Source organism: Lactuca virosa, chromosome 7 (assembly GCF_052849685.1).
Source record: "Lactuca virosa cultivar CGN04683 chromosome 7, Lactuca_virosa_CGN04683_v6, whole genome shotgun sequence".
NCBI lineage: Eukaryota > Viridiplantae > Streptophyta > Magnoliopsida > Asterales > Asteraceae > Lactuca > Lactuca virosa.
In genome coordinates, this window is record NC_136432.1 from 113,627,648 (window position 1) to 113,699,736 (window position 72,089).

Here is a 72,089-nt window from a genome sequence, read left to right on the forward strand (position 1 = left end):
ACACATACACATGAAATGTATATCCAAGAACATATGTATATGTATATGTATATGTATATGCATATGTATCTTAAGATGCATACACATATGCACATCCGTGTGCACTTATGTATGTCAATATGCATATGCATATGCATGAACATATGCATCTACATATAAAATGTATATGCATACACATATGCATCTGCTTATGACATTTGAATGCATATTCATATAAAATATATATGTATGTACATATACATATGCATCTATATACGCATATGCATCTGCATATGCACATGTATGTGTATATACATATACATATTCATTGACATATGTATATGTATATGCATCTTAAAATGCATATGCATATGCACATCCATGTGCACTTATGCATGTTCATATGTATATGCATGAACATATACATCTGCATTTACATTTTATATGCATATGCACATACCTATGAAATGTATACACATGAACATGGGAGATACTTTTAAGCAGGACGTGAATAGAAGGAATAAGTAAAGTGGGTTCAACTTTAAACAGGGGCAATCGAATTCTACTCAGTTCAAATCGAAAAACAAAAATGGAGGGAAGAAACAAGAGGCTACTAAATTCAGTTTTGGAGGCAAAGATACATGGGTAGTTTTGTAAAAAGGTAGAGAATAATGGAAATTCTAAGTGTATGGTTGTTTATTCCAATGGAAGATAAGGTTAAGAACATTCAAGTAAGCAAACCTCATCAGTTTTGCTTCCTTAAAAACACTCAAGGACTTGTGTGTTCAACTAGACAATAGATCTTTATAAAAAAAGTCAAAGAATATAATAATAATAATAAATAAATACTTAAAAAATAGAAAAAAACATAAGTTTGTAATCACCAGTAGAATGATATAATAGAATGTCACCACCAAAGAATGAAATCTAAACATAGCTTAAGAGGAACATAAAACTTGAGAATCAATTCTCTTGATTATGGAAGAATTAAACAAAACTTAATTGTGTAGGAAAAGAAATAGATGAACAGGACATAAACAGAATAGGGAAGAAAAAACTTTTCTGGGAAATTACTTGGCCTCCAAGTATCTTATTCAAACCAAGGCTTAAAAGTTACAAAACATGACTAGAAAACATCATACATAATCACCATATTTATACTAAAGTAGTTGGAATCCTAAACTAACTCAAAAACTTAAAATTGAAATGTTTTTCCCAAAATACCCCTAGGTCTATATTGTCCCAGAATTTGAATTACTTCAACATCTATAGAGGCATCTAAAGCAAAAGGGGAAAAAAGATAGAATTCTCTCCAATGCAAGAAGACAACGCAAATTCACCAAAAAGGGTGTTTGTTTGTTTTTTTTTTAGTTTTTTACACTTAATATATATTTTTTCTTTCTTTTGGGTCAATGATAATTAATACCTTAAAAAACAACTCAAAATCTACAAAAGAAGATTACATAAAAGATGCAACAAACAGTTCGACCAATGAAGTTGTTAAGATAAATCATGCTTCTTTTAGACTAAAACTTACTGAAAAGATGGAGCCAATTCCGACCATAGAAGTTGAAAAAGAAAACAAAATAAAGACAGAATGTAACACCCCGGTTTTCATGCATTTTCAAATCCATCCCTTGGGTTTTAAGTATGTCACTTTTGGTCCTTGGAATGGAATGAAGTGACCATGGGAAGCCCTAGTGGTAGAATGGTAATTATGGAAGCTTGAGTAGTATGTTGGGCGTACATGTGAGTACTCTAAGCGTATTGAGGGCATACCCTAGTACGCTGGGCGTACACATATTTACGCTGGGCGCACTAATGTTCGGGAAAAACCCTAAATTTTAGGGTTTGGAGGGTATTTAAGCACCATTATGGATCTTTTTGCTTCACTCTTTCAGCCTCCAAGTCTTTGAACCATTCTTAGCAAACCCTAGTCCATAAGAGAGAGTTTTGGAGCCTAAAGTGTGTTGTTGGTGTGGTTGAATGAGAAGAAAGAGCATCAAAGGAGTCAAGGAAGGAATCAATCTTGTAGATCTAGGGTTTTCATCTTCTAGGGAAGCTTCAAAATGTATAAAGCTTCTACCTTTATGCTTAGATGGTTTAGATCTTATTTGGGTTGCTTTTTAGTATCTTTCTTGTCCCAAGAATGTCATTTGGTGCATGCCTTGTTTTGGTCGAGTTGGGTTGTCCTTTCAAACCCTAGGATGGGTCCTAAGGCATAAAAATGAGGTCCCTTGAGCTAGTTTGGTCCCTTGTTCCTTGTAGGAGGTCTTAATGGATTAAGACCATGCATTAAGCCCTTTTTGGTCGACCAAAGTCTTAAAGTTTGAGACTTTATGGTTCTAGAGCACATTTGAGTAGTGGATCTGAAGTTTGAGCGTAGATGCTTGATCCATTAAGCACTTATTGGAGTTTTAAGACCTGCGAGGGTACGCCCCACGTAAGGCTACGTACGCCCCGCGTTCGGAGTCAACCACCCCGTAATTGGTCAATGCGAGGTGAGGTACGCCCAGCGTACCGAAGGGGTACTCCCCGCATACGCCTTTTGTTAGGCTTCGGACTTTGGGCTTTGGGTATTGGGCCATCTGTTGGGCCTTGATACTTGGGCCCTAATGGCCTATCTCGATGGGTGTGTCTTGGGCTAATTAGAGGACCGGACCTTTGGATAAGGCCCAATAAGGAGTTGGGCCCAATTTGGAAAATTAGGCCAAGTTTGGACCTTGTAGTATTTTGAGCCTTTGGATCAAGATTTGGGTTGGTTTGCATTGGGCTTTGTTGGGTCGTCTGGGATTTTATGATTTGGGCTTTTGGCTTGATGGATCTTCTTGGGTGAAGGCCATGAAAGGAATTAGGCCCAATTTGGAAAATTGGGCCATAATCGGACTTAAGGAGTTTATTTTGATGTTGGGACTTTTGTCATCTAGTTTGGGCCTTGGCTTTGGGCCAAGCTTGAGGAAGGATAAAAAGGTCTTTTACCCTGAATTGGACTCATAGAATGGGTCAGTGGCTAGATGTTGATGGATTGTTATTTTGGAATTTGTTAGCGCGTGTGTGATAGCGGATCTGTAGTCAGAGATTATTCATGGGATCAGCTATTGATGGGGTGTTGTATTGATGTTGGTGGTTCGGGATCTGGTAGTCAGCAGTCAGGGATCATCTATGTGTTTCGGCAGCACGAGGTAAGTTTTCCTCACTGTACTAACAGGGTCGAAGGCACCAATGTCGGCCCTCTGGATTTGTTATCCTGGTTTATCTTATGATTGAGTATTGCAGTGATCTGTTAGATCGGTATCCTGGTAGATAGGATGTTGTTATGCTTAGTGATATGTTAGATCTGTTGGATAAGGTGTCTAAGTCCATAACTATTTCTGGTATGTACTTGACCCGACCCGGCATGGTCCATTTGGGTTGCATGGCACCATGCAATTGGATAAACTAAAATGAGAGAAATAACACTTATGGTTTATTAATATATTATAAGTTCTAATATATTAATAATATTATTTAATTAGTTTGATCAAGAATTAATTTAGAATTAATTAAGTGATCAAAAGATAACTAATTAAATATATGGGTAGATTATGTAAATCTTCCATATCTTATATAGTGGGCTAAGAGGCTCCATGGATTATCAAGTTGGGTTCCACCCATAGGATGCTCCATGGATGCTCCATGGGAGTTACAAACCCATGGGTCATGGAAATGAAGAGTCATGACACATTAGGGTTTACATGGTGTAACCCTAGATGTGTTAACACTATATAAGAAACTCATTCTCCACCAAAATAGGCTACACATAAGAAACAAGAGGGCTAGGCCGATTTTAGAAGTGTGTATTCTCTCTAAAGTCATTCCAAAAGCATTTGGTGTTGTGTGAAGCATTTGAGGCATCACACTTGGGGTGCTAGGCTCACAAGGTTTCAAGGATCATAAGCAACAACAAGGTAAGTTATTCTATCTTTCATGCAAGTTAAAATTTGTTCCCCATGTATGCTAGATAGGAATATAACCTTGGAATTCAACTTTCCATGATAATTAGACAAACATAGATCCAAGGTTATTAGGGTTGCATGTACACTTAGGAAGTGTTAGAATGCTCAAAACCCATCAGTGGTATCAGAGCCTAGGTTTGTTTGTTGTATTTTTTTTTTGTGCAAACTGCTTGAAAAAAATCGTTTTTCTGTTTTCTGCTCGTATGAAAGTTTGCACATTTGTTGCTGGAAATGGACTAGAAACATTACCCTAAACTGTTTTGATGTTTTAAAACTTGTTTTAGATGGTGTAATGTTTATGCTAATCCATTTACAATGGCAATTATCAAAATTAAAAGTTTTTTTTAAGTGTAATTTTTGATTCTTGAAAGTGTTCATATTCATGTTCTTGAACTTATGAAGATTAGATGATCATAGGAATTGTTTGTAACCTTCATGGTAGTTTAATTCATGATCATAATGTGTTTTAATGGAGTCCATAACTTGTTCTCAAGTTATGGAAAACCAAAAGTCTCACTTTTATTAAAGCCATTAAAAGAACACAAGAGTTATAAAAATGAAGAGTCTTCATTTTTATTACTCAATTAATTCATAAGTTATAAGAAATGAAAAGTTTTTGAAGTTTACAAAACTTGCCCTCAAGTTTTGGAACAAGTAAAGTCTTGATTAAAACTTTAGTTCCAACCCTTAGAATTTTAAAAGTTAAAATTCAACCCTTATACTTTATAATATTATAAGTTACTAATATATATATGTATAAGATCAAGTCGTCTTACCGCTAGTACGCCTCATTCACGAAGCCGGTCTATATGGGGGGTATAATGTTGTTGCCTATAAAATGGCAACTTAATGGGTGTCCACTCTCACCCACCGCTTCCTTGATCGGTGGAGGGTCGTTAGCCGAACGGGTAGGACAAGGACTTATAAATTCTCATTAAAAGTATGATGAATATTATAAAGTAACTAAATGCTTTTATTAAATTCCCAATTTTAGTTACTTTAGGAAAAATGTGAATAAGGTGCTAATCCATGAAATTACACTTTACACTTTGTTTAAGTCGTTGGTGGAGCGTGTGTGGTTAACCGGCACACTAACTTGGACTTAACAAGGTAGGTAAAGGGTGACTTAAGGTTTATCATAGTATCGGTGGAGCGTGTGTGGTTTACCGGCACATCGATTGAGTGATAAACTTTAAGGGTACCAAGTGATTTGCATGGTTACTTCACACCTCGTTTTGTGATCCTCGGTATCCCAGTCACAAAACTTGGAGGGCACACTCGAGATTGAAACATGCCTTTGAAAAAAAAAATCATTGAATCTCAAAAGAATCTAGGAATTTCTAAGAACCAATTAAAAACCTAATATCTATATTTCGTTTTTCATGGTGGAAATTGGTGAATCGTCATTCACCTACCTTTCAAATATGTTATAGCTTGGATTACGGCATACCTCTTCTAAGTTATAATATATTGTGATTGGATCCTAGCCTTAATATTACATTTGGGTGTTTTATTAAGGACTCTCTTAATATCTAAACTAATCGTGTTCTCTTCTTTCAGATGTCTTCAAACAATGCTGCTTCTGGCTCTAATCCTAATGGCTCCTTTACCCTTATGAACTTGTGTGGGAAAGTCACTTTTGATGGATCCAACTTCAATGAATGGATCAGAAACATCAGGATGATTACCCGCTACGAGGACAAAGAATATGTCATTGACAAGGAGCTTAAGGAGATTGATGAGACCACTGCAACTCCCCAGGAGATCGCTGACTTCCGGGCACATGAAAGGGATGCTACAAAAGTGGCATGCATCATGTTGGCCACCATGACAGCGGAACTCCAAAAGTCCTATGAGGACTTCTACCCTTTTGAAATGCACCAAGATCTGATGGAAAGATACCATCAAATTGCACGACAAGAGAGGTATGAAATCATATGCTCTATCATAACAACCATGATGAAGGACGGGGAATCCGTCACGAGCCACATGCAGAAAATGCAAAGGTATGTGGATCGGTTGCTGAAGCTTAATGTGAACTTCCCTGAGGAGCTTGCAATAGATATCATTTTGCACTCTTTACCATCGTGTTATGATCAATTCCGCATGACATATCACATGAATAAGGAAGAGGTCACACTCAGCAAACTTCAGGGACTCCTCAAGACCGCAGAAACAGGTCTTAAGGGTAAGTCGGTTGTTAACACTCCTACTCCAAACTCCGCCCCGGTTTTGGCAATCGGGAAAAGTCGAGGGAAGAAGAGGAAGGGCTCTTCGAAGGGTACCAAGGCTAGGACCCTTGATGGCTCTTCTTCAAGTGGAACCAAGAAAGGTTTCGTCACTCCTTCTTCTGACCCTAAAGAGGCTGAATGCTTCTATTGCCATGAAAAGTCACATTGGAAGCGGAACTGCCCAAAGTACCAGCAAGATGTGAAGGATGGGAAAGTTAAACCCAACCATGCAGGTATTTACACTATCTTATCTAATAACTCACCCCATTCTAACTCTTGGGTCCTTGATACCGGTTGTGGTATTCATATCTGTTTTGATTTGCAGGGACTAAGAAGAAGTGAGAATGTGGAGCATGGAAGAATAAACTTAATCATGGGGAATAGGAAAGCTTTACCTGTCACCAAGATTGGAGTTTATACTTTATCGCTAAGTAGTGGGTTTAGTTTAGATTTGAATAAATGTTGTTATTCGCCAGAAATGGCAAGAAATATTATTTCCTTTCATGCATTGTATAAACAAGGTTTCACCTTTTCATTTGATAATGAAGTTGGTTCGATTAATGCTTTCTTTAATAATGTTCTTTATTTTAAAGCATTACCTTGTGATGGTGTGTATGAAACTGTATCTGTGGTTGATAACTTAGGAAATAATGTATTGTGTATTGATTCTGTTAATGATAATAACTTGGATAAAGCATCATTATGGCATTGTCGTCTTGGACATATAAGCAAGAAACGCATAGGCCAACTCCAAAAGGATGGAGTATTGGAGTCATTTGACCTAAAGTCAGATGATAGTTGCGAATCATGCTTACTTGGAAAAATGACAAAGTCACCCTTCACAGGTTCTTGTGAGAGGGGTGAAGGTTTGTTGGATCTTATACACACGGATGTGTGTGGGCCCTTCAAACATGCCACAAGGGATGCTAATCGTTATTATTTGACTTTTACTGATGATTACAGTAGATATGGATATGTCTACTTAATCAAGCATAAGTCAGAGACTTTTGAGAGGTTTAAAGAGTTTAAACAGGAAGTCGAGAATCAATTGGGCAGGAACATTAAGATGCTTCGATCTGATCGAGGTGGTGAGTATCTTAGTTCAGAGTTCCTCGACTATCTTAGGGAATGTGGGATTGTCTCACAATTGACACCCCCAGGACACCGCAGTTGAATGGTGTAGCTGAGAGGCGTAATCGAACCTTGTTGGATATGGTTCGTTCCATGTTGAGTCGAGCTTCACTACGAATCTAATTTTGGGGGTATGCCGTAGAGACTGTCGCCCATATCCTTAATCTAGTTCCCACAAATAAAGTTGCCAAAACTCCTCATGAGATGTGGACTGGTAAAGTACCCAAACTAGAACACATTAAGATTTGGGGTTGCGAGGCTTTCATGAGACGCGAGACTCATGATAAGCTCGAACCTCGAAGTGAGAGGTGTATTTTCATCGGCTACCCACAGAAATCCTTTGGTTACCTCTTCTACAGACCTAGTGAGAATGTGGTCTTTGTAGCTAGGAGGGCTGTCTTTCGAGAGAGAGAGTTCATAAGCCAAGGAGACAGTGGGAGGCAAGTTGACCTTGAAGAAATTCAAGAGTCAAGTGGTGAAGGAACTTCAAACCCTAGCACTCAACTTGAGGAGGAAACTCCTGTTGAGCCAATTGACAAGTCTGTACCTCTGAGGCGTTCCACAAGGGTTAGGAATGCACCTGAGCATTACTATGGATTCCATATTACTGCGGAAGGTGATACACTTATCAGTGATGAGACACTGATAGGTCTGGATGAACCTAACAGTTACGCGGAAGCCATGGCAGGCCCTGAGTCAGCCAAGTGGAAAGAGGCAATGGACAGCGAGATACAGTCCGTGTATGACAATCAAGTTTGGAACTTGGTTGAGAATGTATCGGGTCGTAAGACTGTAGGGTGCAAATGGATCTTCAAGAAGAAGACCGACATGGATGGTAATGTACACACTTATAAGGCACGACTGGTTGCAAAGGGTTTCTCACAAACTCCGGGAGTTGATTATGATGAGACCTTTTCTCCAGTGGCCAAGATTAAGTCTATTAGGGTTCTGTTAGCCATAGCTGCATTTCATGACTATGAAATATGGCAAATGGATGTCAAAACCGCTTTCCTTAATGGAAAGTTGGCTGAGGATGTTTACATGAGTCAGCCAGAGGGTTTTGTCAATACAGAGTACCATAATAGAGTGTGTAAGCTTGAGAAATCCATTTATGGGTTAAAGCAAGCACCTCGCAGATGGAATCTTTGCTTTGATGAGAAAGTCAAAGAATTTGGCTTTTCTAGGAGTGAAGATGAATCTTGTGTATATGTCAAGGCTAGTGGGAGTATAGTTAGTTTTTTGGTATTGTATGTGGATGACATACTACTCATAGGAAATGACACCCCAACTCTGCAGGAAGTTAAGTCCTGGCTTGGGAAGTGTTTCTCTATGAAGGACCTAGGAGAAGCTGCCTATATTCTAGGGATAAGGATCTTGAGAGACCGGAGTAAAAGACTAATTGGACTTAGTCAGAGTACCTACTTGGATAAGGTGCTGAAGAGATTCGGCATGCAGGACTCCAAGAAAGGAGAGTTACCCATCCAGAGTAACGCCAGATTGAGTAAGACACAAAGCCCTAGTACTGAGGCTAAGATAGCAGAAATGAGTCGAATACCTTATGCTTCGGCTGTAGGATCGATCATGTATGCTATGACGTGTACTCGACCTGATGTTGCCTTTGCTTTGAGCATGGTTAGCAGGTATCAAGGGAACCCTGGCAAGGCACACTGGACTGCGGTAAAGAATATCCTCAAGTACCTACGGAGGACTAAGCACTGGGTCCTTACCCTTGGTGGGAGTGAAGACTTGAGAGTTGTAGGGTATAGTGATGCTAGCTTTCAGACTGATAGGGATAATTTCCGCTGTCAGTCAGGCTGGGTCTTTACCTTAAACGGAGGAGCAATTTCTTGGATGACTTCCAAGCAAGAGACAGTGGCTGATTCAACTTGCGAATCAGAGTATATAGCAGCTAGCGAGGCAGTAAAGGAGGCGATATGGCTGAAGAACTTCATTGGAGACCTTGGAATTGTACCAGCTATTAAAGAGCCAATGGAAATTTTCTGTGATAGTGAAAGTGCAGTTGCCTTAGCCAAGGAACCAAGGGATCACGGGAGATCCAGACACATCGACAGAAATTACCATTTCATCAGACATCGAATAGAAGAAGGACTCCTCGTGGCAAAGAGGGTATCATCGGATGAGAATCCAGCAGATCCCCTCACGAAGGGACTGACTCGGGTTAAGCATCTCCAGCATGCTCGGAGCATAGGGCTGAAGGATGATATTAGATTTAGTAGTTAGATAACCTTGAAATTTGTAAAGTGTAATTGACATTAGATGATGAATAAAAGGTGTTTTATTTATGAGTAAAGTGTTGCTATCTCTTGTCGATCGTTTACTATATTTCTTTTGCATGTTTTGACTTCCAGAATAATTATGTTTGGTATATCATATTATTCGAACCTCCACAGTCGGTCATATGTCGGAAGTAGGTATGAATCAAGACTGTCATGATTGGTTGTAGAGGTCTAAGTTGTTGGACATGGCTACAACACTCATGAGTGCTCATAAGTTCTGAGCATTGGACTCAACCCACGCTCACTGGAATCACTTCATGGAATTTATCTCGAGTGATCGTGAGACGGTAATATCATATAAGTCTTCAAACCTAGAGATATGATTTGTTACTTATGAGTTGGTTATGCATTGATTGTATGTTAACGCATTGGTAACTCGATGTTATAAAACGTGCTTTTATGTATAATTCAATGAGTGGTAGAACAAACATATTAGTCGAAGTTTATCTGTTCCTTCTTGGATTAGAAGCTGATATCTGGGCCCCTCGATGATTTTGTTTTGACCTATGTACCGGGCCCGGTCAGAACTAAGTTGATGTGTTCAATTAAGTTCTTTGTCAAACAAATCGGAAATCGGGAAACAAACTGTTGGACAATAAGTAAGACATTGTTCCATGTATTTGTCTGGTTGATATCTAGAACAGAGGATTATATGATCACTTATCTTAAATGGCGTATCATCATCTTCTCAGTTCCGAGAGACCTTGAAAGAGCTACGATTGCCGATTGGTTCCTGAAGTATTGCAGTTATAGTTATTAGACTTATCCAAGTGGGAGACTGTTGGATAAGGTGTCTAAGTCCATAACTATTTCTGGTATGTACTTGACCCAACCCGGCATGGTCCATTTGGGTTGCATGGCACCATGCAATTGGATAAACTAAAATGAGAGAAATAACACTTATGGTTTATTAATATATTATAAGTTCTAATATATTAATAATATTATTTAATTAGTTTGATCAAGAATTAATTTAGAATTAATTAAGTGATCAAAAGATAACTAATTAAATATATGGGTAGATTATGTAAATCTTCCATATCTTATATAGTGGGCTAAGAGGCTCCATGGATTATCAAGTTGGGTTCCACCCATAGGATGCTCCATGGATGTTACACCCATGGGTCATGGAAATGAAGAGTCATGACACATTAGGGTTTACATGGTGTAACCCTAGATGTGTCAACACTATATAAGAAACCTATTCTCCACCAAAATAGGCTACACATAAGAAACAAGAGGGCTAGGCCGATTTTAGAAGTGTGTATTCTCTCTAAAGTCATTCCAAAAGCATTTGGTGTTGTGTGAAGCATTTGAGGCATCACACTTGGGGTGCTAGGCTCACAAGGTTTCAAGGATCATAAGCAACAACAAGGTAAGTTATTCTATCTTTCATGCAAGTTAAAATTTGTTCCCCATGTATGCTAGATAGGAATATAACCTTGGAATTCAACTTTCCATGATAATTAGACAAACATAGATCCAAGGTTATTAGGGTTGCATGTACACTTAGGAAGTGTTAGAATGCTCAAAACCCATCAAGATCTGGCTGTTATAACATGTGTTTATGTAGTATGGTTGGGTTGAGACTGTACTGCTTTGTGTTTCCAGTCAACAAACCCGGTAATGTTTATACCGGTACATTATACGCATGCTTATCTGTTATGTATATGTCAACATGGCTTGTGTGTGTGGTTGGGTTGAGGCGGACCTGCTTTGTGCTGAAGGCCAACATATCCAAGGCGGCTCGGATTGACTGAAGGCCCATCGGGGGTACCAGACAGGCCGAAGGCCCGGAGAACGGTCCAGACAGGCTGAAGGCCCAGTGAGGCGGACCAGACATGTTGAAGGTTCTGAGAACGGTCCAGACAGGCTGAAGGCCCGGTGAGGCAGTCCAGACATGCTGAAGGTTCTGAGAACGGTCTAGACAGGCTGAAGGCCTGGTGAGGCGGTCCAGACATGTTGTTGGTTCTAAGAGTGGTCCAGATAGGCTGAAGGTCCGGTGAGGCGGTTCAGTCATGTGGAAGGCTCTATATGCATGCTGTTATTTGTATATGTGCTATTGTTTGTGTGTTGGTACTTTGGGGGAACTCACTAAGCCTCATGCTTACAGTTTGGTTTATGGTTTCAGGTACTTCAGTGGACCGTGGCAAGTGAAAGGCGTGAGCGTACACATCCTCGTGTTTTTTTGGAACTTATGGTTTCTGGGATACTCTGATGATGTCAACCTTTTGAAAACTATGTGTAAATGATCCCGGTTTTAATTAAATGTTTTGGAAACAATGATTTTTGTAAACACCTCTTTAATAAAGGGTCGTTTTGAAAAGATTAAATTTTACTGAAATTTCATGGATGTTACAAGTTGGTATCAGAGCCTTGTTTGTGTGAATTGGAGGAACACTCGTGTGAATCTAGTCTCAAACTAAGGAAAAAGGGTTTTCAAAACAAAATTTCAAATGCTTTTCAAAATAATCAAAGAGGATGTGATGTGTACGATCAGCCGGAGCCAGTAAGTAGACCCCAAATTACCACATAGTTATTTTAGCTTATGTTATGTTATGATATGTTAGAACAACATGCTAGTAATAGGCTAGGGATCTTCAGGAATTGCACGGTAGAATTACCTGATTATATGATGCCTTAGTTCCTATAGAGTTCTCTTGTTTGGATGATCTGTGACTCTTTCGCGTGTGAACTAGCTATTGAGCGGATACGCTAAGTCACATGCTGCTTGGTTTAAAGGATCTTAGGCTGAGAGGTTTGGTCCTGCTGCGCAGCTCTCGTCTGAGTCCAACCGCGGTGGAATTGAATCTTTTAATCTAAGATTGTTTAAACTGTGGGGTATGTGATTGTATTCATGTGATAGTCATCTGGCACCAATGGAGGGTCGTGTCGTAATTAGTGGTATGGTGACTCGCGTGGGGTCCGCCGATTAGTCGCGTTGTTGGATGATGGTTAGTAGCTTTCTCTGAGTGGGTGCAGTGTACACCGGGTCAGTACGAGGAATGATTAGCCACTCTTGGAAGAGTAAAAGCAGGACGGAGGTGCACCCGAGATATTGGGAGTTGGAGATCGGGAATTTCGCATGAGGATTTGTTTGATTTTATTGTGTTTTAGTGCCAGTCGGCTCCTCTGCACGAATGTTGCTTGCTTTGTGCTTTGTGGAACTCATGAGTGATGTGAGTTAGTTATTAAGTGAATATGTCAAGTCACATGTAAAAAGGGTTGGATAATCTCATAGTGGCGAATTTGACCCTGCTGCGCAGCTTTTGTCTGAGTCCAATCGTTGTAGAGATGAGTTTGTTACTCGAAGGATTATCTGAGCTTTGTTGCATGTGATTGTATTCATGAAATAGCTAACTGACGTTGTGAGGAGTTTTTCAGCAGCTAATGGCAGAGAAGTGTGGAATCCTAGGATGGCCTAGGGGGTATTTTAGTGTGGTGGTTCGCTGTTGGGCAGATTACAGGAGTATATTATGACTAGGTCTTAGAGGACCAGAAATGATTCTTGAGGAAAGTATGGATAAGTGTGTAAGGTAGTATTGGGCCCGTACTACTGAAAGCATAGGATCCGTACTCGAATCAAGGAATATCTCGGGGATTCTAAGGGTTGGTCGGGGAAGGTAGCATGGTTGGATACCATGATTCGCGGTAGTGGTTCTATTCCTGTCAATCTTTTGGTTATGGCTGCTCAGCCATGGGGATGGGCTTGGTATGTATTGTGAGCCCAATGGTGTTATGGATTCGAGTTGTTGGTGCATACCTAGTGAGTTTTAGTTTGAGGCTACGGGGGTTTTGCTCGAGGCTGGGAATGCGAGTCACAGGACTCGGGAAGGGAGCGATGATTATGATCGGTTGAGCTTTGCAGCTGGAAGTAGAATGGTTGATTGATGGCTTGGAATTTCATCATCTATGGCAAGGGTTATACCCTTTTAGTTTTCCGGGTTCGAAGGAGCGAGCAAGCTTGTGACCCCAGGGTCAGGTTGTATCTCCAGCTCGGGTTCATATGATCACAGTATTTGGCAGCAATAATTCAGCGCTAGTGAGCGCAGGTGGATTGATGTGGCATGAGTATATTGTGAGGAAAGTAAGAGCCCGCATTCTTGGGATAGGGGAAAGCCTGGTGTTGAACTATATTTGGATTTCAAGCAAGGAAGGTATGTTTGGATCGTAAATCAATAGTTGCTTATGCCTTGTAAGTGGTTATAATTAAGGAAATTCCAAGGTCTTCAGCTGGAATTCAGGTTTCTCTTGGGGTTCATTTTATCTGTATGGAGGATTATTCTGCGTACGTTATTCATTCCATGGTTAAGTATGGTGATACCTGGTTGTGTCAATTAAGTTATGTTCTGGTTTCACCACCGGTGGGTGGTGGTTAGTGTTCTAAGTGGGGTAGAATTGGGAATTCTCAGGTTGAGCGTCAGTCATTGAAGGTTTTGTTAGTTGCTGCTTGAATTGTTGCTTTCATATTTGTTAGGCAGATGTTGATCGGTGAACCTTTCCAGAAGCGGGTATGTTCAGCTCCAGGTGGGTTTGTGATTCTCTGGTTTAGGTGTCAGGGTGTCCTCGACCATTGGTTATTGAGTTCGTCTTTCAGCGGGAATTCTTTGAATGATTCAAGAGGCGGCAGTTAAGAGCAAGGAATGTGTCACCCACCCTCCAGTGCAGTGTGTTTATGTTTCCCTTGGTCCTTGGGTAAGTTCTCCCTCAGTGGTAGAGTGGAATTTCTTATTCATAGCAGACTCGGGTTTTGCAACCTTCGAGATCGCCTTGGAAGTCTTCTTGAGCTAGTTTCGTGTTGGTAGGATCCATGCAGTCTCAATCAAGCATGGGATCTTGTTTCGATCGGTGATGAGGATGTCTTCTGTTATTGGTGGAGGTGGTATGTTGCTTTACCTCGGGAAATCTTTCCTTTTGGAGGAGGTTTGGGTTTCTTAAGAATATGCATGGTTCTGAGGGGTTATAGCCTTCGAATTGGGTCAAGAGTTCGACCATCATCCTATCCTCGGGTTGTGTGTGACCATGGGTTCGTAAGGTTTTGATTGGGTAGCAGCTTGTTCTATAAGTGAATCGTACATGGTAGGGTTGCAGTATGGTGGTGCACGTTCAGTGTTGTGTGGGACGGTGATTAGGTTCCCTCAAGGCAGTGAAAGGAGGTGAGTATCTTTAGGCCCAAAATGTTGGGCAAGCAATGTAATACCGACAAGGTTGGTATGAGATCAGGAGCATTCAAGTCATGGGTTGTGGGCCTTATGGTCACGATTATTCATTTAATCTATTTGTGATACTCTCAGTATTGACGCATTGATGGGGATCGAAAGACCCATACATCAATTGGTTTGGATAGGGAGCGGTCAAGGGTTGTTGGGAGTATCAGTCAGGTATCAGAATGAATATGCGGAATGCTTGCTCCGTATGTCTGTTTGTTCGCAAGTTGTTGTTAGGGATTTGATGAAATGCGGAAATTCTTGGGTCTAATCATCTTAGGTCATCAGGGCAGTGGTTGGTAATGGTATGTCAAGGGTGGGTGTATTCGGGTTTGGTACGTCTTATGGTCTGGATTTCGGTAAAGATCGCGATCGGTATATTTTGAGGATCATTTCTGCATGCTTCTGGTAATGTCTCCAGTCAAGAATTGGGGGTGGTCGCTTGTAGGTCGGTATGCTATAAAAGTTAGTAGGCGACGTGGAGATGTATGGTTGTTGATTGTCTGTATTATGCGCCTACTTGATCACAATTGTCTATGGCGACATATTGTGTTTGGGTGGGTTGAGGCGGTCCTGCTCTGCGTAGTAGGACAAGATACCCGGTGCGGGCAGACTGTAAGTCGTAGGCACGGAGGCTCAGGAGGAGCAGTGGGGTTGAGGCGGTAGGCTAACAAACCATGGGAATTTCAACCCGATGGTTGATTGGATTCGATATGTTGGTATTCCAGTCCGAGGCTTATCGGGCCAGTCATGGGTGCTTGTGTTAATGAGCTAGCAGTGATGTGCATATTGGTTCGGGAGTTAAAGGAAGCATTGTCGGTCGGCACAAAAAGGTTCATCTCCCGGTTTGTCTCCTATTGTTCATCATATCCTCGAAAATTTTTCCATCAGAATTAGCTTTCTCTGGAAGGATTATCGAACCTCTTTTGTCTAGTAAAGAGTTGTCGACAGCAGCGCATGATCCGTGTTTCTATTCTCTGGTAGGAACCTCAGGTTCCCAGGGTTGAGTAGTCAGTTTAGGGAATAAAGGGAATGAAATTAGCGATGGTTAGTATGGACGGTCTGTCAGGGAGTCATATCAAATTCATGTTTCCAGATTGCAGATTTTCAGCTGAAGTAGGGTTGGATGCTGCGAGGAATTATGGGTTTATTATCTTCGGGGTGGAATTTTCTGTTGAGTTTGGTCTCCTTGGGAAGGTCATGTTTCGTTCAAGTGTAGGGAGGTGTTCCTCAGGATGTCGGGCATGCCAGGGATGGTAAACGATGATTTCTAGGACGAAATCGAATTTAAGTGGGGAGAGTTGTAACACTCCGGTTTTCATGCATTTTCAAATCCATCCCGTGGGTTTTGAAGTATGTCACTTTTGGTCCTTGGAATGGAATGAAGTGATCATGGGAAGCCCTAGTGGCAGAATGGTAACTATGGAAGTTTAAGAAGTATGTTGGGCATACATTTGAGTACGCTAAGCGTACACATATGTACGTTGGGCGTACTAATGTCCGGGAAAAACCCTAAATTTTAGGGTTTGGAGGGTATTTAAGCACCATTATGGATCTTTTTGCTTCACTCTTTCAGCCTCCAAGTCTTTGAACCGTTCTTAGCAAACCCTAGTCCATAAGAGAGAGTTTTGGAGCCTAAAGTGTGTTGTTGGTGTGGTTGAATGAGAAGAAAGAGCACCAAAGGAGTTAAGGAAGGAATCAAGCTTATAGATCTGGGGTTTTCATCTTCTAGGAAAGCTTCAAAATGTATAAAGCTTCTACCTTTATGCTTAGATGGTTTAGATCTTATTTGGGTTTCTTTTTGGTATCTTTCTTGTCCCAAGAATGTTATATGGTGCATGCCTTATTTTGGTCGAGTTGGGTTGTCCTTTCAGACCTAGGATGGGTCCTAAGGCATAAAAATGAGGTCCCTTGAGCTAGTTTGGTCCCTTGTTCCTTGTAGGAGGTCTTAATGGATTAAGACCATGCATTAATCCCTTTTTGGTCGACCAAAGTCTTAAATTTTGAGACTTTATGGTTCTAGAGCACATTTGAGTAGTGGATCTAAAGTTTGAGCTTAGGTGCTTGATCCATTAAGCACTTATTGGAGTTTTAAGACATGCGAGGGTACGCCCCGCGTAAGGCTGCGTATGCCCCACGTTTGGAGTCAACCACCCCGTAATCGGTCAATGCGAGGTGAGGTACGCCCAACGTACCGAAGGGGTACGCCCTGCGTACACCTTCTGTTGGGCTTCGGACTTTGGGCTTTGGGTATTGGGCCATCTGTTGGGCCTTGATACTTGGGTCCTAATGGCCTATCTGGATATTTTGATGTTGAGCACCATTATGGATCTTTTTGCTTCACTCTTTTAGCCTCCAAGTCTTTGAACCATTCTTAGCAAACCCTAGTCCATAAGAGAGAGTTTTGGAGCCTAGAGTGTGTTGTTGGTGTGGTTGAATGAGAAGAAAAAGCATCAAAGGAGTCAAGGAAGGAATCAATCTTGTAGATCTAGGGTTTTCTCTAGGGAAGATTCAAAAGGTATAAAACTTCTACCTTTATGCTTAGATGGTTTAGATCTTATTTGGGTTGTTTTTTAGTATCTTTCTTTTCCCAAGAATGTCATTTGGTGCATGCCTTGTTTTGGTCGAGTTGGGCTGTCCTTTCAGACCCTAGGATGGGTCCTAAGGCATAAAAAATGAGGTCCCTTGAGCTAGTTTGTTCCCTTGTTCCTTGTAGGAGGTCTTAATGGATTAAGACCATGCATTAAGCCCTTTTTGGTCGACCAAAGTCTTAAAGTTTGAGACTTTATGGTTCTAGAGCACATTTGAGTAGTGGATCTGAAGTTTGAGCTTAGAGTTTTAAGACCTGCGAGGGTACGACCCGCGTAAGGCTGCGCCCCGCGTTCGGAGTCAACCACCCCGTAATTGGTCAATGCGAGGCGAGGTACGCCCAACGTACCGAAGGGGTACGCCCCGCATACGCCTTCTGTTAGGCTTCAGACTTTGGGCTTTGGGTATTGGGCCATCTGTTGGGCCTTGATACTTGGGCCCTAATCGCCTATCTGGATATTTTGATGTTGAGCCTTTTGTCATCTAGTTTGGGCCTTGGCTTTGGGCCAAGCTTGAGGAAGGGTAAAAAGGTTTTTTACCCTGAATTAGACTCATAGTATGGGTCAGTGGCTAGATGTTGATGGATTGTCATTTTGGAATCTGTTAGCACATGTGTGATAACGGATCTGCAGTCAGAGATTATTCATGGAATCACCTATTGATGGGGTGTTGTATTGATGTTGGTGGTTCGGGATCTGGCAGTCAGCAGTCAACGATCGTTTGTGTGTTTTGGCAGCACGAGGTGAGTTTTCCTCACTGTACTAACAGAGTCGAAGGCACCAATGTCGGCCCTCTGGATGTTATATGCTCTGGGTATATGTTCTCCAGTAGCATGTGTTGATGTAGTATGGTTGGGTTGAGACTGAACTGCTTTGTGCTGTCAATCAACAAACCCGGTAATGTTTATGTCGGTACATTATATGTATGCTTATATGTTATGTATATGTCGACATGGCTTGTGTGTGTGGTTGGGTTGAGTCGGACCTACTTTGAGATGAAGGCCAACAGACCCAGGGCGGCTCGGATAGACTGAAGGCCCATCGGGGTGTACCAGTCATGCCGAAGGCCCGGAGAACGGTCCAGACAGGCTGAAGGCCCAGTGAGGCGGACCAGATATGCTGAAGGTTCTGAGAACGGTCCAGACATGCTGTAGGCCTGGTGAGGCGGTCCAGACATGCTAAAGGTTCTGAGAGTGGTCCAGATAGGCTGAAGGCCCAGTGAGGCGGTCCAGTCATGCTCAAGGCTCTATATGCATGTTGTTATTTGTATATGTGCTATTGTTTGTGTGTTGGTACTTTAGGGGAACCCAGTAAGCTTCGTGCCTACAGTTTGGTTTATGGTTTCAGGTACTTCAGTGGATCGTGACAAGTGGAAGGTGTGACCGTACATATCCTCGTGTTTTTTTTGGAACTTATAGTTTCTAGGATACTCTGATGATGTCAACCTTTTCAAAACTATGTGTAAATGACCCGGTTTTAATTAAATGTTTTGGAAACAACGGTTTTTGTAAACACCTCTTTAATAAAGGGTCGTTTTGAAAAGATTAAATTTTACTGAAATTTCATGGATGTTACACAGAAAAATTGGAGGAATTAGAAAACCACCAACAACAAATATAGATATAAAGAGTTTTGTTTAAATGTTTCTCAATTTTGATATGGGTGTTCTTGTAAATTAATGAAATGCATTAGATGTTTGTACTCCATGTAAATCCGTCTTCAAGTTCGTTCTTCACTTAAATATACGTTTGCAATCGCTCAAATAGCTATTAATAATGGAAACCACTCCACAGAATGTACATGAACATTAGACGCAATTACAATTACAGTCATCAAGAGGAAAATTCTACAATTTACATAAACCAAACAAAAATGAAGTTTTTAATAGGTTAGAAGAACATATTTGATTAATCGTGTAATGGACCTGATTTTGAAGGTTTCTCTGAAACAAATAGGGAAAAAAACAGCAATGCATCAATTAAATGCATAAGTTTTTTTTAAAAATTTTTTACTTCAAATCAATAAGTTTTCAATATTTATAATCAAACAATGATTTAGTAATTAATTTGTTGGTTCTTTCCTTTAATTGTGAGGAAAGAAAGAAATTCATCAAAAAATAATCCATTCTTGGTTCGTTGGTTCTCTCCTTAAAATTGAGTTTGCTGTTGAACTTCATTTTGTGTGTGTGTCTATATATATATATATATATATATATATATATATATATATATATATATATATATATATATATATATATATACTACTTTATAATACATAGATAATACATATTTTAAGACCAAAGTCTTAAAAACAAGGAGATGAATTTTTGGCCTTTGGATTTCATTTGAATGGTTAGGATAGTAATCCATGTCAATAGATTTAAACCAATCAAAATCAAGTATTTTATAAAATCTATACTATATTATAAAACATATATCTTTTAGTCTTATTTACAACTTATAAAGCATGGTATACAATTAAATACAACATGTTTGCCCTCTCCCGTCAATGACAGGTTGTACCTATCTTAATATCAATTTCAAACACGCTCTCTAATTGTCACACATAAACCCAATTTCAAAATTTGAATCTCTCCCCATTCTCAGACATAAACCCTCTCTCTGTAACCCACTCTCTAGCTCTTGAAAAACGCTTGAAATACCAAGATTGGCACAACCGCCAGTCACCAACGAACCACCGGACCACCATGGCTCTACAATCATACCACCACTTCACCACCAAAAACCCTATCCCTAGCCTCGCCTGGAAACCCTAAACGACAACCGCCACTGCCTCTCCTGCTCAATTTACCCATAGTCACCTGCCTCACATGTCTTCATCTAGCACACACACACACACACACACACACACACACACACTCTCTCTCTCTCTCTCTCTCTCTCTTGCAGAAACAAGAGCAAACACTACATATTTACAAGCATTTGTTAAATTTCAGGTTAATTTTAGTGATTTTTAATATTTTTTTGGTTTTATTGGTCGGTTTTAAAGTTTTTTTTTCTTCCTGATGGATTGCAGGTGGTTTCTACCAGCCGATGCCGCCTCTATCGTCACTCATCGACATCACAACCCACCTCTGTTGCTGCCACTAACCGATCCATCTAACCCTAAAGTGTCACTCTTAACAGCCACCATCTTTGAGGTCTGCCTCAATCCAAGGTTTGTATGTAATCAAGTATGCTTTTTCATTCAGACTTGCTTTTCAAACATACAAGTTCATATAAATGGCAGTTTTGGGTTAATTATTTCACATCTGACCATGGTTTCTCTTTGTCTCTCACATACACACTCTATGGATAGATATGGAACCGGATCTCCTCTCTCACTCTTTCTGTTGTAGAAACGAGAAGTAACCATTAAACATGTACTTTTTGTTTAATAATTTGTGTTTATTATGGTTCTTGATTTTGGTTTATTTTATGTCATCCAGGTTCAGACAATATTAACAACAACAACTCACAATAGGTATATTTCGAGTTATATATCTTTGTAATTATATTTTTTAAATAGAACAAATAGTAATATTATGTAGAAAGACAAGCATATGTTGTTGAAATGTATCTAAATAGGACAAAAAAGCTTGTGGATATTGAAATGTATTAAACTTTTTCTGTAATTTCATAAGATTCCATAATTTTTATATATTTATTTTTAACTTTCGATATCTGATATCTAAACAAAAACTCCAGATTTTATTGTCCTATGGCTTGATGATTTATTTCTATTTTGCAGGACCATAAATTGTTGTGAATAGTTATTGTGCCATGGTGATTTAACTCCCCTGTTGTTAATCTTCATGTAATGGAGACTTGGATCTAAATTCATTGGTTAAATGGCTGGAGAGTAGGTCTCCTTTGGTACTGTCGGTGATTCTTATAGTGGTTATTATCACTTTCGTTGCCCACCTCCTCTTTTGTTTCCTCTCGATTTCCACCTCCTTTTCTGTTTCCTCAGGGGATGTTGTGGTTAATTTTTCAGGTAGTTCATACCTTCCGATTTTATTTATTTTGTGTTTTCCATATTTTTGATTTTTGACTTACCCGTGGGTTTTTATTCGGTATGAAGGGTAGGATGCAATTCAGGAAGAAATGTGGGTTGGCTTTGTTCAAAAAACTGAGTTTGCCAAGTTGTGAATTTTTCCTTGCAAGTTATTCTATTTTTTTGTTACCATTGCTATTTATCGATCTCTCAGACGGTGAGGTATGGTAAATCTGGTAATGGTGGGTATTAGAGCATTGTTGCAGCCGAAACATAAATCATATTCATAGTGATGGATGAACTCTTGAATTCCATTAACATGTTGGTGCAAGGTCAATTATAATGACTTTTATATTGTGGAAAATCTACTATCACACCCCCAAACCAGAACGGCGGAAACGTCCGAGGGCGGATGACATCATGCTCAGTATCACAAAAAATGTAAAATAGTAAAACAAGCAACAACATCCATTGCATTAATAATATAGTTAATACATGTGTATTCATTGTATAGTTGTATGACACTAAACGTATAGCAAAATAAAAGACGAGTCTTGAACATGCTCCGTCTTCTCGAAACCTGTACTAGCATACCTGTCTACTGATTCCCTGAGAATACAAGTTATTTTGAAAGAGAGTATCAACATTTAAGTTGGTGAGTTCATAAGTATTTAGTATTTAATGTTTGTACTTGATCTATGAAAGTGTTAATTTATGTTCTCCAAAAAAATCCTATATTTTCTATAATAAATGAAAAGTAGTCTTCAACCCTAAGACCCAAATGTTTGTATGTTCTGTTCTCTGTAATAGTGTAAATGTATGTTTGTTCTCTGTAATTGTATAATGTATGTTTTCCATAAAAGTAAACTATCTTTACTAGAAAAATAGTATGTTTGTTCATGTATGAACCTTTCTATGTGCAGATAATGGAAAATAATAACTTGCAGTAGTATGGTTAAAATAACACCACTGAAGTAAGTTTGTTTTGTAAACTGACTGTAAGATTACTAATCAATTGAAGTTATATATATTACTCGTAAATAGGTCGGGATTTTCTCCCTGTGAGTTCTTATAACCATACTAACACTGTCTGCCTGATAACGACGTTTTTCAGGCGTCAAAACTGGTAACAACATTTGTCATCCTAGGTCTGCCGACCTGACTGTAGCTAACAGTCGGGATGTGGTATTGTCAGTCCCAATCATAGATCTATACACAATTGTCACCCCTCTCCCTACAAGAGACTCTGGTTATAAGCTCAGGACTTTTGACCATACTTAGATAAGTACACAAAAAGAATGACTCACAAATTGTTTCAACATATTACGAGTAATAACTAAGAATCCTTTTTGTTTATAACTTAACCTTGTGAAAATAGTTTCGTTTGTCCCTTAACTATATTCGTTATAAATTTTAAGTTTGTTTCTGTTTTGTTATGAAAACTGTTGTATCTTAACATGTTTGTAAATTGTTTCATGTAATGTTTCTCTGATCTAGAAAATAGTATGAACTGATTCCCTAAACTATACCTATTATAGTTTACTAGTAGGTTTGTCTGTATTGTAAATGATTTGAAGAAAATACTCATTTTCCCAACATATGCAATTGAGTTAAGTATGTACTTTGAAAATAGGGTTTAATATTCATGTATATATTTAGCAAGTATAACTATTATTTAGCCGACGGTCGGACTAGTGATCCTACCCTAAGCCCACAACCAAACAAGGAACAGGGGTCAAGGTATTTAGCAATAGTCCTAAGTCTGTTAAAGCATACTTATACATAAATATATAAATGAATACGATTTTGATAATAAACAGCAATCTAAAATAGTTTAAAAGAGTTTTTGAAATGATTTTAACAACTTATAAAAGCATAAGAAATCCTTTGTTTGTTTGTTTTCACATGTAAATGTTAACACAATATAAATTGTGTTCTACTTGTATTCCCCCTAAAAGAATTTAAAAAGGTAAATTATAGGGGTATGAACTCACCTTGTTTGAGTGATTCTTTTGAATGTTCGATATAGGATGATTGTTTCCACAAGTTAGATCCCGAGACAAAACAAGTCCTAAAATGCATTTCACGTAATATATGTATAAAATTAGTGAATAGAATCATAAGAATGATAAGGAATTGGAATAATTTGTAAGTTTAACTTACAAATAAGAGTGTTAGAAGCAAAATGGAAGGTTGCAAGGTGTTTACGGCCAGCCTGGGTGTTTACGGCCCAAGAAGATCTTGGTGCTCTTAAGTTTGCGGCTAGATGTTCTTGAAGAAATGAAGGAGATTCAAGGGTTTACAACCCAAGGATCTTGATGAATGAAGAACACTTGAAGATCCTAAGCAATATCCTAAGAAGATTCAAAGGATTTAAGAATGATAGTTGAGAGAGAAAAGGGGTTTTCGGTTGGTGTTCTTAAGAGAGAAGGGGGTGAGTTTTGGCTAGAACAAGAAGAAGTGAGGAGGAGTTAACAGCTTAGCCCCTATATAGGGTCAAAATTGATGGGACACCTTCATTGGTTTCCACAACGAAGGGATAAGACTGAGGTTTACGGTTGCGAACCTCGTTTGCGGCTGCGAAGGGGTTTTCGGTTCGAACAAGGTTCAGACAAGGTTCTCGGTTTCATGAAATTCACTCCTAATTCAAGCAACACTTCTAATTTAAAGGTTTTAACCCAATCTAGAATTTAAATCTACTTAAATAAAATAGATCAATATAAGAAGTTTGACTTTAGCTCGATTTTTACAATAATGAAAATAACGGGTTGTCACATCATCCCCCTATTAAAGGGAATTTCGTCCCAAAATTAAGTCTAAGAGATACATATAGGCTAAGGGAAAAGATGCGGATACTTATGTTTCATTTGATCCTCCCGCTCCCAAGTGAATTCAGGTCCCTGCTTTGCATTCCAGCGAACCTTCACTATTGGGAAACGACTTTGTTTTGTTTGCTTGACTTCCCTATCCATGATTTCTACTGGTTCTTCCACGAAGTTGAGGCTCTCATGGATCTTGATTTCATCGAGTGGAATAACAAGAGTCTCGTTAGATAGACACTTCTTTAGGTTGGATACGTGGAAGGTAGGGTGTACATTGCTAAGTTCTTGAGGTAGTCGGATTTGTAAGCTATTGGGCCGATTCTAGCGAGAATCTCGGAAGGCCCAATGTACCTTGGATTCAGCTTTTCCATGCTTCCGAAGCGTATCATGCCCTTCCAGGTTGAGATCTTCATCATTCCTTATATATATATATATATATATATATATATATATATACCTTTTATACCATTTTTCCTATCAGAATAGCTTTCATACGTTAATTATTCAACCATATATATATATATATATATATATATATATATATATATATATATATATATATAGGGTTGAATAATTAACGTATGAAAGCTATTCTGATAGGAAAAATGGTATCTTTAATGAAGTGTTTTGAAGTAATTGAATTACAAAGGAGGACCTTGTTAGATGTCAATAAAGCTAATTAGAATGAAGATTTTTAAATAGAATATATAGATTTTGCATATGAATATGTTTATTCTAAAGTGAATATTAATTGGAATGCAGAAGTATAAAAGGTATATATATATATATATATATATATATATATATATTGTTAGTGCATATATGAATGAAGATGATTCTAAATTGAAGGTGGCATTGAGAATTATTATGTAGTAATTATGGTTTTTTGTGTATTGGAAAATTCCATTATGATGTGTTATGAGGTGGAATTTATGTTAATGTAGAAAGTAAATATATGTGTTGATAAAACAAAAGAATTCTTGTGAGTGAGTTGTATGATATTATGTTTTACTATAATCTATAACGAGTTGTTATTATGTGTACTTTAGTTTAAGCGATAAAATGAAAGGTGAATTTTTATAAAAAAGGATAATAGTTATACTATGTGTGGTGGCTGATGGTTAAAAATTTTCAGGATCATCAAGTGTTCGAGTAATTGGTGACAACATGTTGGGGAAAAAGTAAAAAGGTGATGGGAGAAACTGCACCTGGAAAGGTGAATGTGGAGTATAAAGGGAATGGTAAAGAAACATGTAGTAGAGAGTTGGAAAACAGGAAGAATGAAGAAAAGGATGACATAAGTGATGATGACTTAGTTGAGATTAATAAAAAGCTTAAGATTGAGAATAAAGATAACAAAATGAAAAGGAAACGGTTGGAAAGGAATGTTGAGGAAAAACTGATACTTGGAAATGAGGCATGTAACAAAGAGTTGAAAACTTGGAATTTATTTTGTTAAACTTATTTTAGTTATGGAATGATGAATGTGTTTGAATATTATTTAATGGCATAAGTTATTATAGTAGTAATGTATGTAAAATGTTACTTATTACATGTACGTGAAGATTGTGCTTGCGGAATATCTTTTATGCAAATGGAAAATGCAATTGATAAATGAGCGATTCTTTAATCTAGAAATGTAATGGGATTAGGCTGATGTAGAATGTATTTATAAACGCAATGGAAATAAAAAATGAATTGTCCATTCATATTGGAATGTAAATAGTGTGAGATTTTTGATGCACATGTGGTAATGGAAAAGTGGATGATATTAGTCATAATAAAGATCTAACTATTAAATTAAGGTGAAGTTAGTTAATGGAAATTAATAGAATGATGAAATTATAATGAAAGAATGCAAGTAAAATGATTGTTGTGTTGAAACATAATGTAGCACCCGATTCCTGGTATGTATTTTTATCTAAGTAATCTTGCATTTTGATCTGGGACTCGGCGAGTTGAGGTCCAACTCGCCAAGTAGGAGCATCTTGGACGCAGGAGTTTAATGAGCTACTCGGCGAGTCGACGACCGGACTCAGCGAGTAGGTACTGTCCGGACAAAAACCCTAATATAAGGGTTTGCACCCTATTTAAACGACTTTATTACGGCCACAACGTCCCCTATGCTCCCAGAAAAGCTCCCTTTGAAACCCTAGCCGTTGTTGAAGCAATCTAAGTCATTTTGGTGGATTTTGGTGTTGGTAGTCATAAGAAGGAAGGAGAAGATCTTGAGGAAACAAGAGGAGACCGGAGGGGTTCGAGTTTGTGCTTCATTTTCAGTCTTCAGAAAGTATAAAGTTGCTAACTTGCTTGTTCATTTACTAGATCCCATTTTGTGAAGATTTAGGGCTTTTATAAGCCATTTTAGGTAGCCAACCATGAATGCAAGCATGGTTGGGGACAAGGCTTCGGATCTAGGTCTTTAGAGGGGTCACAAGGCAGAAAGTGGGTGCTTTTACACCCAAGAAAGACTCCATGCAACCCAAGAGCTTGTTTTAGGACCTTTTGGGCTCAAAGTCCCATGCATGCACGTAAAGTTTGTAACTTTACGTGCTAGAACGGTTGTAGGAGCCTAGATCTATCTTTTGGTCATGAGTTGTACACCAGAAATCGAAGAAATAAGACTTGGATAGTATCGACTCGGCGAGTCGTTCTTGAGACTCGGCGAGTCCGAGGTTAGACTCCCCTTTTCTGTTATGGTTCAAAGAGACCCAGTTGAGTGTTAGAAAGGTTTTAGAGGATCCGGGCGAGTGACCCAAACGTATTGGAATAAACCATAGTCCTGGAGTTCATAGGACTCGGCGAGTGCATGAGCCGACTTGGCGAGTCCAAGGCAATCTTCAAAGAACTTGACGAGTTGTTCATACAACTCGGCGAGTCGGGACTGGACCTTCTTAGGATGACGGCGAGCTCGACGAGTTGTTCAACAACCCGGCGAGTCGCTGCCTAGCAGTTCATCTGATGAAGGCGAACTCGACGAGTCGTTCATACGGCTCGGCGAGCCGGTTGAAGGACCATTTAGTGTTCATGTAAAAGGAGAACTCATCGAGTCATTGCTAAACTCGACGAGTAGGGACGCGGATCAGGATAAAGGAAAGGATAGGGACTCGACGAGTTGGCGGCCCAACTCGGCGAGTCAGGACAGCTAGAAAAGGACTTTGACCTTGACTTTGTCCAGGGGTAAAATAGTCATTTTGCCCAAAGATTAGTTAGTGGTGTCTGATTGAGTGTTTTATGGAAATGTAGCCGGGGAGTTACCAGAATAGCCAGACAGTTGCCGAGCAGCTTTCCATCAGTCAGTCTTATGAGGTGAGTTTCCTTCCAGTAGGAACGGGTCTAAGGCACCAAGGCCGGCCCGTATAGATGATACGTCAGTATTGGAGTGTGGGCAGAGCCCGTATCTCATAGTTGAGTTTGATTATGATATATGCTTGTATGATAGAATTGTTTATACTCGTTGTCTGTGTGATACTTGTATGTTATGGCTTAGTAGCTGAGTGTGGGCGAGGCCCGTATCTCAGAGATAGTGGAGTGTGGGCGAGGCCCGTATCTCCCAGCTAGCGGAGTGTGGGCGAGGCCCGTATCTCCATGAGTGTGGGTGAGGCCCGTATCTCCTAGCTGTTCATTATATGTGTATGGTATGTGGTATTATGGGGGAACTCACTAAGCTTTGTGCTTACAGTTTTCAGTATTGTTTCAGGTACCTCTTCAGCGAAGGGGAAGGAGTCGGCGCGGTAGCTGCACATCATACACACGCCTCAGTTCCGCATTAGGAGATTTTCCTTGGGATTGTACTATGACATTATTACGGTTTTATGAGTTTGGTTTTCAGTTATGACACAATGTTTTATGAGATGTTAGGAATTAACAATATTTTCTTACAAAGGTTTCTGTTAAAACTATTATCTAAAAGAAATTTTCAGACGTGAAATTTGGGACGTTACACATAAATTGTGTGATAAGTTGACATGAACTCGTTTGTTAATAACATTTATTTTTAGATTAATGGGTGTAAGTGATAAAGTAAAACTAGTGTAATGGTTCACACATGTTGGTCAAAAGGTGTGATGTGTTTACATTTAACACATAGGACTTGGAATGTTAAGTGAGAGTTAAACTAAAATATGACGGTATGCTAGTGTCGAAAAGATGAGTGGGGAGCTATAAATTCAGTATAGAATGTCTGAAAACGAAATGTTTTTTTAGCATACGAATGAGTTAAGAAACACCTTTTGGAAGTAGAGTAAACCTTGTTGAACAGTGGTATGATAAACACATAATATAATGTGATTAAAAAGTGCATGCTTGTACACTTAATAAAACTATGGATTCAAGATTTAAAATTATTATACGGCGAATAAACAAATTGAATAAACATTCGAGATTAAATATAAAAAGGAGATAAATAAGAAATATTGGAAAAAAATTGTCTGGAAGACTAAAAGGCAAATAAACAAAGGAAAAAAGATAAATCGTGTCACCTCTTCTTTTAATCTTACTACTTTTTGGATCCAAAGTATCAACAACGGTAGATGTATTTCGTAAACCTTGCATGTTACATACAAAATATTTGAGCCTAAAAATTACATGTTTTTTTTGTAGCCTTTCTAACATCAAAACCTGCTGCACTTGTGTATTTATAGTACATGTCTTCAATTGCACCATATGATGGGTAAAGTTCATCGACTATTGGCTTAATCTCATTCGGGACAGTTGGTATCCAATAACTTTTACCAACAATTACCACATGCATATCAATACATCCATCTCTTGTAGCTTTAGAGGATTCAATATCTGAAAATTTTAAGAAGGAATGTTGTAAACATACATTAAATATTGGAATGTTTCAATGACTGTTAAATATATACAATAAAACGAAGCTTTTTGTCAAACGCTAGAAGCTAGAAGCTCTCAAACGCTCCCAAACGCTCTGTGCCGAACACGTTATATGAATATACACTAACCTCTATGAATGTTGGTTTATTAGTTAATGTGACTAAATAGTGTAGTAGATTATGTATACATGAATAATAAACATAGGATTACATAAAATGTGATGTTTTCACGTGTGAGTAGGAATTTGATTCATTCAACATATTAATACTAAATATACAAAAATAATTTATAATTAATCATACGTGAATAGCAGTTTCATTCATTGAAATAATAATCATTATACACAATAAGTAAAAGTTTTAACCTACCAGGAGATTGATATCATGAGTATTATCAGTAGATTTGGAGTCTTCCTCATCGTGATTTTCTGATATGTCGACATTGTCAGTATAAAAAATTTCTACTCAACTAAAGTGTTTTCCTCATAAGTTGAATAGTTATGATCTTCGTTCGAATGGTGGTAAAAATCAAACTCGTTTGAGAATAATGAATCCATACTTATGGATTAGATGTTGAACATAGAAAAAACCTAGAAGATGATGGACGCATTGGATTTGAATAATACTATAGTCTTTAGATTATGGAACAAGATTGAATGGTTAATAACGTACACGATTAAATGGTTGAACAATTCATAAACGGATTTCCTATGATTTGTTATTAAAGATATTATGGAATATTTAATTTATCATATTTTTAGGAGAACTTAATTGAATCACGTATTAAATATAATGTATCTTTTCAAAATTAATCTCTAGCTTGTAAAATTCAGTCAATTTTTTTAACAATTTAATTATAAATAATCAAGAACTCCTGTTGGTCCTCATGTTCTCACTTTAAAATGTGTTCTCATATGAACTTTTATATATATATACATATATATATATATATATATATATATATATATATATATATATATATATATATATATTCTAACTATTTCTTGTGTGGATATAAAAATTAATATGAGCCAATCATTTCAAATAAATATAAAAGGATATTATAATAAAATGCTAAATCAAATTAATTATTATCATTAACTAAATCTCTATAAATTAGGAAACTAACATTATAGTAATTTTGAATATTTATTTATGGCAAACATCTTCTACGTTATTAACTACACCACCGCTTCCATCAATTGTCAATTCTCTGTATCGTCTCTATCAAGTGAATGAATCATCAATAGAGTATTAACAACCCCCGTCATCTCCACTTGTTTCTATTTCTCATAGCCCAATATCGCCGATTTGAGGGATAGGGAAGAGGAAGATTCGAATTCCATTTTGGAAATAAGAAATACAGTTTCGTTGTTAAAAGGAAGGTTGGGAGATTGTCGAGTACCAATTAATGATAATTTTAATGCAGTGTTTCAGACTTTCAGTGAGTTCTCCTTCTTCATCATTCTTTCTTCTTTTTTTTTATCTATTTTTTTTTAAATCAACCTAAATTGACACTCAATAGTCCACACAGGCTATTGCCGACGCTGGATACATGACTCTTATGAAAATTATCGATACATGAGTGTTTTTTTTTTTTTTTTTTTTTTTTTTTTTTTTTTTTTTTTTGACAACTATCGATTTTGTGTATTTGTTCTGTCATTCAATTGTATTGGCCCTTTAGTTAATACGGAAGATAAACAAATAAATCTTAATTATGGCTGACGGCACATACATACTTTCGTTAAGTTTATCAAATCTGCAATGATATTTTCATATCAATTCCTTTTTTTAATGCTTTATCAAAATTTATAATATACTTTATCAAATAAAGGTAAATGTTTTTTTAATGAAAAATTCAAATAATGTAGGTTAGTTTTTTAAATTGATGTCGTTTTTATCTTTTTACCCCTCATTGACTTGCTTTAAATTGTGTTTTGCTCGAATTCAATTTTGTTTCCAACTTTTATGTATTATCTTATTATATACTTTGATAGGTTGAAATATAAACTTTTATTGTTTATTTGAAATTGAATGATGCAAACAACCGGAATTGATGAATCGTGATAAGCAAAATTAATTGGTTGTATATTCTTCTATGATTTGGCACATTATCTATTATCAGCGAAATTAAATAATTAATTGACTATATCAAGAAAATTATTGTGTATGTACATATCCTTATGCAAATTGGTGCTATATGACATCATCCAATACTTTCTTGCATCATACATTCCCTTTTTTTTGTTTTAATTAACATTCTAAATTTCTATTTTGCATTCATATATAATAATGGTGAGGGTAATTCTGCTAGAATTGAATATTGAATTTCAGTTATGTCGAAATGGAATCTCGAATTCCAATTCTGTCGGAATGAAATCTCAATATTTCGTCTGTGATTTGTGCATTTTCTACAATTATTGGTTATATGTTTTGGTGCAATTCACAAGTCTCTTGATTTGTACAAAGGACTTTAGTTTTTTCTTTTTCATTTGGTGATCAATTATTCTTTCAGAATGGCTTGAAGAAGGAATCAATGATTGATCATACAAGAGAAAGACTTGGAATTGAGTTTAATAACAAGTTACATTGAAGAAGATTAAGTGTAAACAAGTCGATTACTTGGACCAATGAAGAAGATTAAGTGTATTTGTTCAAGAATTGTATATCTGAGAATGCTATTCTTAAGAATTTTTGATGCAGTTGGGCCAGTTGACTTGGGCATTGATGGGCTGGTCTAGGATGAGTAGTTTACATTGGAATCTCAGAGTTATCTTTTGTTCTAGTAGTTATCTTGTGGGTCTGATGTTTATCATCTCACAATTAGTTCCTACTTTATTGGCTTTAGATTAGTTATTAATAGTTCTAGTTTTTATTTGTTGGGGGGCTTTTTTTTGGATGAAAAATTGACGTGAATACGAGATTCCAAATTTGTGTATCTTTAGTTCTGTTCCAGCTAATTCCTAAGCAGGTTCGACATCAGTTGGTATCAGAGCTCAAGGAAGATTCGACAATGGGAGACCATGGAGAACGAAGGTATGGGAACCCTCCGTCGATTCACCGGCAGAGGCAACGAGGAACCCCAACGTGATCCACGAGACATTGAAGAGATAGCAATATTACAGCAACGGGTCAGGGACCTGGAGATGCAACATGAACAACACTCAGAGGAGGGAACGAACACTGATCCTCGCATCTGGAATGATGGGGATTATGCAGACAATCCATTCGCGCAAGGTGGGAACCTGTTTGAACAGAAAGAGCGGAAGACAGACCCACACTGACACTTGGGAATCAAAATTGAAGTGCCAGAGTTCGATAGGAAAGAAGATCTTGATGTGTTCCTTGACTGGCTTCAAACAGTAGAACATGTATTTGATTTGCGGGACATATCAGACGAGTATAAGGTAAAAGTCGTAGCCCTAAAACTCCGTAAATATGCTTCGATGTGGTGGGAAACTGTGAAGAGAAAGCGAAGTCAGGAAGGAAGATCGAAGGTAACAACATGGAGAAAGATGAAGAAACTTTTGCTGGAAAGGTTTTTGCCACCTAATTTCCGCCAAGAGGCGTTCTTAGACTATCACAGCGTAGCACAAAAATCATCAACAGTGGAAGAGATCGTAAGTGAGTTCGACAGATTGCGTATAAGATGTAGAAGAAGAGGAGGAACAAATTATAGCTCGATTTTTTGGGGCCTTAAAGCCCGAAATCGCAGATGTCGTCCATCCACAACCTTATTGGTCCTTCAATGATGTGTGTCAACTAGCACTTAAAGTCGAAAAGCAGATGAAAACCAAGGCCAAAAACATTGTGACTCGACCCATATTCCAGAAAACTGAAACTCATAAAGGCACACCGGTCGGAGCCACAATGAACTGGTTCAACCCGATTCGATCTGAAGGCTCGAGTAATCCACCCGTCACTCCAGCCCGGAACCCACCTAGTTGTTTTAAATGTGGAGGATTAGGGCACTTTGCTCGCGACTGCCCTAACACCCAACTCATAACTCTCACAGAGGACACTCCACCAAAATACGACTCTGATGGTGAAATACAAGAAGATGAGGGCACCAAAATTATTTATCCTGACAAAGGAGAAGCCCTCATCGCCCAACGTGTTCTTAGCACGAACCCTAGCCTTCCCACCGATGATAATCGGTGGCTCCAAAATAATATCTTTCGCACCCGGTGCACCGTAAAAGGTAAAGTGTGTACCGTCATAATTGATGGAGGAAGTTGTGAGAACATGGTGGCAGAGGTAATGGTTGAAAATTTGGGTCTGAAGCTGGAATATCACCCCGAGCCATACCAGTTAACATGGTTAAAAAAATGTGGTGAAAGTTAGGCACAGATGCATGGTACACTTTAGCATTGGGTCCCGTTATTCTGACGAAGTTTGGTGTGAGGTTATCCCCATGGACGCATGCCACATCCTCTTAGGTCGTCCGTGGCAATACGACCGGCGTGTAAGTCATGATGGGTACGCGAACACCTATACTTTCAAAAAGGCAGGAGTTAACATGAAATTGGTACCATTAGAGTTACGTAAATCAGGAACCGAGGCACTCATCGTGACCAGGTCAGAATTGTTAGATTTCACAAGGACCACTAAACCACCTGTTATGTTTGTCTTAGTCATCACCGAAGCCATGTTGGGTTTTGAGCATTCTAACACTCCTATGGTGTACATGCAACCCTAAATACCTTGGATCTATGTTTTCTCTATTATACATGCAAATATCAATTTTCCAAGGTATTGTTCTAACTAGCATAATATAAAGTACACATAATATAAATTCGAGTAGAATTACATACCTCTTGTTTGGTGCTTGATTCCATGGAGCTCAAGAGCCTAGTGCCCCAAGTGTGACATCTCAAATGGTTTACACAACATCATGAACACTTTGAATAACTTGAGAGAAAGTAGAACACTTCTAAAATCGGTTTGCCCTCACTTGTTTCTCTCGTGGCCGATTTCTTCAATAATAAGATCATTATATAGTTAGTCACAATTAGGGTAAACCCTAATTGTCATGGATTTCCATTTCCTTGGATCCATGGGTTCAAATACACCATGGAGCATCCTATGGGTTTTAGCCCAACTTGATAATCCATGGAGCATTAGCCCACTATATAAGTATGGATGATTTACACAATCAACCCATATATTTAATTAGTCTTCTTTTGATCACTTAATTAATTCTAGATTAATTCTTGATCAATACTAATTAAATAATCTTATTAATATATTAGAACTTATAATATATTAATAAACCTTAAGTGTTATTTCTCTCATTTTAGTCTATCCAAATGCATGATGCCATGCAACCGAAATGGACCATGTCGGGTCGGGTCAAGAATATACCAATTATAGTTATGGACTTAAACACTAATCCAACAGTCTCCCACTTGGATAAGTCTAATAACTATTATTGCAAGTACGCCTTCATAACCTGACCAGCAATCGTAGCTCTTAAAAGCTGATGCCGAACTCTGAACAAATCAATGACGCGTCCATTAGATAAGTGATCATATATTCCTCCATTCTAGATATCATATGGACTGAGACATGGATTATAATTATTCTCTCTGTCCATTTGTTGTTCCCCGATTTCCGATTTATGACGACTGACTAATTGAACAAATCAAATTAGTCCAGGCCCGGCCGAGCACTTACATTTTGTCATCACTAAATCATCGAGGGGCCCACAGATATCGCTTTTATCCCTTTGAGGGTAAAAGGAATGGATAAACTTCAACTCATACGCTTATACTAACTACTTGTTGAATCATACACAAAGGCACGTTTTATAACATCGAGTTACCAATGCGTTTTCGTGCAATCAATGTATAACCAACTCATAGTCAACAACTCATATCTCTAGGTTTGAAGAATATAAGATATTATCGTCTCACGATTCACTCGTGATAGAATCCATGAAGTGAATCCAAATGAGCGTGGGTTGAATCCAATACTCAGAACTTATGAGCACCATGAATGTTGTAGCAACTATTGATATGTCTAATGCACATTAGACAAATCTTACAAGCCAGATTCATGACAGTCTTGATTCATATCTACTTCCAACATATGACCGACTGTGGATGGTTTGAATAACTTAGTCATTCGGGAAGAATGACCTAGTTATTCTGGAAGTCAAAACATGCAAAGTGAAACACAAAAATAATACTAATCCTGTATGGCCCCAACACTTTTAGTGTAAATAAAAACACCTTTTATCTAAGCAGCATATTGATTACTCATTATTCATGTTTCGATTAATCAACTTAATACTTGAATTGAAACAATAGTCATGCCATGCTCCAAGCATGCACACTATGTTCGTCCAAACAATAGCCATGCCACACTCCAAGTATGCACACTATGTTTCCACGTGGTCCTCTCTTTGTGAAACAGATCGATTGACAATATTTCAATGATGCTCATTTCACAATCCCAATCCTCTTGTCATTTACTGTAATATGTTAGATTCTAAACTTATATGCAATGATCCTCTTGTAATGACTATACCCAAAAGTCACAAAGACTTGGCAACAAACATTACAAAGAATTCCAACGGAGATCAATTCCATGGAAACGAAGTCTCAAATTCAAAATACATTCCTTTGAACATCCTTCTTGCATTAAGTTCTCTAATCTCACACAGATTCAAAGAATAACTTCCACCTATGGAAACAATTCTGTATTACCATTTTGATCATCGCTTCTGAACAAGAGTTGCCGCTTTTCAAAATATGTCAATATGGTCCTTACTCTATACTTCTAATTGTCCATGAGCAACCAATCTTTGGTAAACCTCAGATTGTCCTCGACAATTTGCTTAATCATTTTAGTCATTTCCAGTTCTATTCCTTTTCCATTTTTAATGCCCTATGCATTTGGAAAATTTAGAATGGATTATAGCACATGTAATCGAACCTATACCCGAAGCATATAGGACACGATTCATGCTATAAATTTTTATTTGCCATATTCTCACAATTCGAACTATGAAGAGATATGTCGTAATCATAATCGAATTTTGAGAACGCAACATATATAGAATTTCCTTATGTTGAACAATTCCAACATAACATTCTTATATATCCTGGACTAAAGTAGATTAAAATCTCAATCTAAGGTTGTAGAATTGGAATTAAGTATAAAATCCTCTCCCTTAATTATAGGGAAACAACTTTTTCAAAGCGAATTGAAACTTTTGTTTTCTATAATTAACATTGCTAACTTGCAACATAATCATCATGCTCCCACTAGCATAATGATTATTATCTTACTAGCATAACACTTATGCTCCCACTAGCTTTGACATGTACTCAGAAATTAGCTGGACTTCTAGAAAAACAATACTTTATTGACTTTCTTACCAAAGTTCAGATTTATGATACGAGATTCTTTGATAAGACTTTATCAAAATCATACACCTTTCCTTAGATAGCTCACTTGTGTGTCTAAACAATTATGAAGAGGGATGCCGTAATCATAATGTTTAGACCTTTTGTCATTCTCACAATTGTTATCTACTTAAAATCTACTTAGTGAAAGAGTTTCCTCACCATCATTTTCATGAATCGGAAAGAAACCTTATGACACTTAGATTTTATGGTGTAAGTGTTCCTATCCATGTGAATTTGTCATAACCATAATCACAAGACAAGGTTAGTGGCAAATCCAAACACATATGGACTGAACTTGTTCAATCTTAATTTCTTGCCACCCGACAGCACAAGGGTCTACCATTGCTTCCAGGTTGTTATGCAAACAATTGAGAACTCATAGAACTCACAAGCATAGTCAACTTTTAACTGGAATAGACACAGAAATAAGAATATGTCAACACGATAGGTTACAAACCTCAAGTCGTGGGCTAGTGATTAACAAAACTCTTAATTAGTTCTTGAAACTATTTCAGGATCTTTTAAACTCCCACTGTCCTCTTGACATATAAGACTCTCTTGCTCAATATTCAAGTGATAGTGCGGATTCTTTTACAAACACTTCACACAATTGGCCTTAGTTGGTCTTTGTTTTATCCAAAACATCACAACTTACCAATTTCAAATGTACAAGAGTAAGAAAACATTTTACTCTACATTTGACAAGTGTTTTAAACCTTTCTTAAGATTATGTCACTCAAGGCTCAATCTTGGAGTATAACTCTAAGATTTTATTTTGGAATGAAGTATGATTTATCTTTTGATTTAACCATTTCCACAATTCACGATTCCTCTCCTTAGCCAACAAATGCACTAAGGTGTCCTTAGAGGATCAATTGTGATATGGTTCCATAATCACTAAGATAATCATAAAACAAGATACACAAGTACTCTCCCATCTCTTCAGATTGGAGAAACTTTTATCTTTCGGCCTTATTTGATTCTTCTTATTCATTCTGCCATATATTGAAACGTTTCCAATGTTTCAGCATTACACTTAAACTTGTAAGCATAATCATATTTACTAAACTTTTAGTAAATCATAACGAATAATCTTATCAACCTTTGTGGTGGACCTGACTAGTGCACAACCTAATGTACCCGATCCTTTAGTCCTTCGCTTGACTCACATGCGAATGTGAACAAGGAATTAGTCTTAATTTACCAAAGATGAAAAATCTCATTCATCACACAATAAAACTTGCATGACTCCAAGTTTCTATCCAACTGAAACTTGGGTGATGAGAACCTTTCCTTATTTGATAAATTATGACACTACCACAAACGAAAGAATCAAATTCATTTTCCAATATTGCTTATCAATGGAAACATATAAACAACAATTTTTCACAAATGCCTTTGTAAGGATACTTAAAATAAATAAAATCAAAACTTTTCTTTTATTTTAAAACTTGCGGAAAAACTTATCCTTACAATGCAAATTCATATGAAAACTTTGTTGTTATCTATTCCTAAGCAATATCTCATAACTCTTATGCAGTGGCTCAAAATTCTGGTCATCGAACCATGCGATCAGAATCAGCACACCTTTTCTTTAAGCTTCCTTTGATTCTTCAAAAACATCAAAATGTAATTACATTACATCATGTATTAAGAATCTCCAAAAGAGACTTAATAGAGTTAGATAACGGACTTTACTTGAAGTAGAGTCAAACTTTTGACTTTACCATCCTTATGAGGTTTCAGGTAAATTCGGCAGCTTCGCAACCAATGCCCCTTTCCTTTGGCAATAGGCACATTTGGACTCTTTGGGAATGGTACATGGGACTATCTCAGACTTAGCCTTTCTCTTTACCATTTGGTCAACCGAGTTGACTATGGCCGATCCCTTTCCATTGGGAAGAGAAAGTTTTTCTGGATTTCCAGTGTCACCATTGTCAATGTCCATGAAGTTTTGGGAAGTCGATCTTCTAATCAAATTTGCTTTACCAGTGTTCCAAATCATTGCTGATTCAGCAGCACCAAGCAAATAGATAAGATCATTAAAGGGTCATGCCGTGATTTGTCATCAGGGAGTGACTGAAGAACCAAGTCAACAGCCAGCTACCTCGAGACTTCGACACCCGACTCTCCCGGCTTGTCAATATGTGACTTAATCTCCAAGACCAAAGCAAATATAGACTTTGTTTGCCAATAGGGATTGAGTGACTTAGAACTTATCAAGTCTTGAAACTTGTGGAATAGGGAGATTTATTGGAGGAGGTGGAGGAAGTGAAGTATGATTTCCAGTCCCACTAATGCACAACAAAGGGATTGATCTTTCACCTTGATTGTCATTTGGGATATCATCTTCATTAGGATGGCTTGTTCCTAAAGATTTGGGAAGACCATAGTTGTCTGAGGGAGACATCTATAAGGGAGAAATTCAAGTTAGTTGATTTAAAGTCCTTAATATAACACCCAATATGAAATATTAAGGCTAGGATCCAACAACCTATTTATGACTGGAAGAGGGATGCCGTAATCCGAGTTATAAAATAGTTGAAGGTAGGTAAATGACGATTTACCAATTTCCACCATGAAAAACGAAATATAATTAAATTTTAATTGGATTTGAAACTCCTAGATCTTTTGAGATACATTGAACTTTCAATGGCATGTTTGAATCTCGATTGTAGCCTCTCAAGTTTGTGACTGGGATGCCAAGGATCACAAACAAGGTGTGAATAACCATGCAAATTGACTTGGTACCCTTAACTTTATCACCTAATCGATCTGCCGGTTAACCACACACGCTCCACCGATCAATAATAAAGTCAAGTTACCCTTTGTCACTCTTAATAGTCCTTATTAGTGTGCCGATTAACCACACACGCTCCACTAACGACTTGGTAAGGTACAAAGTGTAATTTCATGGGTTAGCACCTATTTCAAATTTTCCTAAGTAACTAAGATTGGGAATTAATAAGTGTTTAGTTACTTAGTATTTATCATTATACTAGTCCTTTCCTACCCGTTCGGCTAACGACCCTCCACCAGTCAAGAAAGCGGTGGGTGAGAGTGGACACCCATTAAACTGTCATTTTATAGGCATTAACCTTATACCCCCCTTATAGACCGGCTTCGTGAATGAGGCCTACTAACGGTAAGATTGACTTTATCTTATACATATCTATATAATTAAAATTATAATAATAGTAAAAGGGTGTATTTTAAACATTTAAAATACTTGGTGGTTTAATCTATTAATTAAACTATACTCTTAATTTAATTAAACTTAAACCATGTCTTTATGGAATTATTAACTCTTTTAATTAAACACTTTAATTAATTTAATGAAGTCCATAAAGTTTGAATTTTAACTTTTAAAATTGCAGAGTTTGGAATTAAAGCATTAATGTGTGTGAGACTTTACAAATTCCAAAACTTGAGGGCAAATTTTGAAACTATTCAAAACCTTTCATTTCATAACTTATGAGTTTAATGATTCATTAAAATGAAGACTCTTCATTTTTATGTAACCTCTTATTCTTTAATAACACTTTTAAAGAAGTGACTCTTAAACATCCATAACTTGAAGACAAGTTATGGAGTCATGAAATAATTAAATGAAAAAGACTCTTCATTTTTATGTAACCTATGGCACTTTTATGATTTTTAAGATTCATAAATGTGACCTTTTATGTAACTTGAGGACAAGTTACAAAAACACATTTTATGAACTAACTCTAGATTAATTTGGATTGAAAACAACTAAAACACAAAAAAAAAATTCATTAATCTAAACTAACTCATAAATCAAGGAAACATAAAACTCTTGGTAATCCATAATTCGAGGACAAGTTATGGACTCCATACAATTTCATTGGGATCAAGAATTATACTAACAAACAATTTGCACATAATTCCTATGATCTACCAAAACTCATAAGCATGAACATTCATAATCAACATTTTTCAAGAATTACATAAACACATATAAAACTTGAAACTTTAATTATAGCATTGAAATTGGTTTAGCATAATCATTACCACTTAAAAAATAGGTTTTATAAGTCCAAAACAGTCAAGGGTAATGATTCTAGACCAATTCCAGCACCAAAACTCGAAGATATGCTGTTTGGGGGTCCAACTCGTCGAGTGCATGAACAAACTCGGCGAGTTGGATGCATTTTGCCTTGGACTCGTCGAGTCCCTTCATGGACTCGTCGAGTCCCCTGTCCAGACAGCACAAAACTTCGATTTTCAAATAGTATAAGCAAGTATAACAAGAAAACAAGCCTAGGCTCTGATATCACTGTTGGGTTTTGAGCATTCTAACACTCCTATGGTGTACATGCAACCCTAAATACCTTGGATCTATGTTTTCTCTATTATACATGCAAATATCAATTTTCCAAGGTATTGTTCTAACTAGCATAATATAAAGTACATATAATATAAATTCTAGTAGAATTACATACCTCTTGTTTGGTGCTTGATTCCATGGAGCTCAAGAGCCTAGTGCCCCAAGTGTGACACCTCAAATGGTTCACACAACATCATGCACACTTGGAATAACTTGAGAGAAAGTAGAACACTTCTAAAATCGGTTTGCCCTCACTTCTTTCTCTCGTGGCTGATTTCTTCAATAATAAGATCATTATATAGTTAGTCACAATTAGGGTAAACCCTAATTGTCATGGCTTTCCATTTCCTTGGATCCATGGGTTCAAATACACCATGGAGCATCCTATGGGTTTTAGCCCAACTTGATAATCCATGGAGCATTAGCCCACTATATAAGTATGGATGATTTACACAATCAACCCATATATTTAATTAGTCTTCTTTTGATCACTTAATTAATTATAGATTAATTCTTGATCAATACTAATTAAATAATCTTATTAATATATTAGAACTTATAATATATTAATAAACCTTAAGTGTTATTTCTCTCATTTTAGTCTATCCAAATGCATGATGCCATGCAACCCAAATGGACCATGTCGGGTCGGGTCAATAATATATCAATTATAGTTATGGACTTAGACATTAATCCAACAAGCCAATCCCCACACTGTAGAACCACCACCTGCAGTTAGACAGCTTCTCCGGGAGTTTGTGGATGTCTTACCAACTGAAATTCCCGCAGGCCTCCCTTTGGTACGCGAAATCCAGCATTGCATCGACTTCATCCTCGGTGCCCGATTCCTAATAAGCCAGCATATAGGATGAACCCAACCGAGTACGGGGAGCTTCAACGACAGGTCACCGAGTTGCTGGAAAAGGGCCTCATTTGAGAGAGTATGAGTCCTTGTGTCGTGCCCGCCCTCCTCGTACCTAAATCAAATGGGGCTTACCGAATGTGTATTGACAGTCGGGCGGTGAATAAAATCACCATCAAATATCGATTTCCCATTCCGTGATTGGATGACCTCCTAGATCAACTCCACGGGTCATCGGTCTTCTCCAAAATTGATCTAAGGAGTGGGTATCACCAAATTAGAATGCGTCCAGGCGATAAATGGAAAAAGGCTTTCAAAACAAGGGACGGGTTGTACGAATGGATGGTCATGCCTTTTGGGTTGTCCAATGCACCAAGCATATTTATGAGGTTAATGAATCACATTTCAAACCGCTCATTGGTCAGTGTGTTGTGGTCTACTTTGATGATATTTTGGTCTTCAGTCGGGAGGTTTCTCATCACATTGACCACCTTCGCCAAGTTTTTACTATTTTGCGGGAACAAAAGCTATATGCCAATGCAGAGAAATGTTGTTTTTTGGCCCCTGAGGTCTTGTTTTTGGGTTACTTGATCTCTAAAAAGGGCATTCGGATGGACGAGTCCAAGGTGGCAGCGGTGATGTCATGGCCTATGCCGACTACTGTTCAAGAGGTGAGGAGCTTCATGGGTTTAGCTTCATTTTATCGACGGTTCATTAGAAATTTCAGTACAGTAGCAGCCCCAATCACAGATTGCTTGAAAGGAAAATTATTTTGTTGGACTCCCGCTGCCACAATAGCCTTTGAGGAGTTGAAACGGTGCATCACTAGTGCCCCGGTGTTGGCCCTACCAAGTTTTCAAAAGACTTTCCAAGTTGAATGCGACGCCTCAGGCCTTGGAATTGGAGGCGTCCTCAGCCAAGAAGGACGACCCATTGCGTTTTTCAGTGAGAAGTTGTGTGAAGCAAAACAGAAATATAGCACATATGACAAGGAATTATATGCGATCATTCGGAGCTTGGAGTTTTAGCGCCATTATCTCCTACACACAGAATTCGTGTTGTTTTCTGACCATCAGGCACTTCGTTTCATTCAGGGGCAACATAAACTCAACCCGCGACACACTAAGTGGGTCGAGTTTTTGCAGGATTTTTCTCTTGCAATCAAACATAAGTCGGGAGTTACGAATACTATGGTGGATGCCCTCAACCGCCGACGAGGCTTGCTTACTTTTCTCAACATACGAATAGATGCATTTGAATAATTCTCCACGCTTTACCCAGTTGACCCAGATTTCTCAAAGTTATGGGAGGCTTGTCGCCTAGGGCCTTCACAAGAATATTCGCTACATGAAGGTTTCTTGTTTAAGAGTACCCGGTTGTGTGTGCCTCAATGCTCGCTACGAGAGGCCATCGTATTGGAAGGACATCAAGGGGCTCTCGCTGGGCATTTCGGGCGAGACAAAACACTCCAACTGGTTAAAGAACGTTTTTTTGGCCAAAAATGAGCTTGTCTGTTATTCGGGTGGTGGACCGATGCCGGGTGTGCCATGTTACAAATATGCACCGAACCAATGCCGGCTTATACACACCCTTACCGATGTTGAAGGGCCCATGGGAAGACGTTAGTCTTGATTTTGTGGTTGGCTTACCGCGAACTCAGCGACAAAAGGACTCCATAATGGTGTTGGTGGATCGGTTCTCTAAGATGAGCCACTTTATCCCATGTGCGAAGACATACGATGCCAGCCAAATTGCCCATTTATACTTTGCTGAGATAGTGCGCTTGCATGGTGTTCCTAAGTCGATAATTTCGGATCAAGATGTCAAGTTTGTGAGTCATTTTTGTCGGACGTTATGGAAACGGTTGGGGTCCCGACTAAATTTCAGTAGTGCACATCACCCGCAAAGTGATGGCCAAACGGAGGTCACGAACAAGAGCTTAGGCAATCTGTTATGTAGTCTGGTAGGGTCCAATCCAAGGCAGTGGGACTTGGTTCTCCCTCACGCAGAATTCGCTTACAACCGTTCGACTCACCGGTCAACTGGAATGAACCCATTCCTTGTTGTCTATGGGCGAAATCCGTTTATGCCTTTGGATCTTGCACCATCTCCGGCAACCGAATATTTTAGTGCTGAGGGGGAGGACCGGGCTGCACAAATCAAACTCATCCACCAGCAAGTGAGGGAACAAATTGCCAATAATAACATCGCCTATCAACGACGTGCCAATGTGCGGCGTAGGAAGGTGGTATTTCAGGAGGGTGATCTCGTTTGGGTGCACCTCAGCAAGGAAAACTTTCCAAGGGGTCGAGCGAGCAAGTTGCAGCCTCGGGCTGATGGGCCATTTCGAGTATTGAAGCGGATAAATGATAACGCGTACAAGATCGACCTTCCTGGGCATTATAATATCTCGGCCACTTTTAATGTAGCTGACTTGTCTCCATTTTTCCCTGAGCTAGATGATCCGCTGGACTCGAGGACTAGTCCTTTCGAAGGCGGGGAGGATGATGCAGCTGGGCCAGCTTACTTGGGCACTGATGGGCTGGTTTAGGATGAGTAGTTTACATTGGAATCTCATAGTTATCTTTTGTTCTAGTAGTTATCTTGTGGGTCTGATGTTTATCATCTCACGATTAGTTCCTACTTTATTGGCTTTAGATTAGTTATTAATAGTTCTAGTTTTTATTTGTTGGGGGACTTTTATTTTTGGATGAAAAATTGACGTGAATAAGAGATTCCAAATTTGTGTATCTTTAGTTTTGTTCTAGCTAATTCCTAAGCAGGTTCGGCATCAATTTTATTCATTTTGATGACATTTTGTTAGAATATGTATAATTATATTAAAATGTATCAGTATGTAAGAATATTTATGAATTTTTATTTAAGTGCGGATGTGTATGAATATATTAGAATGTTGTTAGTATTCAATTTCAGGTTCAAGAATTTTATTATTCTTCATTAATATTTTAATAGAATAATATGCTAACAACACAATATCATAAAACATCATTCTAACAGAATTACATTATGACAGAATTACAATTGAATTAATTAAAAAAAACAGAATTCAAAATTAAGATAATCAAAAATCCCGTAAAATTCGAAAATTACATTTTTAAATTTTTGTTTCCTGATTCGACAGTAATGAAAATGTATATTTTTACCCATTTTTAATTAAATGGTATTATTCTGGTTTTTTTTTAATTCAATAATATGGATAAATGTCTTTCTTAAAATAACTAAAATGATTGGTCGACAATCATTTCTACATCCATACAATAATTAGTTAGAATATAATAACTTAAGTATATATATATATATATATATATATATATATATATATATATATATATATATATATATATATATACTAAGTTACAACCCGTGAAACAACGGGTAAAAGGTTTATAAATTTTTATTAAACTAATAAGATATAAGTTTTGTTTAGACTTTTAAATTGATTATTTTAAATTAATATATATTTTTTATTTAAATACAAAAATCTACTATTTTTATAGAATTAGCAATTTGAATGAATGCATCACAACTTTCTCATTTCAATTATGACCCATTTAAGCTAACAGTGTTGAAAACATAGGGTTTTCATTTAAAAATATATTTCATTATAACTAATAAACCAACCCATCATTTTTATTTATATATTTCAAATATCATTTACTAATACAAATGCTCTATTACATCTTCAAAGAAAACCCCAAAAAGACACCACCAAATTCAAATAAAATACACTATAACAGTAATGAAATATGAATGAAAAGCCACACATAATTGTTTAAATTAAAAAAAACAAATTTTTTGAATCCAAATGTGAAACGGATTTCAGTTCAGATATATTTTTTAACTCATCTTAATTCACATTCTTTGGTAAATTCTTCACATACACTCCCTTTACCTATATAAGCAAGCTCTCATATGATGACTTTAAGTCTATTATAATAAATATAGAAAAACAAAATATGAAATATTCGTATGAGAGAAAGTTGAAGACTTGGCGTTTGTGGGGTTAACCCATCTGACAGTTGGAGCATTCTCATCAACTTACATCTTGGTTTCAACACCTTTTGTGTGGAATACTCTGCACATGCATGTTTATTAAACTCAATTAAGCAAATCCACAGTTCCTCCTAGAATTTCATTGATCCTGCAACGGAATACGCAATTTAAGGGTGTTGAGAAAAATTATAATATATCCAACAATCAATTAGTAGTATTTATTAAACATTTAGCAGCTCTACTTAATTGATCGCAGGTCCAACCTTTCTCATAACTTTCTCTTTGTCTTCTGGTGTCCAACTTCTAGGAGCATTACCAATGAATAACTTATGTTGTTCTTGAGATATTGAACACCTCACCATTTTACCCTGAGATAACAACAAAACCAAGTATATGATGTCAACAACTTAATATTATTTAAAAAATAAAAAATTATAGCAATACCTTCAATTCCTTAGTATTAAGTTATGTTTGTATAAAGATCAAAATATGCTAAAAAGATTGAATAATACTTGTAAAATCATAAGATAGAAAGCAAAAACTCACATAAGACAATACTAATATAAAAAATGGCCAACCTTTATATTTACCATTTTTTCGTGTTTTTGGATTTCTAATCAAACTTTTCAAGTCACAACAAAATTAACTATAATGTTTTCAAATGGAGTTTTAATAATATAGAGAATACTTACCCCATCATTGCCTCCTCAACTTGCTCATAACAGCCTTAGACTTCTAGAATCAATTCCTTTAATCATCAGATAAAAAAATGAAATTTATTTGTTTAAAAATGTATCTATTTATATTTTATCCAAATAATGAATTAAAACTGTTTTCAAAACCCAAAAAATCTCCAATACAAACAAACATTCGTTTGTTTTAAGGTTTGTGTTCGAATGACGTAGCCAACCCATATATAGCCGTTTTAAATTCGTTAAAATCAAATCAAAATAAAATACCTTCAGCACAAACACTAGCAAGAAAATCTAGATGTTTTTTGAAACAAAACTAAACAAAATCTTTCTAAACAAAATGACAACATACTTTATGTTAGTAGTTAAATCTTTCCAAGCATAAGAGTTTCAATTAGTATTTTTTTTTAAGTTTTGCAAAAATAAATATGTGAATGTGGAAAGTGAGCTTTAATCGCCATGCCATATATGATATAGATCAAGAGCTGCAAACCTTCTCAATAAATATGAAATAAAATTATTAAGAAATCAATTTATGAAAACATCGAACACTTGCTCTGCAGAAATTGAAGCAATTCATCGAAGATATATCTAAACAAAACAGTTGCTGAGAAGATGAAATTTTCTATGACATTGTGATAACCTATGAATTTAAGAGTCGCAAATAAATAAACACAAAAGTTTGGACAACGAATCGATAAAATTAACTTAATCAAGAAAATTACAGTGGGATTGTTAAAACATTGAAGATATGAGAACAAATCAATGAAGAGGTGACCGAAGTCTAGGGTTTTCACCTTTTAGATAGCATCGAGAGAAATATTGTTTGTAGAACAATTCAAAATTTGAATATCGAAGAATGTATCAAGAGTGGAAAAATTAAATAGGCGAAATCCCTAATTTGGTTGCTGATCTTCCGGCTTCGATTTAGAAAGTGTGGTTTTACCTAATTACGACCTTGATTTTAAAAGGGTTTGAATTGAACGATGCAAAATATAAGCCGATATTTAAACGAAGCAACGGTATATGAGGAAATTCACTATGATAGAAAATGATTTGTGGAAGTGCTACGTGTCAAAAAAAGATTCATTTATTAAGGTAGATATATATATATATATATATATATATATATATATATATATATATATATATATATATATATATATATATATATATATATATATGGCTAGATTATTTTGTTTCTTACATCTATTGTGTGCCCGTAAGCACAATTCTGGACCAATGGATAAATAAAACCAATGATCATGATCTGAGGGTCTACGATATTACAATACGGTAACATATACCATATAATCACACAAATTTCAGCAGAATGGTGTTTTGGTCAATTAACCGATATTAAAAAAGGTAATTTCCGGATTTTAAGGGATAATTATTTTCCTTTTTTTTAATCTGATTTTTTTAAATTAATTCAAATTTAATTCTATTATAATTTCTAATACTAATCGATTTTATTCTGTCAGAATGACAGACAGTCAAACATAAACTAGTAAATATATTTTCGATTTTATTCTTGCGGAATATGAGTCATTCAATATATTTTTTATAATTAACATGCTTAAAGAATTATACAACATATTATCAAGAATAACATTTTCTAAAGAATACGGATTTTATTTTTTAAGAATCGCTAATTATATTAATTCGTAAAGAATAAGACTAAATGTAACATCCCAAAAATCATGACCAAAAATTTTGTTTTAAAATCATTAATCAACCATAATCAAGTCATACATAATCCTTATATGAAATCAAGTATCATTCCAAACATATTTATTTTATTAGAGTAAACATCACAGGCTAAAAACTTCTTGGTGTGTGTCATGCGATCATCCCGAGCTCTTCCCTCCACTACCGGAAGTACCTGAAACCAAAACTGAAAATCGTAAGCACGAAGCTTAGTGAGTTCCCCAACCTACCACATACCACATACATAACCACATATTGGGCCCCCGCCCGCTGCATCGGGACTTGCCCGACATCGGACTAGCTCCGGCATCGGGCCCCACCCGGCATCAAGCCCCGCTCGGTATACAGATATGTTTCTCTTAGGCCCCGCCTGTCTCTGGGCCTCGCCAATAAAAAACATATACAAACATATAACATAACACATAACAAATAGCTAAACATACTCTACTTTACTCCTGATCTAAGGCCTCACCTAACTTGGGCCTCGCCCCTATCCTGCTACCGATGAGTCATGGAACCCCGTCCACAGCCCTGCTGATAGTGAGATACGGGCCCCCGCCCACACTCACCTCCCTCCTAACTCGGGCATCGCCCCTGCTCTGCTAATAATGAGATACGGAACCCCGTCCATACTCAGCTAGTGATGAGATGCGGGACCTCGGGCCTCCCCCACACTCACCTCTCTACCAGGCACATACAAGTATCACACAGACAACAAATATAACTAGCATACTAACATACCTCGGGCCTCGCCCAACATCGGATCGTAATCTGGAACATATATCATAATAATGCCTAGGGCTAACCCCCGGGTCTTCCTACTATACACAAACATAATGGGCCGGCATTGTGGCCGTAGACCCATGCACACAGTGAGGAGACTCACCTCGCACTGCTGAACCCTACTGATACCCCTTTAGCTGCTGACCGGCAATTCCCGAGCTGCTGACCCTTCGGCTTCCCGAACTACCAATACCAAACATCACTTAGTCCAATACAATAATCCTTCCTAGGTTAAAATAACCATTCTACCCCAAGGCCAACTTGGTCTATAACTAAGGCCCAAACCATAATGAAAAAGGCCCAACACTAGGTGAGCTTCCCAAGCCCACTAGTGGCCCAATAATGGCCCAATTTGCTAAATTGGCCCAATCCCTTTAATGGGCCTTACCCTAAGCCCAAACATTTCCTTGGCCCATATTATCTTACTTCTGATGGCCCATCAATCCCAAACACCCAAAAATTGGCCCAAACCGAGGCCCAAAAACGCAAAGCCCAAATCTGATACGTACGCGGGGCGTAAATCTATGTACGCTAAGCGTACTGGCTGATGGCAATCCGTTGTTTTGGAATCAATAAAATTCCCTCTAACGGGGGGATGATGTGACAACCCGTTGTTTTGGAATCAATAAAAGTCTAAACTGTTGCTATAAGTTCTTTAAATGCCTAGGGAGCATGTTTATTTAAATCTATATATATTAAATCTATATATAAGTATATATATACAAAATAGGTTTAATGCAAACAAATACAAGTCTGAAACTTAGTTAATACAAGATAATGCAAGGTTTAAAAGGCTTGTTTAAAGAGTTAACAAAGAAGCATGGGTTGAAAACTAAGCTAATTTAGAGTGTTATAAATACACATAAGTTAAAAGACTAGGGGATTAAAACATAAATATGACCAATATATGAGTTTCACCCAAAATAATTAATGGAATAAATGATTTCTCGGTCAAGCATTAACTCCCAAATTGGAGTTCACGGTCCAATCTTGAAGGATTGATGTAGTTTACGGCCAAAGTGGAAAAGAAACATGTGTTCACGGTTCGATTCAACCGTAAACACCCCCTTAATGGGCTAACTTTTAATTCAAGTCCAATAAGCCATCCGTAAACACCTTAGGCCCAATATCTTTTCAACCATAAACACCTTCTATATATATGGATTTACGCTTTGATTAATTCATTTCACCCAATTTCAACCGTAAACACCCTCAAAACTCTCAAATTTTCTAGTGTGAACAGTGTCAAATTCTCTCAATCTTCAAGTGTTTACGGTCTCATTCCTTCAAACAATCCACCAAGAACATTCATATGCACCTTCAAATCTTCATGTGGCCTTCAAATATTCAAAATTCCATATGATCCAACCGTAAACCCCCAAGCATCCAACCGTAAACCCATTTTTCCACCATAAACCCATATTTCCCACTTTCCAATTTAACCCCCCCCCCCCCACATTTCTCCAATTTATTTGTAAGTCCCCTCACACTTAATTAACTGTTTAACACATCAATTAAATTAATATTATTATTAGTTTAAATGAGACGTCAAATATAATTATTTTAGGGCAACGTTATTAGCGCATACGCATACCCGGGGAATCGTCGCTACAACTCGCTAACTCCAGTTAACGCGCATTCAAGGTGAGTTCATACCCCTATGTTTTCAATATTTTTCAATGTTTATAGGGGGAATACAAGCACAACACCATTAAATTTGTGTAAACATTCAAATGATTTCAAACGTCTTTAACGATTTCAACGGTTACAAACAATTTCAAATGACGATAAACTATTTTAAACAGTTGCAACCATCATTCTTACAATAATATGCTTTTATATATAAATATTGTTATTTATATAAACACGAGTTCAATATTTTAATCCTTTGTAATATGCTGAGCAAAGGAAAACATTTTAGAATAATCACATTTCCAATGGATCATTTTTATAAACTATAATAGGTATAGTTTATGGAACAATTACATTATCAATGCATGATACATAGATACAATGCGAATAAACATATAAACTGTCATTGGTATAGTTTATGGAACGTGTGAACAAATAGTCGTTTAAATTTAAAGGATTCATTTTATTCTACACTTAATCGTCGGTATAGCATTTTATGAGTGAGCATTCTTCGCGTACTTATCGAAGTAATAACAAAAGTCCTGATATTATAACCAGAGTCTCCTGGAGGGAGAACGTGAGTTTGTGTATAGATTTCTACGAGACTGATAATCCCGCACCCTGACTCTTAGCTACAGTCACCGAGGTGACAAAGTCATTTCGATTCTGACGCCTGAAGAACGTCGTTCAGGCAATTCAATGGTCAAGTATGGTTATAACAACTCATAAATTTGGTACTAAATTAAACGATTAATGTATGAATGGTAAACAACTTCACTTAGTTTTATTATAAATAAAACTACAACAATGTAATAAACTACAAAAATGCATTTTTACAAACAACTGGTGTTACCAGGGAATTACAAATTACAGTGTCTTTATCCATATACATATGCATTATACTATCTTGAGATACAAAAACACATTTACAGAAAATATAGGATTTTCTGGGAAAAACACATGAACATCTTTTACAATGAAACATCTTACAGATTTATACCTACAAACATACTTATGAACTCACCAACTTAAATGTTGATACACTTTCAAAATCACTTGTATTCTCAGGGGACCGTTAAGACAGGTACACCCACTGGATTTTTGAGAAGACGGAGCTTTCGTAGTCACGTGTTTATATTTTGCTACTTTTGATGTGTGTGTGTGTGTGTGTGTGTGTATATATATATATATATATATATAAATCAAACAGATGTATATATCTTTTGTATATATTCAATGTAATGGTTGTATTTACTTTGATTACTATGATACAATTGTTGTGATACTACATATGACGTCCTCCACCCCCGAACATTTCCGCCGTTCCGGTTTGGGGGTGTGACAGATTGGTATCAGAGCCATTGTTTATAGTGAAATAAGTATACCGAACCTTACATAGTATACAACTATAAACACTAAAGGGCCGAAGCGCTCTGAAACTGAAAGTATACTTTAAAAATACAAGTATTTTTACAAGGAGTATACAAGTATACATACGTACAAGAAGATATGACATAGTAAGAACTACATAAAAGTATTTAGGACGAGTTGGACACTACGGTTAAACCTGGGCAGTATGTAGTCATATGTTGGGTCAATATAACCTGATCAACTATATTTGTCCGAGATATGACCAACATGTGTTTGGGAGTGACTGGGGTGTCGCGACAAGTCTAAAACTCACCAAATCCTATACTAATGAAAACACATAGTTAAAATACTATAGGAGTATTTTATGGTACTATAACACTGCACAGAGTCATCACTACTAGTACAAATCCTTATAATCGAAAGACCTGCAATTCCTCGTTATTGTTAGTAGCTATCATTATAGGTCTTTATTATCGTTATAGAATTAAAATGTATCTTGCTCGAAAATATTAGATTCATGATCATATAGGAGGCTTATCGTCATTTTCCCCTTGTATCTTTTTAGAGAAAAGATGTCTCCCAAAAAGAGACCCGACAGGAAGAACAACGACCCTCCGCCGCCACCACCTCCTCAGTTCGATCCTGCCTTGTTCCAGGCATCAATTACAGCCGCTGTGGCTGCCGCGATTGCGCAAATAAACCCTGGTGGTGCTAGCGAATCAGGAAGTGGTACCCATTCCCAGAATCTTGACGGCAGTCAGGGACACCCGAAGGAGTGTTCCTATAAGATTTCATGAATGCAAAGCCTAAATCTTTCGACGGCAATGGAGGAGTCATTGCCCTAACCCGGTGGTTCAAGAAGATCGAATCAATTTTCGAGATTTGCACATGTTCTGAGGCAAGCAAGGTGAAGTTTGCCGCTTGCACCTTTACTGATAGAGCATTGACTTGGTGGAATAGTCGGGTCAAATCCTTAACCCTGTCGGTAGCCAATGCCATGGGTTGGGAGAGTTTGAAGGAACTCATGCTTATGGAGTATTGCCCGAGGGGCGAGATGCAAAAGTTAGAGCACGAGCTCTGGAACCTAAAGATGAAAGGTTCCGACATTGCTACGTACATAGCTAGGTTTTGCGACCTGGTTCTTCTCTGTCCCGGGATGGTCACCCCGGAAAGCAAGAAAATCGAGAGATACATTTGGGGATTGACACCCCCAACTCAAGGGAATGTTTTAGCTGCTAAACCTTCCACTTTCGACAGCGCCAAATTTTTATCACAAACTCTTATAAATCATGGGGTTGATCTTGATGCAGTAGCAGCCATTCCCGAACCACCAAAGGAGAGTGGTGGGAAGAAAAAATTCTGGAACAAGCGTAAAAGCCAGTCTTCACAGGAATCCTCCAAGAAACAACAAGTAGTGGCAGTTCATGCCACCACTACTCCTGCTGTTGCTCCCAGTACTCCAACAACACCCAACCGTTATGCTGGAAAACTGCCTTTGTGCAACAAATGCAACTTCCATCATTTGGGAGTTTGTAGAGAGATTTAATGCAACAAGTGTGGCAGAAAGGGGCACATAGCGCTATTATGCAAGACACCAGCTCAATCAACCAACCAGGCTACTGAAGCGGGCATTAGCCAAGCCTGTTATGGCTGTGGGGAGGTCGGACATTTCAAGAGAAATTGTCCCAAGGCAACAACTGCTGGCAAAACGGGAAATGTGCTAGCAATGGGCCAGGAGGAGGCAATTGTTGATCCCACCGTCGTTTCAGGTACGTTCCTCCTCGACAACTCTTATGTATGCATTCTTTTCGATTCTGGTGCGGAGAGAAGTTTTGTTAGTCATGCATTTAAACATCTACTCAAGCATAAATCTCAACCTTTAAGTGAAACATTTACCGTCGAGATGGCTAACGGAAAGAAGGAGAGCACTAACGATGTATTCATAGGTTGTACCCTTACCCTAAACGACCATTCCTTTTTAATCGACCTCATGCCGGTTTCCATAAAAAGCTTCGATGTCATCATTGGCATGGATTGGTTGAGCCCCAATCGTGCTGATATCCTCTGTTATGAAAAAGCCATTCGTCTCAATCTACCATCCGGTGAAGCCCTTATTATCTATGGTGATAAAATTAGCTCAAACCTTCGTATCATTTCGTGCATCAAAGGCTAGAATATCTGCAAAAGGAGTGCCATGCATTCCTAGCCCATGTCGTTAATGAGAAATAGGAAGTTAAAGACCTCGAGAGCATCCCTGAAGTATGCAACTTTCCTGATGTTTTCCCTGAAGATCTCCCTGGAATCCCTCCCGAGCGCCAAGTCGAGTTTCGAATCGACTTAATCCCCGCAGCTAACCTCGTAGCTAAATCTCATTACCGTCTAGCGCCGACAGAAATGCAAGAGTTATCCAGCCAACTCAATGAACTACTCAAAAAGGGATTCATCAGACCAAGTTCCTCGCCTTGGGGATCCCCGATCCTATTCGTGAAAAAGAAGGATGGTTCCTTTCGGATGTGTATAGATTATCGTGAACTAAACAAGCTTACCATCAAAAACAGTTACCCTCTTCCCTGAATCGACGACCTCTTCGATCAACTTCAAGGAGCTAACTACTTTTCCAAGATAGATCTAAGATCAGGGTACCATCAGTTACGAGTCCATGAGGGTGATGTTCCCAAGACAGCATTTCGGACTCGGTATGGTCACTATGACTTTATAGTGATGCCCTTTGGTCTAACCAACGCACCCGCGATATTCATGGATCTGATGAATCGGGTGTGCCGCTCTTTCCTAGACATGTTTGTGATAGTATTCATTGATGATATACTTGTCTAGTCTCGGAGTGAGGAAGATCATAGACAACACTTGAGACTAGTGTTGGAAACCCTAAGGGCGGAGAAACTGTACGCAAAATTCTCTAAGTGTGAATTTTGGATCAGAAATGTAACTTTCCTCGGTCACGTGGTTAGCGAGGAAGGCATACACGTGGACCCTTCCTAAATCAAGGCGATTGAGAATTGGTCAGCACCGAAGACACCCACAGAAATCCGTTAATTCTTGGGTCTCGTTGGCTACTATCGCAGGTTTATCCAAAATTTCTTCAGGATTTCTAAGCCTTTAACCACCCTGACTCAGAAGGGTGTTGTAACGCCCGTAGATCTGGGCTAGTCAATTTAGAGATAATAGGGGTCGAAAACGACTTTTCGAAAAAAAGATTATTTAGAATAAATAATCTTAACCAAGTTGTAAAATATGTCTCAAGGTTTCCGTACATATAAAGAACGCCGAAATCCGAGTAATAACGAAGAAGTTATGACCCGTCGAAGTTTTACGGCAAAACCGGCACGGCACCGGGAGACGTAAATAGTGAATTTACGATAGAGTGACTTTTAGCCTTAGAAACCTACACGAAAGTCATAGAAAACATTAAACCGAGAGCGTCCATAAAAAGAACGCCCAAATCTGACTTCGTATGAGGAAGTTATGATTTTTCGAAGTTTGGGCTTAGCAGTGTACAGCCCGAAGTTCGAATATTAGATCGAGCGGTTTTTAGCCGACGCAACCTAAACGAGAATCGAAGATCTCGTTAATAGTAGCGTATCGATAAAAAGAGAGACAAAAACGGACGTCGAATGAAGAAGTTATGAATTTTTAACGGATCAATCCTGTCCCGGCCTGTTAAAAATATAACTTTAAAAATAAAGTCAAAACTAGCCAACGGAGTCTAAACAAAAGTTGTAGAGTACGGTCTCGCCTATGCGTGGATATAAAGAACGTCAAAAACAGAGCTTGTATGCGAAAGTTACGGATTTTAGAAGATAATTAGTTTTTGGAGTAATCTGCGAGTGACACGTGACACAATCTGGGCCACACCTTCTTCCCCACGGATTTGCATGAGATCGCGACACGTGGCACATTACGCCCAGCGTAACTTTGAGTACACTTAGCGTAACCCTTAAAACCTCATTACGCTCAGCGTAACTTTTGAGTACGCTCAGCGTACTCGGTGCTGGCAGGCTATAAATAGAGGCGTTTTTCCTCATTTTTCTTCACACCTTTTCTCAACTTCTCTCCCAAACACCCCCAAAGCCTCAAGACTTTTCTCTAGCCTTTCTTAGGAGTTAGTAGCGAGTCCCGAAGCACCAGAAGGCCTCGAGAAGAAGAGTTTTCAGCTCAGAAGTTCTGCCCGCGCAGAGCCCGGTTATTCGCTAAACCCCAATATAAGTGAGTTATGCTTACCCTACTTTAAGTATAGCTTATGATTAATATTAGTATTGTTATTAGGACCTTATAATAAATATTTGGGCTATTATTATGAGTTATATTGAGTGTTATTTAACGCTTATATAATAATAATAATAGCTAGGCTATTAATTAGTCGCGGTTAACGTTAGACTAAACTCTAGTGGTAATGATACTAGGTTTTGTCCGAGTGAAATTGTTTTAACAGTAACGAAGTGTTGTCCGAGTACCGAGTCATCACCTTATCAGGTGAGTGCATGGTCCCTTTCATCATACACATAGATATGAAGTATTTTATATAAACTACGTGCTATGTGTGCATATTATCTGTATACTTGTTATCTATGTTGGATGAACGATTTTATACAAGTTTTATATGATTTAAACTGTATATGTATTTATATCTACATAATATGTTGGGTAAAACATGGGTAGATGAAATATGAGTTGGATGATGAGTTGAGAGGTGATATAGACCATGAGGTGAGGGTGAGAGGTGGACGATGTGAGAAGCCTTGTACCCAAATGTTGGCCCCGTCATCTAGCAGAGTATAGATGACAATCACAGACGATTCTAGACAGTCCAATGGAACACTAGCAGGCTCGCAACCTGTAGGTGTTGTGAACGATGTGTTCACCGGTGTACTCTAAAAAGCCATTGACATGTATTGCGAGTGGATTTCTCGGAAACTATACTATTGATAAACGAAATAGCCCTGGCAGCTATGGATTTAGTGCATGCTGAGTAAACCCTGGCAGCTATGGATTTAGTGCCTGCTGAGTAAACCCTGACAACTATGGATTTAGTGTCTATTGAGCAAACCCTGACAACTATGGATTTAGTGCCCGTTGAGTAAACCCTGGCAACGATGGATTTCATGCCTATTCCTTATGATGATCCTTAGGAATGAATGAACAAGAAATAGTTGATTCTTAGGGTAGATCCTTAAGAGTAAATAAGATAATGGGGATGGGTAATTGGGTTAATTGTTTGATGATTAAACATAATAATTATATTATTGTAGGTTGAAAACCCTATGTACTCACCAGGTTTCCCAACCTGACCCACTCAGTTTATTTGTATCACAAGTGTCGATATGAAGTTACATTGCACTGAGAGATTTAAAAGGGATGTAGATCACTAGTGTAAATAAATGTAAGTTCTGTTTATGCTTATGTTCATGTATTGACGATGACATCCCAAGGTTTTAAAATGAATAAAAATACATTTCTTCGGAAATGCTTTGATAATGCATTTATCACGTTTTTATGGGAACAAATTCCGCAACATTTTTATTAAAAGAAGTACTCTGGTTTTTATAAAGCATAAACAAAATCGGTCTTTTCTGGCCATGAAAATGGGGATGTCACAGGTGTACCCTTTAGTTGGGGAGAAAAGCAAGACACTACGTTCCAAACAGTGAAGCAGGCCTTATGCAGCGCACCTATCTTATCCCTGCCAGAAGGGACGAAGGACTTTATTGTCTACTGCGATGCGTCCAATCAACGTCTAGGCTGTATGCTCATGCAGCGAGGAAAGGTCATTGCATATGCCTCGAGACAGCTGAAAGCACACGAAGCCAATTATACAACTCACGATTTGGAGTTGGGAGTAGTGGTCTTTGCATTAAAAATTTGGAGACATTATCTCTACGGAACCAAGTGTACCATCTTCACTGACCATAAGAGCCTACAACATATCTTCGATCAGAAAGAGTTGAACATGAGGCAATGGCGATGGATAGAGTTACTCAACGATTATGAGTGCGAAATACGCTATCATCCCAACAAGGTCAATGTGGTAGCAGATGCCCTCAGCCGGAGGGAATATTCAGGTCGTAGAGTGAAGGCGCTGACAATGACCATCCATTCCCATCTGTGCGCTCAAATCAGAGAGGCGCAGCAGGAAGCCTTAAAACCAGAGAACATGTCGGATGAAGCCAGAGGGGAATGGAAAAGAACCTGGAGATCAAGGGAAAAGGAGTTTACTAGTTCATGAACCGGATCTGGACCCCAAAGTTCGGTGGTTATAGGGAGGTTGTCAAGAACAAAGCTCACAAGACTAGATACTCCGTTCACCCAGGTTCGGATAAGATGTATCTGGATCTCAAAAAGCTCTATTGGTGGCCAAACATGAAAGCAGAGATTGCTACCTTCGTGGGCAAGTGTCTGACTTGCGCCAAGGTGAAGGTGGAATATCAGAAGCCCTCAGGTCTACTTCAACAGCCAGAAATACCTTAGTGGAAGTGGGAAGGAATTGTGATGGATTTCATCACAAAATTGCCCAAGACCCAGAGTGGCCATGATAGTATCTGGGTAATCGTCGACAAATTGTCTAAGTCTGCCCACTTCCTGCCAATTAAGGAAACATACAAAATGGAGAGACTGACCCGAATCTATATCCAAGAGATAGTTTGACTGCATGGTGTGCATGTGTCCATTATCTCCGATCGAGATAGCAGAGTCACCTCGAGATTTTGGCAGTCTTTGTAGAAGGCTCTTGGAACTAAGCTGGATATGAGCACAACTTACTGTTGGATTAGTGTTTAAGTCCATAACTATAATTGGTATGTACTTGACCCGAATTGGCATGGTCCATTTGGGTTGCATGGCATCGGAACAATTGGATAAATAAAATGAGAAAAAAGATACTTATGATTTATATTAATATACTATAAGTTCTAATATATTAATATGAAATCATATTATTTAATTAGTATTGATCAACAATTAATTTATAATTAATCTAGTGATAAAAAAATGAACTAATTGAATATGGACTCTTATATATATATATATATATATATATATATATATATATATATAGGTTGGGCTAAGCTTTCATGGATAGTCCATGGAGTGTTTAACCCATGGATCCTATGGAAATGAAAGGTCATGGGTATTAGGGTTTACATGAATGTAACCCTAATCCTCCACACTATATAAAGAGGGTTATGGTTCATGAAATGGTTGTTGAGTGCTAGACACTAGTGTGTGTACACAAAGAGGGCAAACCGATTTCATGAGTGTGAACCTAAGTATCTTTATTCTCTAGTTTTTCAAAGGTTCTTGGTGTTGTGTGAACCATTTGAGGTGCAACACTTGAGGAACTAGGCTCTTAAAGGTTCAAGACTTCAAGCTCCATGAAAATGTATGTCATTCTACTAGATTCTTGTAGTATAGTTACTTCTTATTATGCTAGTTAGGATGAAACCTTGGAATATTGAATATTTGCATGTATAATGGAGAAAACATAGATCCAAGGTTTATAGGGTTGCATGTACACCATAGGAGTGTTAGAATGCTCAAAACCCTTAAGTGGTATCAGAGCCTAGGCTTGTTTTCATTTATACTTGATGCAACTTATTTTTCAAAACCAAAAATCTGCCCAGACTGGAAAACTCGACGAGTTCTGGCCAAAAACTCGCCGAGTTCATGAGTTAATACATGAACTCGACGAGTTCCTTATAGAACTCGACGAGTTTGTCTTCCAGTTTGCATTTTTTCGAGTTTGGCTGCTGGAAATGGACTATAAACATTACCCTAAACTGTTTTGGTCTTATAAAACTTGTTTTAGATGGTGTAATGTTTATGCTAATCCATTTTCAATGGCTATTATCAAATTTTCAAGTTTTTTATGGTTTATTTATGATTCTTGAAATTGTTGATATGGATATTCATACACTTATGAGTTTAGAAGATCATAGGAATTATTTTCAAATAGTTTGTTAGTTTAATTCTTGATCTTGATGTGTTTAATGGAATCCATAATTTGTCCTCGAGTTATGGATTACCAAAAGTCACTCTTTTAAAGTCCATTAAAGAAACACATAAGTTACATGAAAATGAAGAGACTTCATTTTAATAAATCATTAACTCATAAGTTATGAAAGATGAAAAGTTTTGAAAGTTACAAAACTTGCCATCAAGTTTTGGAACATGTAAAGTCACTTTAAAAACTTTAGTTCCAACCCCTAGAATTTTAAAAGTTAAAATTCAACCCTTATACTTTATAGTATTATAAGTTAATAGTATATATGTATAAGATCAAAGTCGGTCTTACCGTTAGTAGGCCTCATTCACGAAGCCGGTCTATAAGGGGGGTATAAGGTTACTGCCTATAAAATGGCAGTTTAATGGGTGTCCACTCTCACCCACCGCTTCCTTGACTGGTGGAGGGTCATTAGCCGAACGGGTAGGACAAGGACTATATTTCTCCCTTTATTATAAGTATAATGATAAATATAAAGTAACTAAACCGTTTATAAATTCCCAATCTTAGTTACTTTAGGAAAATGTGAATTTGGTGCTAACCCATGAAATTAAACTTTGCACCTTGCTTAAGTCGTTAGTGGAGCGCGTGTGGTTAACCGGCACGCTAACCTGGATTTAACAAGGTAGGCAAAGGGTAACTTAATGTTTATCATAGGATCGGTGGAGCGCGTGTGGTTAACCGGCACATCGATTAAGTGATAAATATTAAGGGTACCAAGTATATTTGCATGGTTATTCACACCTTGTTTTGTGATCCTCGACATCCCAGTCACAAAACTTGAGAGGGCACAATCGAGATTGAAACATGCCATTGAAAAGTTCAATGAATCTCAAAAGATCTAGGAGTTTCAAATCCAATTAAAACCTAATAAATTATTTCGTTTTTTATGGTGGAAATTGGTGAATCGTCATTCGCCTACCTTCAAATATTTTATAGCTTGGATTACGGCATCCCTCTTCCAAGTTATAAAATATTGTGTTGGGTCCTAGCCTTAATATTTCATATTGGGTGTTATATTAAGGACTTAAATCAACTGACTTGAATATTTCCCATATTAGATGTCTGGTTTTGACATTTATGATCTTCCCAAATCCCTTGGAACAAGCTTTCCTAATGAATATGATGTTCCGTGGTTGGATAATGGAAATCATACTTCTCTTCCTCCACCTCCTCCAATTATTCTCCCTATCCCACAAGTTCTTGAATAGTTCAAGGTCACTCAAGCCCTATTGGCAAGCAAGGTCTATGTGTGCTCACATCTTGGAGATAAAGTCACATATTGACAAGCCAGGAGAGTTGGGTGTCAAAGTCTTGAGAAAGTTGGTTGTTCAATCACTGTCTAAGTCACATAGTGAGTTTCCTTTGGGACTACTATGAAACAGACTATGACATGACCCTTAATGATCTTATTTATTTGCTTGGTACTGCTGAATCAGCAATGATTTGGAGGACTGTTAAAGAAAATTTGATTAGAAGATCAACTTCCCAAACTTCCATGGACATTGACAATGGTAACATTGGAATTCCAGAAAAGCTTTCTCTTCCCAATGGAAAGGGATCGGCAATAGTTAACTCGGTTTACCAAATGGTAAAGAGAAAGGCTAAGTTTGAGACAGTCTCGTGTACCATTCCCAAAGAGTCCATATGCTTATATTGCCAAAGGAATGGGCATTAGTTGCGTAGCTTCCCTGTTTACCTGAAAGATCATAAGGTTGGTCAAGTCAAAAAGTTTGATTCTACTTCTGGTAATTCCACTGTCTAACTCTATTAAGTTCCTATTTGGAGATTCCTATTACATGATGTGACTGGGTCACATGTTGAAGGTTTAAGAATCAAAGAAAAGAGAGGAAGCTTAAAGAAGAGTAAGTTGATTCTGATCGCGAAGATGGATTTCGATCGCATGGTTCGATGATCAGAATTTTTGAGCTGCTGCTTAAGAGTTGTGATAGATTGCTTAGGAATATATGACAACATAGTTTTCATATGCATTTGCATTGTAAGGATAAGTTTTTCCGCAAGTTTTAAATAAAAGCAAAATTTTGTTTTTATTTATTTTAAATATCCTTACAGTGACATTTGTGAAAAAATTGTTGTTTATATGATTTCATTGATAACAACAATGGAAAATAGATTTGATTCTTTCGTTTGTGGTAGTGTCATAATTTACCAAATAAGGAAAGATTCTCATCAACCAAGTTTCAGTTGGATGGAAACTTGGAATTATGCAAGTTGTATTGTATGGTGAATGAGAATTTTCATCTTTGGAAAATTAAGACTAGTTCCTTGTTCACATGTATATGTGAGTCAAGTGAAGGACTAAGGGATCGAGTACACATACTTGTGCACTGGTCAAGTCCACCACAAAAAGATCAATAAGACTATTCGTCATGATTTACTAAAGTTTAGTAAATATGGTTATACTTACAAGTTTAAGTATAATTCTGAAGCATTGGAAAAGTTTCGATGTATGGCAGAACGAATGAGAAGAATTAAATTTGGCAGAAAGATAAAAGTTTCTCAAATCTGAAAAGATGGGAGAGTACTTTAGTATCATGTTTTATAATCATCTTAATGATTATGAAACCATATCACAATTGATTCTCTAAAGACATCTTAGTGCATTTGTTTGACTAAGAAGAGGAATCGTGAATTGTTGAATTGGTTAAATCAAAAGATGAATCATACTTAGTTCCAAAACAAGTCTTAGAGTCATACTCCAAGATTGTAATTTGAGTGACACATCTTCAAGAAGGTTTATTAACACTTATCAAATGTAAGAGGAAAATGTGTCCTACTCTTGTACATTTGAAATTGGTAAGTTGTGATGTTTTGGATAAAATTGAGACCAACTTAGGCCAATTGTGTGAAGTGTTTGTCTTGATAAGAATCCACACTATCTGTTGAATATTTGTTTGTCGAGAAATGGGTCTTGGCAAGAGATTCTTATATGTCAAGAGGACAGTGGGAGTCTAAAAGATCTTGAAAGAGTCTAATCAATAATAAAACCTGTAGTTTATCACTAGCACACGACTTGAGGTTTATAACCTTTCGTGTTGACATATTCCTGTTTCTGTGCCCATTCTAGTTAAAGTTGGCTTTGCATATGAGTTCTGAGAGTTCTCAATTGATTGCATAACAACTTGGAAGCAATGTCAGGCCCTTGTGCTGCCAGGTGGCAAGAAGTTAAGACTGCACAAGTTCAGTCCATATGAATTTGTCAATAACCGTGTCTTGTGATTATGGTTTTGACAAATTCACATGGAAAGGAACACATACACCATAAAATCTAAGTGTCATAAGGTTTCTCTCCGATTCATGAAAATGATGGTGAGGAAATGCTTTCACTAAGAGGTTTTAAGTAGATAACAATTGTGATATTTGCATTCTCAAAGTCGTTAATGGAGCATGTGCGGTTAACCGGCACACTAACATGGACTTGTAAGAAATGGCAAAGGTCTAAACAATTGAGACTATGATTACGACATCCCTTTTCATAGTTCTGAAATTGTTTAGCACACATGTGTGCTATCTAAGGAAAGGTGTATGATTTTGATAAAGTTTTATCAAAGCATCTCGTATCAGAAATCTGATCTTTGGTAAGAAAGTCAATAAAGTATTGATTTCTAGAAGTCCAACTGATTTCTGAGTACATGTCAAAGCTAGTGGGAGCATAAGTGTTATGTTAATAATCTTCATGCAAGTGGGAGTATGATAATTATAATAAGTGTTGCAAGTTAGCAATGTCAATTATAGAAAACAAAAGTTTCAATTGGGAAAAGTTGTTTTGCTATAATTAAGGGAGAGGAAATTATACTTCATTTCAAATCTAAAAGCTTAGATCGTGAGATTTTAATCATATTTAGTCAATGATATATATATATATATATATATATATATATATATATATATATATATATATATATATATATATATATGAATTTTATGTTGGAATGGCTCAACTTGAGGAAATTCTATATATAGTGCGTTCTCAAAATTCGATTATGATTACGACATCCCTCTTCATAGTCGAATTATGAAAACATGGAAAATAAAAAAAATATTGTAGCAAAAGACTGGTCTAGAATCATGTCTTTACGTGAGACATCATGAATCGTGTCCCATATGCTTCGGGTATAGGATCGATTGCATGTGCTATAATATTTATCCTTTCTAAATTTTCCAAAGTGTCTGGGGGCATTAAGAGGGGAAAAGGTCTAGAATTGGATATGACTAAAATGATTAAGCAATTGTCGAGGACAATCTAAGGTTTACCAAAGATTGGTTGCTCAGGGACAGTTTGAAGTATAGTGTTAATTTTGGAAGGACCATATTGACATATTCTGAAAGGAGGCAACTCTTGTTCAGAAGTGATAGTCAAAATGGGCCCATGGAAATGTCTCCATGGGTGGAAACTATTCAATCTTTGTAATATTAGAAAACTTAATGCAAGAAGTATGTTCAAAGCAATGTACTTTGATTATGAGACTTCGTTTCCATGGAGTTGATCTCCATTGGAATACTCTGTAATGTCTTTTGACAAGTCTTTGTGACTTTGTGCATAATCATTACAGAGGATCAGTGCATATAAGTTTAAAATCTAACAGATTTCGGTAAATGGCAGTAATTTGGAATTCTTGCATTTGCGGTAAGGATTTGGGATTGTGAAATGAGAATCATTGAAATTATGTTCAATTGATCTATTCCACAAAGTAAAGATCATAGACAAACATACTGTGCATACTTGGTGTATGGCATGACTAGTGTTTAGAAAACATAGTGTACATGCTTGGAGCATGGGGCAACTATTGTTTTAATTCAAGTATTAAGTTGATAAATTTGAAACATTATACAACGAATAATGTGTAATCAATATGGTGATAAATAAAAGGTGTTCTATTTATATTCATAAGTTCTGAGACCATATTGGATTCGATTATTCTTGTGTTTCACTTTGCATGCTTTGACTTCAAGAATAACTAGGCCATTCTTCCTGAATGACTAAGTTATTCAAACCATCCACAATCGATAATATGTTGGAAGTAGATATTAAGGCAAGACTGTCATGAAGCTGGTTTGTAGATGTCCAAGGTATTGGACATAACAAGAGTTGATACAACATTCATGAGTGCTCATAAGTTCTAAGTATTGGATTAAACCCACGCTCATTTGACTCACTTCATGGATTTTATCACGAGTGATCATGAGACGATGATATTTTATATTCTTCAAACCTAGAGATATGAGTTGTTGCCTATGAGTTGGTTATACATTGATTGTACGAAAACGCATTGGTAAGTTAATGTTATAAAACGTGCCTTTGTGTATGATTCAACAAGTAGTAGGACAAGCATATGAGTCAAAGTTTATCCAATCTTTTTACCCTTGATGGGATAAAAGCGATATCTGTGGGCCCCTCGATGATTTAGTGATGACACCCCGAAGTGTTTGGCCAAGCCTGGACTGATTTAATTTGTTCAATTAGTCGGTCTTCATAAATCGGAAATCGGGAAACAACAAATGGACAGAGAGAATGATTATAATCCATGTCTCAGTCCATATGATATCTAGAATGGAGGAATATATGATCCCTTATCTAATGGACGCGTCATAGATTTGTTCAGAGTACGACACTGGCTTTAAGAGCTACGATTGCTAGTCAGGTTTTGGAGTCATACACAATAATAGTTTTAGACTTATCCAAGTGAGAGAATGTTGGATTAGTGTCTAAGTCCATAACTATAATTGGTATGTACTTGACCCGATTTGGCATGGTCCATTTGGGTTGCATGGCATCGTAACAATTGCATAGACAAAATGAGAAAAAAGATACTTATGATTTATATTAATATATTATAAGTTCTAGTATATTAATATGAAATCATATTATTTAATTAGTACTGATCAAGAATTAATTTAGAATTAATCTAGTGATAAAAAAGGAACTAATTAAATATGGACTCTTATATATATATATATATATATATATGTGTGTGTGTGTGTGTGTGTGGTGGACCAAGTTCATTTAGGTTGGGCTAAGCTTTCATGGATAGTCCATGGAGTGTTTAACCCATGGATCCTATGGAAATGAAAGGTCATGGGTATTAGGGTTTACATGAATGTAACTCTAATCCTCCACACTATATAAAGAGGTCTATGGTTCATGAAATGGTTGTTGAGTGCTAGACACCAGTGTGTGTACAAAAAGAGGGCAAACCGATTTCATGAGTGTGAACCTAAGTATCCTTATTCTCTAGTTATTCCAAGGGTTCTTCGTGTTTTGTGAACCATTTGAGGTGCAACACTTGAGGCACTAGGCTCTTAAAGTTTCAAGACTTCAAGCTCCATCAAAAGGTATGTCATTCTACTAGATTCTTGTAGTATAGTTACTTCTTATTATGCTAGTTAGGATGAAACCTTGGAATATTGAATATTTGCATGTATAATAGAGAAAACATAGATCCAAGGTTTATAGGGTTGCATGTACACCATAGGAGTATTAGAATGCTCAAAACCCTTCACTTACCATCCACAGACGGACGGGCAGAGTGAGAGAACCATTCAAACCCTAGAAGACATGCTGAGAGTGTGCGTTATCGACTTTGGTAAGTCATGGGATACTCATTTTCCCTTGGCTGAGTTCTCCTACAACAACATCTATCATTCTAGCATCAAGGTTGCGCCGTTTGAAGCCCTCTATGGTCGTAAGTGCAGATCCCCTCTGTGCTGGGATGAGGTGGGTGACACGCATTTAGCTAGAGGTCAAGTCTCAGATAGCTCTCTCACTGGCCCAGAAATCATCCGAGAAACCACAGAAAAGATCGTACAAATCCGAGAACGACTAAAAGCTTCAAGAGATAGACAAAAGAACTACGCCGATAAAAGACGAAAACCTTTGGAGTTCCAGGTTGGTGACCGCGTCCTGTTGAAGGTCTCACCCTAGAAGGGCATGATACGATTTGGAAAGCGTGGAAAGCTAAATCCAAGATACATAGGACCGTTCGAGATCCTTGCTAGGATCGGTCCCGTGGCATACAAACTTCGTTTACCCTAAGAGCTTAGCAACATTCATCCCGTCTTCCACGTGTCGAACCTTAAAAAGTGTCTATCCGACGAAACCCTTGTGATCCCTATTGATGAGATTGAGATCAACGAGAACCTAAATTTCGTGGAAGAACCAGTCGAAATCATGGATCGGGAAATCAAACGAACGAAGCAAAGTCGCATACCAATAGTGAAGGTCCGCTGGAATGCCAAGCGGGGACCTGAATTCACTTGCGAGCGCGAAGATCAGATGAAACAGAAATATCCGCATCTTTTTCCGATTCCATGATTCGTATTCTATGTTTGAATTTCGGGACGAAAATTCCCTCTAACGCGGGGATGATGTGACAACCCGTTGTTTCGGAATCAATAAAAGTCTAAACTGTTGCTATAAATTATTTAAATGCCTAGGGAGCATGTTTATTTAATATATATATATATATATATATATATATATATATATATATATATATATATATATATATATATATACAAAATAGGTTTAATGCAAACAAATACAAGTCTGAAACTTAGTTAATACAAGATAATGCAAGGTTTAAAAGGCTTGTTTAAAGAGTTAACAAAGAAGCATGGGTTGAAAACTAAGCTAATTTAGAGTGTTATAAATAAACATAAGTTAAAAGACTAGGGGTTTAAAACATAAATATGACCAATAAATGAGTTTCACCCAAAATAATTAATGGAATAAATGAGTTCTCGGTCAAGCATTAACTCCCAAATTGTAGTTCACGCTCCAATCTTGAAGGAGTGATGTAGTTTATGGCCAAAGTGGAAAAGAAACATGTGTTCACGGTTCAATTCAACCGTAAACACCCCCTTAATGGGCTAACTTTTAATTCAAGTCCAATAAGCCATCCATAAACACCTTAGGCCCAATATCTTTTCAACCGTAAACACCTTCTATATATATGGGTTTACGCTTTGATTAATCCATTTCACCCAATTTCAACCGTAAACACCCTCAAAAGTCTCTCAAATTTGCTAGTGTGAACAGTGTCAAATTCTCTTAATCTTCAAGTGTTTACGGTCCCATTCCTTCAAACCATCCACCAAGAACATTCATATGCACCTTCAAATCTTCATGTGGCTTTCGAATCTTCATAATTCCATATGATCCAACCATAAAACCCCAAGCATCCAACCGTAAACCCATTTTTCCACCATAAACCCATATTTCCAACTTTCCAATTTAACCCCCCCCCCCACATATCTCCAATTTATTTGTAAGTCCCCTCACACTTAATTAACTCTTTAACACATCAATTAAATTAATATTATTATTAATTTAAATGCGACGTCAAATATAATTATTTTAGGGCAACGTTATTAGCGCATACGCATACCCGGGGAATCGTCGCTACAACTCGCTAACTCCAATTAATGTGCATTCAAGGTGAGTTCATACCCCTACGTTTTCAATATTTTTCAATGCTTATAGGGGGAATACAAGCACAATACCATTAAATTTGTGTAAACATTCAAATGATTTCAAACGTCTTCAACGATTTCAACGGTTACAAACAATTTCAAATGACGATAAACTATTTTAAACAGTTGCAACCATCGTTCTTACAAAAATATGCTTTTATATATAAATATTGTTATTTATATAAACACTAGTTCAATATTTTAATCCTTTGTAATATGCTGAGTAAAGGAAAACGTTTTAGAATAATCACATTTCCAATGGATCATTTTTATAAACTATAATAGGTATAGTTTATGGAACGTGCGAACAAATAGTCGTTTAAATTCAAAATATTCATTTTATTCTACACTTAATCGTCGGTATAGCATTTTATGAGTGAGCATTCTTCGCGTACTTATCTAAGTACTAACAAAAGTCCTGAGATTATAACCAGAGTCTCCTGGAGGGAGAACGTAAGTTTGTGTATAGATCTATACGGGACTGACAATCCCGCACCCTGACTCTTAGATACAGTCACTGGGGAGACAAAGTCATTTCGATTCCGACGCCTGAATAACGTCGTTCGGGCAATTCAATGGTCAAGTATGGTTATAACAACTCATAAATTTGGTACTAAATTAAACAATTAATGTATCAATGGTAAACAACTTCACTTAGTTTTATTATAAATAAAACTACAACAATGTAATAAACTACAAAAATGCATTTTTACAAACAACTGGTGTTACCAGGGAATTACAAATTACAGTGTCTTTATCCATATACATATGCATTATACTATCTTGAGATATAAAAACACATTACAGAAAATATAGGATTTTCTGGGAAAAACACATGAACATCTTTTACAATGAAATCCCTTACAGATTTATACCTACAAACATACTTATGAACTCACCAACTTAAATGTTGATACACTTTCAAAATCACTTGTATTCTCAGGGGACCGTTAAGACAGGTACACCCACTGGATTTTGGAGAAGACGGAGCTTTCGGAGTCACGTCTTTATATTTTGCTACTTTTGATGTGTATATATATATATATATATATATATATATATATATATATATATAAATCAAACAGATGTATATATCTTTTATATATATTCAATGTAATGGTTGTATTTACTTTGATTACTATGATACAATTGTTGTGATACTACATATGACGTCCTCCACCCCCGAACGTTTCCACCCTTCCGGTTTGGGGGTGTGACACTTACCACCTTGCATGCATGGTCCTTCTTTGTCATCTATTTCCATTAAGGGCCAATAACGTCAATAACTTCAAAGTGTCATAACTCCTTCATTCCAAGTCCGTTTCCGACGAACTTTATTTCCATGAAAAGGTGGCGAGAAGCCCTACGCTTCTAGAAACACACCCCGGCCCAAAACCTCTCGAATAAAAACTAAAAACCCATAAAAGACCAAAACGCCCCTAGCCTTGGCCTCTGAAATCCACAAACGGATATTTTCAGAACAGGGTGTTACACTAAACAATTATTACATTCATTATGAAAAAATGATTAATAATGGTTTAAGAATTACATTTAATCTTAAAGATTAAAACTAAGAATGGTTAAAAAATAAAAATAAAAACATCAAAATCTAACAAAAACACTAATCCATTCTGAAAGAATATTCTTGTTAAGAAACACTTTATACATTCTGGCAGAATACATTCTGCTAGAATACTCTCGTTCTTCGTGTTTTCTTCTTTTTCCACATCAATGACAGCCTCTTCAAAATATATATCCACAAAGAAAACATAATCAACTTTAAAATATTAAAAGTTTTAGTATATTCTAAATGAATAGAACTATAAATTCTAATAGAATGTGTTAGACAGTAAATATTTTCAATTTATTCTAACAGAATGTAATACTCGAGTCACTTGATCAAGTATTCCCCGGGTCATTTGATCCAAATAATCGATTTAAATCTAATTACAATGATTCTAGAGCCTACATTGTAGCTAACACAGAGGACAATACATTGGAAAAAAGTCATATTATTACAAGCAAGAATGTGTGAAATATGACAGTTCAAAGATCACAATTTTTTTTGAACAAAGTAGAAGTGCTAAAAATATAGTTGTAACATCCAATGTTCGAAGGACTGTAACTCAACCAATATTAATCCAATTAAAATGACTTCAGAACCTAACTTGTAGCTAACACAAAGGAGAACATGCAGAAAAAAATTTCAAATCATTCCAAGCTAGTATGAGAGAGATATGATAGTTCAAAGATTACAAAAAAATTGGCTGAAATATTTGATTCAAGCATTTTAACAAACAATTGGCGGGCAAAATCGGATGCTCAGATCTTTATACTCCATTTGATGAAACATATAACATATGTAATTAATAAATACATGAATGTGACTAAATTTACAATAAAAGAGTGTATACCTTCAAATACTAACGAGTAATTTGAGATTCCATGCCATAAAATCGAGATTCCATTCTAACAAAATTGGAACTTGATCTTCCATTCCGGCAGAATTGCTGTCAGATACACCCATAATCAAATTTTTTTGGTAATTATCCAATCAAGACCACTGCTCTGTACATAAAAGTTATACTTTTAATTTTTCGAATTTCTTGTTGGAGCAAAAGCCTTCAAATTTATTGTTAGAGAGAAAACTAAAAACATAAACAAAAAAAAGTTGCAACCAGACTATAGGGTTAGAAATTATCCCCATAATCGGGTTTCATTTTTCCTTCATCCCCAAAATCGTGTTTAGGGTTAGAAATCAAGTAGAAGAAAGATTAACAACATACCAGGGCTATGATGTGGTGTACGACGACAGCTATACACCAATTTCGGTGATGGAATACGAAATCAACGAGGTCGTTGTGATGATTGTGGGTGATGGGTTGCTGATCAGATCCTTCGGTGGTATAAGGTCGTTGTGATGGTTTTGATGTACATCGTTTGTTACAAAGGTGATGCAGAAATGCAAGATGAAACTGAAAGCTTTGATTTCGAGGTGGTGATGGTCGGCTGATAGAGGAGCGGCGGTGAAGTTGTCGGTTGAGGTGAGGCTACAGATTTTTGATGTAACATCCCAAGTTTTGTTATTTATAGTCCCTAGGAATGGAAGGGTGAAACCATGATAAGCCCAAGGGCTAAGTTGCAATTTTGGGATCAGGAGGAGTACGCTGCGTACATAAGGGTACGCTGAGCATACTAGGCACGCAATAGTACGCTAGGCGTACACTTGTGTACGCTGGGCGTACTCATGTCAGAAGGAAACCCTAATATTTAGGGTTTGGGGGCTATATAAGCAACATTATGAGCACATAACCCTCCCTTACCTCAGCATCCACTGCTTAGAGTCGTTTTCCCCAAACCCTAGCCATTTCCTTGAGTGTATGAGCTTATTGAGTGTTTCTTGAGTGTTTTAAGAAGAAGGTTTTGCATCAAGGAGTCGGAGAAGAATATCAAGCTTGTAGATCTGAAGTTGGTTTGTGCCCTAGAAGCTCCAGAAGGTAAAAAGCTTCAAACTTTATGCTTGAATGATATAGATCTAGCCATTCTAGCTTTATGGAACCACTCTTGTCCCAAAAGTCCCCAAGTTGGTGCATGTTATGATTTGGACGAAATGAGCTGTCCTTTCAGACTCTTGAAAGGTTCCTAAGCGATAAAAATGATGTCCCAATAGCTAA

General features: G+C 37.3%; 1 pseudogene; it reads left to right on the forward strand.

Moving 5' to 3' along the window:
• Positions 1–42,005: 42,005 nt before the first annotated feature.
• LOC145127058 (putative mitochondrial protein AtMg00860 pseudogene) lies at positions 42,006–42,734 on the forward strand (annotated as a pseudogene).
• Positions 42,735–72,089: the final 29,355 nt, after the last annotated feature.